The sequence below is a fragment of the Nyctereutes procyonoides genome, unplaced genomic scaffold, assembly GCF_905146905.1.
Source record: "Nyctereutes procyonoides isolate TBG_1078 unplaced genomic scaffold, NYPRO_anot_genome, whole genome shotgun sequence".
NCBI lineage: Eukaryota > Metazoa > Chordata > Mammalia > Carnivora > Canidae > Nyctereutes > Nyctereutes procyonoides.
The window spans coordinates 17,775,848-17,847,936 of record NW_026575147.1 but is presented as its reverse complement, the minus strand read 5'-3'; the positions used below and the strand labels follow the sequence as shown (position 1 = coordinate 17,847,936).

At 38.5% G+C, this 72,089-nt stretch overlaps 1 protein-coding gene and 1 pseudogene across 2 annotated transcripts; both read left to right on the top strand.

Annotated features, from left to right (window-relative positions):
* Positions 1 to 20,724: 20,724 nt before the first annotated feature.
* FMO5 (flavin containing dimethylaniline monoxygenase 5) lies at positions 20,725 to 54,006 on the top strand. 2 transcript variants are annotated; one of them, XM_055312643.1, is made up of 9 exons: positions 20,725 to 20,867; positions 21,290 to 21,462; positions 36,898 to 37,086; positions 39,957 to 40,119; positions 40,900 to 41,042; positions 44,152 to 44,351; positions 47,628 to 47,980; positions 49,476 to 49,548; positions 52,430 to 54,006. In XM_055312643.1, the coding sequence occupies exons 2-9, from the start codon at positions 21,328 to 21,330 to the stop codon at positions 52,773 to 52,775; spliced, it is 1,602 nt and encodes a 533-aa protein (XP_055168618.1). In that variant the 5' UTR covers positions 20,725 to 20,867; positions 21,290 to 21,327; the 3' UTR covers positions 52,776 to 54,006. The 2 variants fall into 2 exon arrangements, with proteins under 2 accessions (XP_055168618.1, XP_055168619.1); XM_055312644.1 differs by lacking the exon at positions 20,725 to 20,867 and adding an exon at positions 21,015 to 21,050.
* LOC129501228 (ras-related protein Rap-1A-like) lies at positions 53,480 to 57,758 on the top strand (annotated as a pseudogene).
* The last annotated feature ends 14,331 nt before the right edge of the window (positions 57,759 to 72,089 follow it).

The window sequence follows — 72,089 nt, the reverse complement described above, 5'->3', positions numbered from 1 at the left end:
TGGAACATCAGGCAAATACCAAATTTATGCAGCACACAGGACTGAAAAACTCCAGCACTAGGGGAAAATAGTATATAGAATTCCAGGTTTTTTTCTCATGATTTTTTTTTTCATTGTAAAGTTTTCCTTTTCTTTTTCCTTTTTTCCTATTTAACTAGTTATTATCAACTCTTTAAGTGTTTTTAACTTTCATTTTTCCATTTACAGTTTATATATTCTTAATTTTTAGCTTCCTTTCACTGTATTCAAAAATATATACATATATATATTTTACACTTTCTTCACAATTTTGGGATTTAGTGTCTTCTAACAAACCAAAATATACCCAGGATTAAGTGGATCACCCTGTTTTGTCCACCTGGGAGATTATATTCTCTCCTTTTTCCTTTTTTTTCTTTTCTTTTTTGGTTTCTGACCTCTTCAGATTTATCTAATATGATTTTGCTTGGCTCATGGTGGGTATTTTTTATTTTGTTCTCTCATTCACTCTTTTCTGGGAAAAATGACTAGAAGGAGGATTTCACAACAAAAGAAAGAAGCAGAGGTAATACTTCCTCCCACAGATATAATCACTATGGATATAAGTAAAATATCAAAGCTAGAATTCAGGATAACGATTATAAAGTTACTAGCTGGGCTTGAAAAAAGCATAAAAGACATGAGATTTTATTTCTGCACTAAGAGATTCTCTAAGTAGGCCAAAATTAAAAATGTTTTAACTGAGAGGCAGTCTAAAATGGATGCTTTTACAGCTTGGTAAATGAAGCAGAAGAAAGAATCAGTGACATAGAAGACAAATTGATGGAAAGGAAGGAAGATGAGGAAAAGAGTGAGAAATGACTAATGGACCATGAAGAGAGGCTTCAAAAAATCAGTGATAGCACAAAGCAAAACAGTATTAGAATTACTGAGGTCCCAGAGGAAGAGGAAAAAGAGAGAGGGGCAGAAGGTATATCTGAGCAAATCATAGCTGAGAATTTCCCTAATCTGGGGAAGGAGACAGGAATTCAAACCCAAGAGGCAGCCACCTCAAAATCAATAAAAATAGATCAGTACCCCAACATATACTAGTGAAGCTCGCAAATTTCAGAGATAAAGAGAAAATCCTGAAAGCAGTTTAAGATAAGAACTCTGTAACCTGCAATGGTAGAAACATTAGACTGGCAACAGACTTAACCACAGAAACCTGGCAGACCAGGGTACTAAATGAAAAAAACATGTAGCCAAGAATACTTTATCTAGCAAGACTGTCATTCAGAAAAGGAGAGATAAAGAACTTCCAAGACAAATAGAAACTAAAAGAATTTGTGATCACTAAACTAACCCTTAAAGAAATTTTAAGAGTATCCTGTAAGTGAAGAAAGAGTCCAAAAATAACATTAGACCAGAAAGAAACAGAGACAATCTACAGAAACAGGGACTTTACAGGTAATACAAGGGCACTAAATTGATATCGTTAAATAGTCTGAATGTAAGTGGGTTAAATGCTACAATCAAAAGACACAGGGCATCAAGTTGGATAAAAAAGCAAGACCCATCCGTTCACATGCTCTCTACAAAATACTCATTTTAGATCCAAAGACACTTCCAGATTGAAAGTGAGGGGGTGGAGAACCATTTATTATGCCAATAGACATCAAACGAAGCCTGGAGTAACAATCCTCATATCAGACAAACTAGATTTTAAACCAAAGACTGTAGTGAGGGATGCAGAGGGACACTATATCATACTTAAAGGCTCTATACAACAAGAAAATCTAACAATTATAAGTATTCGTGCTCCTAACTTGGAAGCAATTATATAAAACAATTAATAGCAAAATTAAAGAAACATAGTCATAATAACAATAATAGTAGAGGACTTCAACACCCCACTCACAGCAATGGAAAGATAATCTAAGCAGAAGATCAACAATGAAACAAAGACTTTGAATGAAACAGTGGACCAGATGGACTTCACAGATATGTTCAGAGCATTCCATCCTATGGCAACAGAATCCACATCCTTCTTGAATGCACATGGAATATTCTCCAGAATAGATCACATACTGGGTCACAAATCAAGTCTCAACTGGTACCAAAAGACTGAGATTATTCCCTGCATATTTTGAGACCACAGTGCTTTTGAACTTAAATTTAATCACAAGAAGAAACTGGGAAAGAATTTAAACACTTAGAGTCAAAGAACATCCTACTAAAGGATGAATGGGTCATCCAAGAAATTAAAGAAGATTTTTAAAAACTCATAGAAACAAATGAAAATGAAAACACAACTGTTCAAAACCTTTTGGACACAGCAAAGGTGGTCATAAGAGGGAAGTACATAGCAATACAAGCCTTTCTCAAAAAATTAGAAAAGTCTCAGTTATGCAAACTAAAATTACACATAAAGGACTCATTCTATAAGGCCAGCATTACCTAGATCTCAAAACCAGACAAAGATCTCACCAAAAAGAAAAATTAAAGACCAATTTCCCTGATGAACATGGATGCCAAAATTTGCACCAAGATACTAGCCAATAGGTTCCAACAATACATTAAAAGGATTATTCACCATGACCAAGTAGGATTTATTCCTGGATGCAAGGGTGGTCCAACATTTCCAAATCAATCAATGTGATACACTACATTAATAAAAACAATAATCATATGACCCTCTCAATACATGTAGAAAAAGCATTTGACAAAATACAGCATCCTTTCTTGATTAAAACTCTTCAAAGTGTAGGGATAGAGGGAGCATACCTCAATATCATAAAAGCCATCTATGAAAAGCCCACAGTGAATATCATTCTCAATGGGGAAAAACTGAGAGCTTTTCTTCTAAGATCAGGAACAAGACAGGGATGCCCACTCTCACCACTGTTGTTCAACATGGTAGTAGCCTTAACCTCAGCAATTAAACAATAAAAAGAAATAAAAGGCATTCAAACTGGCAATAAAGAAGTCAAACTCACTCTTTGCAGATAATATGATACTCCATGTAGAAAACCCAAAAAGACTCCACCCCAAAATTGCTAAACTCATGCAGCAATTCAGCAATGTGGCAGGATATAAAAATGAATGTACAAAAATCAGTTGCATTTCTATACACTAACAATGAGACAGAAGAAAGAGAAATTAAGGAATTTATCCCATTTACAATTGCACCCAAAACCATAACATACCTAGGAATAAACCTAACCAAAGAGGTAATGGATCTATACCCTAAAAACTACAGCACATTTCTGAGAGACATTGAAGAAGACACAAAGAGGTGGAAAAATATTCCATGCTCATGGATTGGAAGAACAAATATTGTTAAAATGTCTAAACTACCTACAGCAGTGTACACATTCAATGCAATTCTTATCAAAATACCATCAACATTTTTCACAAAGCTAGAACAAACAATCCTAAAATTTGTATGGAACCACAAAAGACCTCAAATAGAGGAATGTTGAAAAAGAAAACCAAAGCTGGGGGCATCAAAATTCCAGACTTCGAGCTATATTTCAAAGCTGTTATCATCAAGACAGTGTGGTACTGGCACAATAACAGATGCATAGACCAATGGAACAGAATAGAGAACCCAGAAATGGACCCACAACTCTATAGTCAACTAATCTTCAACAAAGTAGGAAAGAATATCCAATGGAAAAAGGACAATCTCTTCAATAAACAGTGTTGGGAATATTGGACAGCCACATGTAGAAGAATGAAACTGGACCATTTTCTTACACCATACACAAAATAAACTCAAAATGGAAGAAAGACCTCAATGTGAGATAGGAGTCCATTAAAATCCTAGAGGAGAACACAGGCAGCCACCTCTTTGATCTTGGCTGTAGCAACTTCTTGCTTAGACACATCTCCAAAGGCAAGGGAAACAAACTGAACTATGGGGAAAAAAGCTTTTGCACAACGAAGGAAACAGTAAAAAAAAAAAAAAAAAACTAAAAGACAACTTACAGAATGGGAGAAGATATTTGCAAATGACATATCAGATAAGGGCTAGTCTCCAAGATCTATAAATAACTAATCACACTCAACACCCAAAGAAAAAAAAATTATCCATTAAAGAAATGGGCAAAAGACATGAACAGACATTTCTCCAAAGAAGACATACAAATGGCCAACAGACAAATGAAAAAAATACTCCACATCAGGGAAATACAAATCAAAACCAAATGAGATACCACCTCACACCACGTAGAACAGTTAAAATTAACAAGTCAGGAAACAACAAATGTTGGTGAGGTTGTGAAGAAAGAGGAACCCTCTCACACTGCTGGTGGGAATGTAAACTGGTACAGCCCCTCCAGAAAGCAGTATGGAGGTTCCTTAAGTAGTTAAAAATAGAGCTACCCTACAACTCAGCAATTGCATTACTGGGGATTTACCCCAAAGATACAAATGTCGTGATCCAAAGGAGCACCTGTACCCCAATGTTCATAGCAGCAATGTCTACAATAGCCAAACTATGAAAGAGCCCGGTTGTCCATTGACAGATAAGTGTATAAAAAAGATGTGGTGTATATATACAATGGAATATTAGTCAGCCATAAGAAAAGATGAATACTTACCATTTGATTCAACATGGATAGAACTGGAAGGTATTATGCTGAGTGAAATAAGTCAATCGGAGAAAGACAATTATACAGTTTCACTCATATGTGGAATATAAGAAACAATGCAGAGGATCATGGGGTAGAGAGGGAAAATTGAATGGGAAGTCATCAGATAGGGAGAAAACTCAGGAGAGATTTTTAACTATAGGAAACAAACTGACGGTTGCTGGAGGGGAGGAGTGTAGGGGGGGTAATTGGGTGATGGGCATTAAGGAGGGCATGAGATGTGAAGAGCACTGGATGTTATATGCAACTGATGAATTATTGAACACTATATCTGAAACTAATTATGTACTATATGTTGGCTAATTAAATTTAAATTAAAAAAGTAACTAAATACGATATTTTTAAAGCTAAAATTAAACATATTCAAAAAGAAAAAATATATAATTGATTTAAGTAATTGGAAATAAAATAATGAGAAAATATATCCCATGTAAAAAGTAACCATATCAAACTTGATGTGGCTATATTAATAACTGTCAAAGTAAATTTTAAGGAAGAAATGAAAAAAGAAGGAAATTTATAATAATTAGAAGATTAATTCCATAGGAAGAAGACATAATCCTAAATGTGTACATACCTAACAACATAACTTCAAAATTTATGAAGCAAACAATGGACAGAATTGTATGGGAAAGACAAATTTAGAATTATATGTGGAGATTTTAATGTCTCCTCAATAATCAATAGAACAAGCAGACAAAACATTGGTAAGGATATAGAACATTTGAATAGCAATATCAAGCAACTTAACATATCACTTGCAGAACACCATACTTAATAGCTATAGGTTACAGTCTTTTCAAATGTATATGAAATATTGAATACAATATGCCCTATTCTAAGCCATAAAACTAGTAATTATTTTCAAAGGATTAACATTATACAAATTACATTCTCTAATGACAACAAAATTAAACTAGAAATCAATAACAAAATATCTAGAAAAACCAAAATCATGTGAAAATTAAGTCACTTCTACATAATCCATTCATCAAAGATGAAATTACAGTGGAAGTTTGAAAATATTTTAAAAGGAACAGTTATTAAAATACAACATACAAAAATTTGTGGATGTAGCTGTAATAGTCCTCAAATAGAGATTTGATAAATTAAGTATCTCTACAAGCTAAAAAAAGAGCAAAGTTAAAAAGAAGGAAATAATAAATATAAAATCAGAAATTAATGAAATAGAAAAGAGATATAGAACAGAGAATGTCAATGGAGCCAAAAGACAGTTCTTTAAAAAGATTTAAAAATTGACTTAATTGATCAAGGAAAAAGAAGAATGAGAAAAACAAATACCTAATATTAGGAATGACAGAGGCAATATCACTCTAGACACCACACATTTTAATGGAATAATAGGAAGGGAGTGTCTGGGTGGATCAGTCAGTTAAACATCCAAACCTTGATATGGCTCAGGTCTCGATCTCACGGTTGTGATATCGAGTCCTGTGTCAGCTCATTGCTGGGCATAGAGCCTACTTAAGATTCTCTCTCCCTATCCCTCAGCCCCTCCCCCTCTTCATTCCCATGCATGCACTGTCTCTCTCTCTGTCTCCCTCTCTCTCTTTCTCTGTCTCACTCTCTTAAAAAAAAAAAAAGATGTCACGAATAACTTTATGTTAACACATTTGACAACCTATATGAAATAGGCAACTTTCTAGAAAAACACTACTTACAGAAACTGGCACAGGAAGAGAGAAAATTTGAATAATTCTCTTTTAATGAAATTAAATCCATAATTTAAAACATTCCAACAATAGGGGATCCCTGGGTGGCGCAGCGGTTTGGAGCCTGCCTTTGGTCCAGGGTGCGATCCTGGAGACCCGGTATCGAATCCCACATCGGGCTCCCGGTGCATGGAGCCTGCTTCTCCCTCTGCCTATGTCTCTGCCTCTCTCTCTCTCTCTCTCTCTCTCTCTCTCTCTCTCTCTCTCACTATCATAAATAAATAAAAAAAAAATTTTAAAACATTCCAACAATAGAAACACCTTATCCAGATGGCTACACTGGTAAATGCTACCAAACCTTTAAGGAAAAAAGATCAACGATTCTATACAGAATCTTTCAGACAGGCCAGCAGAACCTTGATATCAAAATCTACTAAGGATATATTCTATACAGAATCTTTCAGACAGGCCAGCAGAACCTTGATATCAAAATCTACTAAGGACATTACAAGAAAAAAAAAAAGTAGAGCAATATCCCTTTAAAATATAGATGGAGGGATCCCTGGGTGGCGCAGCGGTTTGGCGCCTGCCTTTGGCCCAGGGCGCGATCCTGGAGACCCGGGATCGAGTCCCACGTCGGGCTCCCGGTGCATGGAGCCTGCTTCTCCCTCTGCCTGTGTCTCTGCCTCTCTCTCTCTCTCTCTCTCTCTCTCTCTCTCTCTCTCTCTATCTCTCTCTCTCTCTCTCTCTCTGTGACTATCATAAATAAAAAATTTAAAAAAATATATAGATGGAAAAAATTCCATCTAAGTGAAATTTTAACAAATCAAATACAATGTTATATAAGAATTACACACATCATGGTTATGGGAGTTTATTCTAGAAAGACATAGTTTGCTTAACATTAAAAAAAATCATTTAAAGGGCACCTGGGTGGCTCAGTTGGTTAAGTGTCTGCCTTTGGCTCAGGTTATGATCTCGGGGTCCTGGGATTGAGCCCCACATCAGGCTCCCTGCTTAGCAGGGAGTCTACTTCTTCTTTTGCCCCTCCCCCTACTCATTCTATCTCTCTCAAAATCTTCTTAAAAAATAAAAGTAAAAAATCAATATAATTTTAGCAATAGGATCATCTAAGTATATATGGAAAAAGTATTTTATAAAATTCAGCCCCATTCATAATAAAAATTCTTAGCTAAGAATAGAAACTTCCTCAATTTGATAAGATTATTTGCCTAAAGCATACAAATCACATCACATTTAATGATAAGATAGTGAATATTTCTCCCTAACAAGACAAGGATGTCTATTATCACCACTTCTATTCAGTACCATAATAGAGATCCTAACCAATGCAATGAGGAAAGAAAAAAATTTAAAAATAATAAATTTGAAAAAAACAGAACCCATTATTCATAAATGACTTGATTGTATACATAGACTATCCAAGGAACCTATAAACTCCTGGAAGTAACAAGTGAGTTTAGCAAGGCTATGTAATACAAAGTCAATATACAAATTGTATTTCTTCATACTTGCAACAAACAAATGGAAGATGAAAATGTAAAAACAAGAGGCACCTGTATAACTCAGTGATTAAGCATCTGCCTTTGGCTCAGGTCGTGATCCCAGGGATCCTGGGGTCCTGGGATGGAGTCCTGTGTCAGACTTCCCAGAGGGAGTCTACTTCTCCCTCTGCCTATGTCTCTCTCTCTGTGTGTGTCTCTCATGAATAAGTAAATAAAATCTTAAAAAAAAAGAAAATGTAAAAATAATTCCATTTACAATAGGATTTTAAAAATAAAATACATAAGACTAAATAAAATGTGCAAGATTCCACCCTGAAACTTATGAAACAACACAGAGAGATATCAAAGACCTAATAAAAGGAAAGATAGTCTATTTTACAGATTAGAAGATTCAATTGTTAGGATGTCTGTTCTCCCTAGGTTGGTCTACGTATTCAATGTAATATATATATATATATATATATATATATATATATATATATAATTTTAGAATAGAGGGTAAATAATTAATACAATATGGTATAGGTATAAGTATAAACAAATAGATCAATGGGGTTAAGGTATAAGGATAGAAGGATAAATAAATAGATCAATATAACAGAACAGAATCCAAATATAGGTTCACATGTATATGACCAATATGCCGCATACAAAGACACCAGTGCCATTCAAGGAGGAAGAAAAGTCTTAAAATAAATGCTGCTGGGATCCCTGGGTGGCGCAGCGGTTTGGCGCCTGCCTTTGGCCGGGGCGCGATCCTGGAGACCGGGGATCGAGTCCCACGTCGGGCTCCCGGTGCATGGAGCCTGCTTCTCCCTCTGCCTGTGTCTCTGCCTCTTTCTCTCTGTGACTATCATAAATAAATAAATAAATAAATAAAAATTAAAAAAAATAAATAAATGCTGCTGGAAGAACCCAATATTCAGATAGAAAGAAATTCACCATGACCCTTACACTTATTCCATTCATATTAATTTAAAATGGATCATAGATCTAAATTTAAAAATCATCTAGCTGGAAGCACAAGGAGCTATAGGAGCTTAGGATACACGAAGATTTCTTAAATGGTAGCAAAAAGTACTAACCATAAAAGAAAAACTGTTAAATAGATTTCATCAAAATTTAAAACTTCTCATCAAAAGACACAATTAAGAAAGTGAAAAGTTATGTCAGAGACTGGGAGAAAATATTTGAAATGCATAGTTCTGCAAAAGTATCTGTAAGCAGATTACACAAAGAACTCTTAACTCAATAATAATACAACCCAGCTTTTAAAAATGAGCAAAAGATTTTCACAAATGCTTTGCAAAAAGAAAAAAAAAGATACACAAATGACCAAGAAATTAAATAGAAAGAATTTCAACATCATTAGTCATCAGGGAAATTCAAACTAAAAACACCATGTAATATCACACACCCACACAAATGGTTAACAGTACCAAGGGTTGAGAAACTATGTAACTACTGGAATTTCCTTATGTTGCTAGTAGCTGTCTAAAACTTCTGGAAACTTCTGGCATTTTCAAATAGAATTAAACATATGACCCAGCAATTCCACTCAGGCACATTAGTAAAATGAGAGTGAAATGTTCCCTCACACACACACACACACACACACACACAGACTTGTACAAGAATGAAAGGCCTTCTTCATGACACCAAAAAGTGAATTAACCCAAATGTTCATAATAGAAGAAATAATAAACAAATTGTATATTCATAGGGGAAAAAAAGAGCAAACTACTGATACATGAAAACCATTTGGGTAAATCTTAAAAACATTAAGTTGTATAATGATTCCAAGCACAAAGCATACATACTGTATAATTCTATTATTTATTCTTTTATTTTTAAATAGACTCCATGCCTAGCACAGAGCCCAACTCAGGGCTTGAACTCAAGACTGTGAGATCAAGACTTGAGTCAAGACCAAGAGTTGGATGCCCAACTGACTGAGGTACCCAGGTGCCCCTCCTATATAATTCTATTTAAATGAAGTTCAAGAACAAGCAAAACTACTGGATGTAAACTAGACTTATTGTGGTCATTTCCCAATATAATCATTGAATCACTATGCTGTATATCTAAAACTAATATATGTCAATATCTCAATAAAAAAAGACTAATCTATGGTAATAGAAATAAGAATACTTCTTACCTCTGGAGGTGGGCATTGACTGGCAATGCACAAAGAAAACACTCTGACACCTCTGCTCCACATCCATCATCATATCCTACCTCTGAACCATACCCATAATCATCTACTTCTCATGATCTCCACTGCCCCCACATAGTCCAAGTCTCAACTGTCTCTGATGTGCATGCCAGAAGAAGGATCCTTTTTGCCTGAGGAGTGAATGAGAGCACAAGGGCCCCCAGAGACTCAATAGATAAAGAGGGTTGTTTTCTATATGAATGAGTCAGAGCCATTATCACAAAACTTTCATTCCCTACTGATCCAGGATTTTAACTTAACCTGACTCCCTTTTGTGCCATTTTAAAGATTCATAAAGATTTTTATGACTCTTCAGGTGCCTTTACACAGAATGTAACGTTTCCATGGGAAAATGCATTTAAATTTTCAATAATTGATTTCAAAACTTTTAGAACCCAATCATTCTTTCATCAGGAGGCTGTCTCCTGTTTTGTTTTTAATAGTGTTTTTAAGTGTGTTTAGACCTTTCAAAAGGATTTATAGTCGGTGTTTCTGATCATCTTTGAAAATCATGAAGGGCAGGGTCTTTTGTTGCTGGTTTTGTGTGTAGCAGCATGGCATGCAGCCCCAGATCCACAGGAAATAGCATGGCTGCTTGCCTGACATTTCACCTCAAATAAGCTAACTCACAGAAGGTTTCTTCATATTACTTTTGAACACATTTCTGTACCTTTATCTTGTGTAAGTGTTTATCACATCTGCATTTGTTTGTTTCTTACAGCTGCTCAAACAAATTTAATGGCTTAAAAAATGCAAATTAATTCCCTTAGATTTCTGAAGACCAGAAATCCAAAATGAGTTTCTCTAGCCCAAAATCATAGTGTCTGTAGGGTTGTGCTCCATCCGGAGGTTCTCAAGGAGAATCTTTTTCCTTACCGTTTCCAACGGTTCCAATGTGGTTCGTTTCCAACTTCTAAGGCTGCATTCCATGGTTCCTGGACCCTTCCTCCATCTTAAAAGTCAGTAGCATACCATCCCCCTTCAACCAACCACATGGCCTTCTGTCTCTACAATCAAATATTCCTCACTTTCCCTTTTAGAAGGACACCTGTGATTCCATTAAGCCCACCTGGATAATCCGGGACCATCTTCTCATCTGAAGATCCTTACTTTAATCACATCTGCAAAGTCTTTTTTGTTGTATAAGGTAACGTCCACTAGTTCTTTGGATTAGAACATGGATCTCTTTGGAGACCGTGTTTTCAGTCTACCACAGTATCTGTGGTTCATTTCCTCATTTCCTTTTGCTATGATTTTTCCCTCCCTCCTCCCTATTATGCCTAACAAAATACCTAGCAAATAGCAAGCATAAAATAGCTGCTATGCTGTAAGTGACTCCTGTATTAGCCAGGATTAATTGATATAGGATTTGCTCCTGTAAAAAATCTCCAAATGTTAAATCAACAACAGTATATTTTTCACTCATGTCACAGTCTAGTGCTTATCAGGAAGCCTTCCTTGGCAGTTCTTTAAACAAGATCTAAGCTAAGCTCCTTCTATCTTTTATAGCTGCCATCTTAAAAGATGGGTATCACCAGAGGGTAATATTTATTGAACAAATGCAAAATGCAGACTTAACAGAAAGAATTAGGACATAAGAGAATATCTGAGTATAGGTGAGGCTATACTGTTCAAAAGTTCCTCCTGGGTTAGACCTTGGCAGAAACCCCTCTACAATTACATATGTATGCATATGCACACTCCTTTCAAAAGCCTCATATATTACCTTGGATTTACTCCCTGTTATCCATTGTATCTGTTATTTGTGCTATTGTTCTTTCCTAATACCATAAGTAATTGTGTTGAACCTGTATATTAGTTTCTATATATTGTTACATCCCGATGAAGAAATTGACTCACCTACAAATTGGCAGACTAAATGAGAAAAGTCAAGGTTTTGAGTCAAGGTTTAAAACATTTTACAAGTAATTTAAAAGCAACACAAAACATATTTGCCAAATTTAAAAATAATTGCAAAACAAAAAAGGGAACTAAAATAAAATTACATTTTATTTTATTTTATTTATAAATTTATTTTTATTGGTGTTCAATTTACCAACATATAGAATAACACCCAGTGCTCATCCCACCAAGTGCCCCCCTCAGTGCATATCACCCAGTCACCCCACCCCCCGCCCACCTCCCCTTCCACTACCCCTTGTTCATTTCCCAGAGTTAGGAGTCTCTCATGTTTTGTCACCCTCACTGATATTTTCACTCAGTTTCTCTCCTTTACCCTTTATTCCCTTTCACTACTTTTTATATTCCCCAAATGAATGAGACCATATAATGTTTGTCCTTTTCCGATTGACTTATTTCACTCAACATAATACCCTCCAGTTCCATCCACGTCGAAGTAAATGGTGGGTATTTGTCGTTTCTAATGGCTGAGTAATATTCCATTGTATACATAGACCACAGCTTCTTTTTTTTTTTATAAATTAATTTTTATTGGTGTTCAATTTACCAACATACAGAATAACACCCAGTGCTCATCCCGTCAAGTGTACCCCTCAGTGCCCGTCACCCATTCACCCCCACCCCCCACCCTCCTCCCCCTCCACCACCCCTAGTTCATTTCCCAGAGTTAGAAGTCTTTATGTTCTGTCTCCCTTTCTGATATTTCTCACACATTTCTTCTCCCTTCCCTTATATTCCCTTTCGCTATTATTCATATTCCCCAAATGAATGAGAACATACACTGTTTGTCCTTCTCCGGTTACTGTGGCCAAGTTCAAAAAGGGTGTTGCCTGAGTTCTTCTCTGGGATTTTGATGGAATCTTGTCTCACATTTAGATCTTTCATCTATTTTGAGTTTATCTTTGTGTATGGTGCAAGAGAGTGGTCCAGTTTCATTCTTCTGCATGTGGATGTCCAATTTTCCCAGCACCATTTATTGAAGAGACTGTCTTTCTTCTAGTGGATCGTCTTTCCTCCTTTATCGTATATTAGTTGAGCATAAAGTTCAGGGTCCACTTCTGGGTTCTCTGTTCTGTTCCATTGATCTATATGTCTGTTTTTGTGCCAGTACCACACTGTCTTGATGAACACAGCTTTGTAGTACAACCTGAAATCTGGCATTGTGATGCCCCCAGATATGGTTTTCTTTTTTTAAAATTCCCCTGGCTGTTTGGGGTCTTTTCTGATTCCACACAAATCTTAAAATAATTTGTTCTAAGTCTCTGAAGAAAGTCCATGGTATTTTGATAGGGATTGCATTATACGTGTAAATTGCCCTGGGTAACATTGACATTTTCACAATATTAATTCTGCCAATCCATGAGCATGGAATATTTTTCCATCTCTTTGTGTCTTCCTCAATTTCTTTCAGAAGTGTTCTGTAGTTTTTAGGGTATATTTTGAGAACCATTTGAATGGTAAATGGTTCTCCAACCTTTTATTTTCAGGTTGTAGGTGTCCTTCTGTCTAAAATGAGTCTCTTGTAGACAGCAAATAGATGGGTCCTGTTTTTTTATCCAGTCTGAAACTCTGCGCCTTTTGATGGGGTCATTAAGCCCATTCACGTTCAGAGTTACTTGAACTTCTTCTTAAAGGGGAGTTTTAAGAGTCCCCCTTAAAATTTCTTGCAGGGCTGGTTTGGAGGTCACATATTCTTTCAGTTCCTGCCTGTCTTGGAAGCTCTTTATCTCTCCTTCCATTTTGAATGAGAGCCTTGCTGGATAAAGTATTCTTGGTTGCATGTTCTTCTCATTTAGGACCCTGAATATATCCTGCCAGCCCTTTCTGGCCTGCCAGGTCTCTGTGGAGAAGACCACAGCTTCTTTATCCATTCATCTTTCGATGGACACCGAGGCTCTTTCCACAGTTTGGCTATTGCGGACATTCCTGCTAGAAACATCGGGGTGCAGGTGTCCCGGCGTTTCATTGCATCTGTATCTTTGGGGTAAATCCCTAACAGTGCAATTGCTGGGTCGTAGGGCAGATCTATTTTTAACTCTTTGAGGAACCTCCACACAGTTTCCAGAGTGGCTGCACCAGTTCACATTCCCACCAACAGTGCAGGAGGGTTCCCTTTCTCCACATCCTCTCCAACATTTGTGATTTCCTGCTTTGTTAATTTTCCCCATTCTCACTGGTGTGAGGTGGTATCTCGTTGTGGTTTTGATTTGTATTTCCCTGATGGCAAGTGATGCGGAGCATTTTCTCATGTGGTTGTTGGCCATGTCTATGTCTTCCTCTGTGAGATTTCTGTTCATGACTTTTGCCCATTTCATGATTGGATTGTTTCTTTGCTGTTGAGTTTAATAAGTTCTTTATAGGTCTTGGAAACTAGCCCTTTATCTGATATGTCATTTGCAAATATCTTCTCCCATTCTGTAGGTTGTTTTTGATTTTGTTGACTGTGTCTTTTGCTGTGCAAAAGCTTCTTATCTTGATGAAGTCCCAATAGTTCATTTTTGCTTTTGTTTCTCTTGCCTTCGTGGATGTATCTTGCAAGAAGTTACTGTGGCCAAGTTCAAAAAGGGTGTTGCCTGTGTTCTCCTCTAGGATTTTGATGGAATCTTGTCTCACATTAAGATATTTCATCCATTTTGAGTTTATCTTTGTGTATGGTGCAAGAGAGTGGTCTAGTTTCATTCTTCTGCATGTGGATGTCCAATTTTCCCAGCACCATTTATTGAAGAGACTTTTTTTCCAGTGGATAGTCTTTCCTCCTTTGTCGAATATTAGTTGACCATAAAGTTCAGGGTCCACTTCTGGATTCTCTATTCTGTTCCATTGATCTATGTGTCTGTTTTTGTGCCAGTGCCACACTGTCTTGGTGACCACAGCTTTGTAGTACAACCTGAAATCTGGCATTGTGATGCCCCCGGATATGGTTTTCTTTTTTAATATTCCCCTATTTGGGGTCTTTTCTGATTCCACACAAATATTAAGATGATTTGTTCCAACTCTCTGAAGAAAGTCCATGGTATTTGATAGGGATTGAATTAAATGAGTAAATTGCCCTAGGTAACATTGACATTTTCACAATATTAATTCTTCCACTCCATGAGCATGGAATATTTTTCCATCTCTTTGTGTCTTCCTCAATTTCTTTCAGAAGTGTTCTATAGTTTTTAGGGTATAGATCCTTTACCTCTTTGGTTAGGTTTATTCCTAGGTATCTTATGCTTTTGGGTGCAATTGTAAATGGAATTGACTCCTTAATTTCTCTTTCTTCAGTGTCATTGTTGGTGTATAGAAATGCCACTGACTTCTGGGCATTGATTTTGTATCCTTCCACACTGCCAAATTGCTGTATGAGTTCTAGCAATCTTGGGGTGGAGTCTTTTGAGTTTTCTATGTAGAGTATCATGTCATCAGGAAAGAGGGAGAGTTTGACTTCTTCTTTGCCAATTTGAATGCCTTTTATTTCTTTTTGTTGTCTGATTGCTGAGGCTAGGACTTCCAATACTATGTTGAATAGCAGTGGTGAGAGTGGACATCCCTGTCTTGTTCCTGATCTTAGGGGAAAGGCTCCCAGTGCTTCCCCATTGAGAATGATATTTGCTGTGGGCTTTTCATAGATGGCTTTTAAGATGTTGAGGAATGTTCCCTCTATCCCTACACTCTGAAGAGGTTTGATCAGGAATGGATGCTGTATTTTGTCAAATGCTTTCTCTGCATCTATTGAGAGGATCATAGGGTTCTTGCTTTTTCTCTTGCTGATATGATGAATCACATTGAGTGTTTTACGAGTGTTGAACCAGCCTTGCATCCCAGGGATAAATCCTACTTGGTCATGGTGAATAATCTTCTTAATGTATTGTTGTATCCTATTGGCTAGTATCTTGTTGAGAATTTTTGCATCCATGTTCATCAGGGATATTGGTCTATAATTCTCCTTTTTGGTGGGGTCTTTGTCTGGTTTTGGCATTAAGGTGATGCTGGCTTCATAGAACGAATTTGGAAGTACTCCATCTTTTTCTATCTTTCCGAACAGCTTTAGTATAATACGTATGGTTTCTTCTTTAAACATTTGATAGAATTCCGCAGGGAAGCCATCTGGCCCTGGACTTTTGGGTCTTGGGAGGTTTTTGATGACTGTTTCAATTTCCTCCCTGGTTATTGGCCTGTTCAGGTTTTCTATTTCTTCCAGTTCCAGTTTTGGTAGTTTGTGGCTTTCCAGAAATGTGTCCATTTCTTCTAGATTGCCTAATTTATTGGCGTATAGCTGCTCATAATATGTTTTTAAAATCGTTTGTATTTCCTTGGTGTTGGTAGTGACTCTCCTTTCTCATGCATGATTTTATTAATTTGAGTCTTCTCTCTCTTCTTTTAATAAGGGTGGCTAATGGTTTATCTATCTTATTAATTCTTTCAAAGAACCAAGTCCTGGTTTTCTTGATCTGTTCCACAGTTCTTCTGTCCCTATTTCATTGAGTTCTGCTTGAATCTTTATTAACTCTCTTCTTCTGCTGGGTGTAGGATCTGTTTGCTGTTTTATCTGTAGCTCCTTTATGTGTAAGGTTAGCTTTTGTATTTGAGTTCTTTCCAGTTTTTGGATGGATGCTTGTATTGCGATGTATTTCCCCCTCAGGACTGCTTTGGCTGTATCCCCAAGATTTTGAATGGTTGTAACTTCATTCTCATTAGTTTCCATAAATCTTTTTAAATCTTCCTTAATTTCCTGGTTGACCCTTTCATCTTTTAGCAGGATGGCCCTTAACCTCCACGTGTTTCAAATCCTTCCAAACTTCTTCTTGTGATGTAGTTCTAATTTCAAGGCATTATGATCTGAGAATATGCAGGGGACGATCCCATTCTTTTGGTATCGGTTAAGAACTGATTTGTGACCCAGTATGTGGTCTATTCTGGAGAAAGTTCCATGTGCACTTGAGAAGAATGTGTATTCAGTTGCGTTTGGATGTAAAGTTCTGTAGATATCTGTGAAATCCATCTGGTCCAGTGTATCATTTAAAGCTCTTGTTTCTTTGGAGATGTTGTGCTTAGAAGACCTATCGATTGTAGAAAAACCTAGACTGAAGTCACCAAGTATAAGTGAATTATTATCTAAGTATGTCTTAACTTTGGTTATTAATTGATTGATATATTTGGCAGCTCCCATATTTGAGGCCTATATATTGAGGATTGTTAAGTCCTCTTCTTGGATAGATCCTTTAAATATGATATAGTGTCCCTCTTCATCTCTCACTACAGTCTTCGGGATAAATTTTAGTTTATCTGATATAAGGATGGCTACCCCTGCTTTCTTTTGAGGGCCATTTGAATGGTAAATGATTCTCCAACCTTTCATTTTCAGGCTGTAGGTGTCCTTATGTCTAAAATGAGTCTCTTGTAGACAGCAAATAGATGGGTCCTGCTTTATTATCCAGTTTGAAACCCTGCGCCTTTTGATGGGGTCATTAAGCCCATTCACATTCAGAGTTACTATTGAAAGATATGAGTTTAGTGTCATCATGATATCTATTCAGTCCTTGTTTTTGTGGATTATTCCTTTTGACTTCTTCTTAAAGAGGAATTTTTAGAGTCCCCGTTAAAATTTCTTGCAGAGCTGGTTTGGAGGTCACATATTCTTTCAGTTCCTGCCTGTCTTGGAAGCTCTTTATCTCTCCTTCCATTTTGAATGAGAGCCTTGCTGGATAAAGTATTATTGGCTGCATGTTCTTCTCATTCAGGACTCTGAATATATCCTGCCAGCCCTTTCTGGCCTGCTAGGTCTCTGTGGAGAGGTCTGCTGTTAATCTAGTATTTCTCCCCATAAAAGTTAGAGATTTCTCGTCTCTTGCTGCTTTAAGGATCTTCTCTTTATCTTTGAAATTTGCAAGCTTCACTATTAGATGTGGAGGTGTTGAGCGGTTTTTATTGATTTTAGGGGAGGATCTCTCTATCTCCTGGATCTGAATGCGTGTTTCCCTCCCCAAATTAGGAAAGTTTTCAGCTATGATTTGTTCAAATACATATTCTGGCCCTCTGTCCCTTTCGGCGCCCTCGGGAACCCCAATTAAACGTAGATTTTTCTTCCTCAGGCTGTCATTTATTTCCCTTAATCTATCCTCATGATCTTTTGTCTCTTTTTCCTCAGTTTCCCTCTTTGCCATCAACTTGTCTTCTATGTCACTCACTCGTTCTTCTATCTCGTTAACCCTCGTCTTTAGGACCTCTAGTTTGGATTGCATCTCATTTAATTGATTTTTAATTTCTGCCTGATTAGATCTAAATTCTGCCGTCATGAAGTCTCTTGAGTCCTTTATGCTTTTTTTCTAGAGCCACCAGTAGCTGTATAATAGTGCTTCTGAATTGGCTTTCTGACATTGAAGTGTAATCCAAATTTTGTAACTCTGTGGGAGAGAGGACTGTTTCTGATTCTTTCTTTTCAGGTGAGTTTTTCCTTCTAGTCCTTTTTTGCTCAGTGCAGAGTGGCCAAAAACAAGTTGTATTGGGAAAAGGAGAGAAAGAGAGAAGAGGAAGAAGAAAAGAAAAAGAAAAAAAAAAGAAAAAAGAAAAAAGGGAGGGGGAAAAGAGAAGAAAAAAAAGGGGGGGAGCAAACAGAAATCAAGAAACAAAAAACAAGGGGGAGTATCCTCTGGTTCTGTATACTGTAAATCCCTCGACTTCCCCTGGAACTTTCCAGTGCTGCTTGGTCAATAATTTGTTTTTCCAGGATCCCTGGTGACGCAGCGGTTTAGCGCCTGCCTTTGGCTCAGGGCGCGATCCTGGAGACCCGGAATCAAATCCCACGTCGGGCTCTCAGTGCGTGGAGCCTGCCTCTCTCTCTCTATCTCTCTCTCTCTCTCTCTCTCTCTCTCTCTCTCTCTGTGTGTGTGTGTGTGATTATCATAAATAAATAAAAATTAAAAAAAATAATTTGTTTTTCCCCTTTCCGTCTAGCTGGTCTTCTGGGGAGGGGCCTGCTGTGCTGATATTCAGGTGTTAGCACTTGGGGGAGCTGCTTAGCCCCCTGCCTGGTTCAGGGCTCAGTGAGAGATGTTTAACCTGTTTATCCAGTGAGGCCACTGTGAGGCTCAGTGGGGTTTGTTTATCTTGTGAGGCCCAAGAGGAACAACAACAGTGGTGGCAGCCAGCTCTCCAGCCCTGGATTCAGCTCCCGCATTAACTACCGAGCTCTCTGTCTGCAGGGGCCTGGATGCTCCGGGGGGCGGGGGCGGGGCCGCTGATCTGCTCAGCTCCGGGCTGCCAGGCGGAGCCTGTCCTGGGCCCTCCTGGCTTCTCTGCCTCTTCCCGGGGAGGCCGGATCTAGGACTGTGTCCCCGGCGCCCTGTGCTCCCGGCCCCGCAGCCCCTTCCGCGCGGAGCCTCTGCCGGAGGCTCTGCCGGAGCCGCCTAAAATTACATTTTAAAACATTAGGTTTTAAAAGTTATTCGTGCATTGTTCTGAAATTGTGATATTGATTCAGTAAGAGAGAGATTAATATTCAGTCTATAAAAGTATTCACCTGTTTTCCTATATCTAGGCATCTGGAGTGCATTCAAAATTATCCTGATTTACAAATAACTCATTTATAAGTTAAACTGCCTGGGTTGCATCCTTGCCTTTCCACTTACTGGGAAAATGGGGGTGATGATAGTACTTGCCTTATGGGATTGCTAAGAAATTATATGGGTTCATTCCCACCAGGTTCTTTGAACCATACAAGGTGAGCCCTTGAGAAATGATAATTACTGGTCCATGAAGGATACTTTGGGGGTGAACCCAGCAGGTCAAAACCCAGGGCTGATGTTATTGACATCATACCATCTTGACCCAAGTTGACTGAGGGAGTAGGAAGAAGGTTAAAAAAATAGTGGGCATCCACAAATCTCTCAAAAAACCCCTCACATCTGTCAAAACAGACTCCCAGGGTGGATAAGCCCTAATTTTGACTCGGTGTGTGATATCCTACATCCATTACACTGGCCTATTCTGCATGATTTTATATTTGAAAAAATTAAATTCTATTTTAAAAGTGGATATTTTATGTTTTTAATTACTTATTTGACTGTGTGAGAGAAAGCACTTAAAAAAATCATTAATTTATTTGAGAAAGAGAGAGGGAGAGCACCCAAGGGAGGGGCAGAGAGAGAGAAGCAGACTCCCTAAGCAGGAGTTCTAGGTGGGGCTGAATCTCAGGACCCTGAGATCATGACCTGAACCAAATGGAGAGTCCAGCCTTAACCACCTGAGCCACCTAGGTGCCCTGAGAAAGCACTTGTAAAAAGTATTTCTAGGAATGTCTGGATGGCTCACTGGTTGAACGTCTGCCTTCAGGTTAGGATCTCAGGGTCCTGGGACGGAGTTCCCCCAGAGAGCCTGTTTCTTCCTTTGCCTGTGTCTCTGCCTCTCTCTCTGTGTCTCTCATGAATAAATAAATAAAATCTTAAAAATAAAATCTATTTCTATTTTATTGAAAGTATCTGTTTGTGTTTGGTCTTCTCTGCTAAACTATAAGCTCCTCTAAGTAGAAATTCCCTGAACCCCAGCAGCCAGTTTAGAGCACCAGTGTTTTAAGTAAATTCCTATCAGCAGCCAGCAGCCTGGAACCAAAGAGCCAATCTGTGAGGTGAGAGTGGGGTGGAGATGGAGATGAGGGCACCGGGATCTGTTTTAACACATCCTCTGAAAGGTAGGTGTTCTCCATTTAAGCTTTTAGAGCAAGACTTGCTTTGAGTCTGTTGCTAGTTCCCCGTTCACCAGGAGGAGTTTGTCACTTTAAGGCAGATACCAGGAAGTTAAAAGTGCATACTCTGGAGCGGGGAGGGACCAAAACACAGGGTTGCTCTGTCTCTAGAGAGGGTAGCTGAGCATCCGGGCAACTGCAACCCAAAAACAGAGGTTGTAGGATTCTTTTCTGCCCAAAGCAGTTTTGCCTCAGGTAATAGTCTCACTGGGGGAGGGAAGGGGTGCCGCTGAGTGGCAGGGCTTTGGCTGAAAGGAGGTGGAGACGAACAGCTCCCTGCCATTGGCTGTTGCTGTTTACACTTTGTTGCTTTATATTTCCTCAACAAGAGCCAAAAGTGCAGATTAGCCTCTGGATGGCAGCTGAAGGATCAGCCAGGTGCTGCGGGAAAGGCAGTGAGGCCACCACAGCAGGGCTTTCGAGCTCCTGGTCTCTCAGATGCAGGGCCCCCATATCCCTTGCGTAGCAATTCCCTATGGTTAGGGGGACCCCAGAATCTGACTTCTCCCAAAGCACTTGTCCCGGCATTTATCTGGAGGATGCCATGGCCAAGGTCTTTCTTTCCTGACATGTGTTATATGCTTTCTGTCTTTTGTCATTTTTTTTTTTTTTGACAGATTACATTGATCCAGCCTGGTGAAGATATCTGGAGACCATGACCAAGAAAAGAATTGCTGTGATTGGAGGAGGTGTTAGCGGGCTCTCCTCTATCAAGTGCTGCCTAGAAGAAGGCTTGGAGCCAGTCTGCTTTGAAAGGACTGATGACATTGGAGGGCTCTGGAGGTTCCAGGTAAGTCTCCTGGTTCTTTAATACTTGGAACCCTTACTGCTACTACATGCCCAGCAGGAGTGTTAGTCTGAAACCTCAGGAGCATCCCAGGTGTAATTTGGAAGGGATCCCCTTTGTGAAGGGCAGAGAGAGACCCAGAAAAGAGGCAGCCACTCCAGGTTGATAGGTGGCAGGCTTATCTTATTTATTTATTTTTTTATTGAAGTTTGATTTGCCAACATATAATAGTATAACACCCAGTGCTCATTCCATCAAGTGCCCTCCTCAGTGCCCATCACACAAACCATGAGGTGGCAGTTTTAAATAAACAAAGGAACTTACATGTGAGGCTTGTTGTGGGCAACCACAAGGCAAGTAGATCTCCACACCTGCCATTTTAAAAACTTTTATATTACAGGCTGTAACTGGGTTCAATCAGCACCATCCACATGGTCTCACCACCACCCCACTAGTAAGGCAAGTAGAATGTACATTCCAAGAAGTCTCTGAGGGCCCAGCTCTTGGGTTAACCTGTGGTCACATCCTCTTGATGACCTTCCCCCATCATGTCACCTCTCCTGACCAGCTTTTACAATGTCACACAACCTCCTCTTCTACAGTGTCCCCTGAGAAGTAAGCAAGGGGTTTTGCTATCATGGAGGTGGCCCATTTGGTGTCTGTCTGTCTGTGTGGTAGTCAGATACCACAGCAATAGGGTAGGCACATGCAAAAGAAAACAAAGATGAAGGTAATGATTCCCCAAACAATATTTTTCCACCAAGAACCCCACGCTCCCAACCACTGATTTATTAAGTTCGCTAACTGGGGGTTGGATCACTCAGGGTATTCACAGATGTTCTCATGTAATTTAGTAAAGGTGACATATTAGCAGATTCCTCAGGTATGAATGCACAGTGTTCTGTTTGGATAATGGCATAGGTGCCTCCTTTTGAGGCAAAAATAATGCCCAAAGCCATTCTGTTTTGGAGGACAACTTTTCTCACTAGAGATATTTCATTATTCAGTAAGGACCAGTTTTATTGGTTATCATTTAATGCTTGCTGGGTGAATTTACTAAGGGCTTAAATATGTACTATAACATCCACCGAGCCAGTGGAGGAAACAATGACAGTAGCCAAATAATCCATGTCAGTGAAAGACACAGCATGCCCATCAAGCCTTGAAGTGAGGGAAATTGGCAAATATTGTTACCATGGATGGGGAGAATTCTCTCCTATGCAAAGGGAAAACCCAGGGCACAATGGTTCAACCATCTAGGTAGGAGCCATGACCAAAAATTTGTCCCACACAACCACTAGACCCCTTTGGGGGCTACCTAATAAATACCTGGGTGGTATGACCAGTTAGTGCCAAACCAGTCATTGTACTTTAGTATGACAGAGTGACTGACTACATAGTTCCAGTGATATCCATCTTATATTCCTGGTGCAGTTTTGTTGATTCTGTTTAGAATGACTTTTTCTTCCCAACATAGGGATGCCTGGGTGAACACATCCATAAAGCCATCCCAGATCTGACTCAATGATGGCATTTCTAGGACCCTCCCAGTTAGCGGGCTAATGGGCTACCTGTGTAGTTTGGTTGACAGAAAAAGATCCATGCCCAGAGTTATTGATAGTCTTTGCCACAGGCCAGGTTTCTGGATTAGTATTTTAGTATATCTGGAGAGTATTAGTATTATCAGATGAACCAAGAATGCTAACCCTAGCTTATTCTTCCTTAATGGACTGCTTTAGGGCCTTTCAGTTTCTTTCTTGGAGGAGTGATACTCACCATGGCAATCCCGAAGAACTAGAGAGGGGCAGCTGCCCACATAGCTATCAGTTGGATTGATTTCTTTGTTGGACATAGGAATGAACCCACTGTAGAAAGGAATTCCATCAGGTGCCTATCCTGTAACTGGATACCAAAGGAGCCTCAGAGTTTAAGGTCAAAGAGATATTTAGTAGGAACTTGTATGGGGAGGTGTTTCTCTGCTACAAGAATGGCAAGGCCTGATCTTTAGATGTTAGTGTGGCTACAGTTTTAGGAATTTGACCAGGTCACATATACCAACCATGTTGGCCAGGGGAGGCAGCACTCTCAGATGTGAGTTGGGATAGGGGTGGGATATGCCAGACCAGAAATCCCCGTCTTCTCCCCCTCTTTTCAACAGATCTAGCTTGTAGTAGAGCAGTGGGATCCCAGTGGAAATTGAGTAGTTCCTCCTTACCCAGGAGTACGAAGCAACTCACCTATCCCAGCAGAATTTCTCACTGCAAATTTCAGTAGATAATGCCTTTCTCAGGGTTTCGTGTTCTCAACAGCACAGCATGCTGATCCTTGGTGAGCATTGGGGCAATGTCTGGGTTCTGCAACCTCCATACCTTTACAGTATTGAGTGCCTTAGCAGGGCCACGGCACTGGGGCCAGTCTGGCATATGGGGTAATAGGACTTACTGGTTGATCATGCAAACATGTTAAAGTCTGAGACAGTACTTTAGTCTACTTGGCCAAAATGTTTTCACATGGTAGTAATTTCATCTCTTCCTATAATATTCCTTTTCCTTTCTACCCACTGCTGCTTGGGGGATCTAGGGGAGCTGGAATCTCCATTTGCCATCATGACTTTTGCCCAGTCTTGCACATCATGACCTTTGAAATGGGACCCCCCCACCCCCCCACCCATCATGTCTTACTAATGAGGGTATCCATACATGGTACTCAGCTTCTATAATCCACTAACAGTAGCAGCCTGGTTTACACACCAACAGGGAAAGCTTGGGTTAGGCCAGATGCAGTGTCTGCACAAACCAGGGCATACGTATAACTTTTACTCCGAGGGAGGGAGGCAGTATAATCAATTTGACAATCTCTCCCTGATTGAGAACGCTGATGGGTAGCTCCAAATTCCTTGGTAGATGTGTTTGGTTTTGTTTAGAACATACAAGACATGCTGTTACTGCATTAACTTGAGTCACTATAGTTCAAGGGCAGTATAAACTAGGGTATCAGCTTCCTGATTGCCAGGGGATGTCAGTGCTTTATAAGCAGGGATCTAGAAAGTAGTGAGTTATACCTCAGGCTCTTATAGGTGGACCAAAATGTCTTTCTACATATTCTAATCCCCACAAGGGCTCATTCATGATCATCTAACCCTTGGCTTCCCAATGTCCAAGCCATAGGTTCCATCCCTTTAGAACAGGCCAATTATCAGTGCAAAGAGTTAACAAGGGAGTAACAGCCAAACTCATGAATGATGGATCACCAGCCAAGATCTCCTGAGTTCAGACCACTGGCTACTGTACTTTGTTTCGATTTCCATCCAGATAGTGTCATTGTTGGATTGAATAGTGACTGCAGTCCTCTGGAAGGGATTACCCTGACTAGACCCATCTGTTTACCAGGCATCAGCTGGAATTTCCTCACTCCCTCCTTACAGGCTACAGCAACACAACAGGTATACGGGCAGGGGCATCTGGAGGATCTACATATTCCACAGGTCATAGTAGCACCTGCATTTCTAGTAGGCTGGTGGATAGGATGCTCTTCTGCTGCAAATAGGCATGTCACTTCATCACAGAGGGAATCTGAGCTGTGGCAGAGGTGGGTCAATGGAACGTATTCTCATCCCATCCCTTGAAGGGCAGAGAAGTTCTTAGCACAATGCACTATTCCTTAGTGAGAGGCTAAACCAGGAGGGGTCCTTTGTATACTGATAGAAGCTGGTGCTCTACGGTGGTAGATAGGTTTTTGCCCTCTTTTAGAGCTGAGACCAGAATCCTAGGAGTACTCTCTCCTTCTCTAGTGCTAGTGCCCAGTTCACATATTCCAGAGTCGCAGAAACATCTAATTCAGATAGTAGTCCTGCTGGGGAGATGCCCAGAACCATAACTTGCTTTACTAGTATTTTGGCCTTTTCAAAGGCAGCTTGCTGCTCTGATCCCCAGTTCCACATGTGCCCTTTCTTTACCAAGTGACTGTAAAAGGAATGGGGGCACTGTGCCAGGTGGGGTATAAAAGTCCTCCAAAGTCCCCAAAATCTTAGCATCTTGTTCACATTCTTAGGGGCTGGGTAGGCTTGCACCTTATCAATCACAGCTTCTGGAACAACACAAGTCTTACCTAAGCAAACAACTCTCAAAAATGTTATAGTAGTTCCTTTACCATGAATTTTCTATGGATTCACTGCCTATAGTCTCTCTCACATATGCTCCAGCAAAGCCTCCAGGGTGCCCTGCAGCAAAGGCAAATCTTCCCATGTCAACATTATATCATCATTGTAATGGATCAATTTTAGTGATGTGGGGAAGGAAAACAGGGCAGGTCCAGGCTAGCATTCCATGAAATATTGTGGGGCTGTGCAGGCAACCTTGGGAAAGCACACAAAATACCCATTGTTGCCTCTCCCATGTAAATGAAAATTGATCTTGTGACTCAGTGGTCAGGGATATACTGGGAAAAGGCATTTGCTAAGTCCAGCACAGCATAGTACACTCCTAGGACTATGGCCCAGGTATCTAAGATGGTGGCAGTGTTGGGCACAGCTGCATGGATGGGGAGGGACTACCTTGTCCAGTTCTCAGAGTGTGCTGTCATCCACCATGATTTGATCTTTTTTGTTGTTGTTGTTTGTTTGTTTGTTTGTTTGTTTGTTTGTTTTACTGGCTATTTGCAGTTTGGGACTGCTTATCCTATTTCCTATGCCCTCCAGGAAATTTATATAGACAATTACCACTCTACAGAGATGACAGGCTTACTGGTTACTAATTGACACTTCCCTTCAGCACTGGTTTGATTACCCACAGGTAGAATTCACTGATGGAGATTTGCCCAAGAGCAGGGGAAGGGTGTGGAGCCTCCAGTTGCCTGAGTCCAGCTTGCCAGTCAACTGGTGGTCACGTCCTCTTGATGACTTCCTCCAACAATGAGATATTTTATCTTGTGTCAGGAAATATGATGGGCTTAACAGTGATCAAATTTGCTAGAATTGAGCCTGCTGACCTCTTCTCAGAGCCATCACCTCAGGTTCTGTTCAGGTTTTTCTTTCCCTAGGCTAGCAGCAAAATGGGACATAGATATCCCTTGTTTGTCCTTTACTGATATCTGTGAAAATGAAAATGGCACAGTGATCATTTTCACTTAATGAGTTTTGCTGCTATCTGAAAGAGGGTAAACAATCTTGGGGGGAGGGCGGAGTGTAACAAGATAACAAACATTAGAAAATGTAGAGTGGTTAGAAAATTTAGAGTGGTTGCTCCTGGTCTGCATTAGTAAGTGTCTAGAATACTTGCTTACAACTCCTTCTAGGGATTCCCCCTTTTCAGTTCTCTCTGACCTTCTGGTCTTCTCTTTTCTCCTGACTCTCTCCCTACCTCCCTCTCTCCCACTCTTCCTTCTCTCTCTCTTTTTCTTCCTTTCTTTGAATTCTAGTTCAATTTAAATAATTCTATAATAATCCTGTCCTTGAATAGAATATAAAATCTGGCTGTCTTCTTTGCTTTGAACTTTTCTTTCCCTTGAAAAATCAAATCGGTAGTTCCAGGGCCTGTCTTCAGAAGAGGGCAGAGGGCACCTGCAACTGGTACTTCTTGTCCTTGTATTTATTCAGTTTTAAAGTTGAGTTATTAATACATACATCCAGCCCTGCAATTTGTTCCTGAGTTTAGGTATCATCTACTTAAAAGATGATTAAGCTAATTATATGCCAAAGAATTCCAACCTCCTTTATTGAACTTCAAAGTGGCAGGCATTCATTGGGTTTGCTTTTAAACTCGTTTTCTAAACCAATGAGTGGTATTAAGGTATCCAGATGTGTTTTGTGTTCTGTACAAATGAATATAGCATTGCTCAGCCACTTAAAAAATGCCCTCAAGCAGAGCGCATGGGTGGTTCAGTCAGGTGAGCGTCTGACTCTTGATTTCGGCTCAGGTCATGATCTTAGGGTCATGAGACGGGGCCCCACATTGGGCTCTGTGCTCAGTGCAGAGTCTACTTGAGATTTTCTCTCTCTTTCCCTCTGCCCCTCACACTCGTGCACTCATTCTCTGTTTAAAACTACATAAATGGCTTCATAGCATCCCCTAGTTGAATACCATGACAGTCCTTTTGCAACTTGGCTCTGTTGGGGGGAACAAACTCTATTTGACAGTAGTCCTTACTCAGTCCTAGAGTGAATACCTCCTGGCAGTACCCCCATGCCTCATCTGGGGCATGAACTGAAAAGGCTGTTAATTAGTTTTGGTAATTAATATAAAATTATACTTTTGAAATCTAATCACAACATAGTATAGAGATTAAGAGCACAGTCTGAGTTCAAATCCCAGGTCTGTACCTAAGAGCAGCGTGACCTTGGGGAATATCACTAGATCTCTGTGTTCTTTAAGGAGATAATAATAGCACTCACCTCATAGAGTTACTGCAGGGAGTAAGTGAATGGATAATTATGTCGATCACTAATAACAGTGCCAAGTGTACAGCAAGTGCCACATGTCATAGTTATTTTTTTTTTAAGATTTTGGTTTTTTTATTCATGAGAGACTCAGAGAGAAGGACAGAGCCATAGTCAGGGGGAGACTGATGCAGAACTCAGTCCCAGGATCCTGAGATCACGACCTGAGCCAAAGGCAGGAAGACTTGTTCAACCACTGAGCCACCCAGGCATCTCTGCAATTATTATTATTCCGTAGGCCTGGGGTACGGCCCATGCATTTGGTGTCTCTAGAAAGTGTCCTAGCCAGGTTTGCTGATAACTTATCAGCCAGTGAAATCAGTTCAGGTCCCCTTTCTACCTGAGTATCAGGTTTCTGGTTTTTTGACTGCAAAATGGTTTAAACTTGTTCTCTGTTAAAAATGGGATTTTTTTCCCCCTGAATATCCACTTGGCAAAATTTCAACACCATATGAACTGCTTCTTTGAAAATCAATAAGCTATATTTTGTCATGACGCTCTGACTTCTGTTAAGACAGACTACATCTGTGTCCATTATATTATATATCATATGTAATATATTTTACACACATCTATATACATACATACACATGTGTACAACTACACTCCTGTATTTCTAGAGTCAAATGTGATGTCTGACAGGTGTTAGGTGCCAAATATATTTATGTTTTATAAATAAATCCTCAAGAGACCAAATGTCTTGAGGGGCTGCTTAGAATCCTTGTGGAAATAGAGACCTTCATTCTCACATATTCCACAGTTACACAATGTGGATCCTGAGGTATATAAACATCCATTAATTTTGGATTAAACCTGCTTTATGTGCTGATGCTGTGTTCCTTAAGAATTTCCTCTGAGGGGCAGCCTGGGTGGCTCAGCGGTGTAGCGCCACCTTCAGCCCAGGGCGTGATCCTGGGGACCTGGGATCGAGTCTTCCATCAGGCTCCCTGCATGGAGCCTGCCTCTCCCTCTGCCTGTGTCTCTGCCTCTCTCTCTCTCTCTCTCTCTCTCTCTCTCTCTCTCTGTGTCTCTCATGAATAAATAAATAAAATCTTAAAAAAAAAAGAATTTCCTCTGAGATCTGCTGCTCTACCACCCCCTGGTTTGTTATTTGAGGTCCTTATAAATAATAATAATTATAAGTTCTCAAGACATTGATTTCAGTTAGTTCTTGTCTCCTCGTGAACACATCAGAGTGACGGTGGAAAGTAGTGCTAATGTGAAACATACCATTTTGACTTTTCATACTTTAATATTACTTTATGAGTGAAAGAACTTTAACATGATAAACCCCTTATGAAGGCTGAGGATTTAATAAGTATTTAATGCTGGAAAATATTTTTTTTAATTCTGTAATCAACCTGAATTTTTTAAATCCTTAAAGCATACCAAAACAGAGCTTCTCAGACCTTAATATACATAGGAATCACTGGTAATATTGCCAAAATATACATCCTGATTCCTCAATCTGGAGTGCTGCTAAGATTCTGAATTTCTGATAAACCCCTAGGTTACACCAATGCTGCTGATGTGAGAACTACTTTCCCAGTAGTAAAGCTCTAAAGATGGGGATCCCTTGGTGGCTCAGCGGTTTAGCGCCTGCCTTTGGCCCAGGGTGTGATCCTGGAGTCCCAGGATTGAATCCCATGTCAGGCTCCCTGCGTGGAGCCTGCTTCTCCCTCTGCCTGTGTCTCTGCCTCTCTCTCCCTCTCTCTGTGTATCTCATGAATAAATAAATAAATTAAAAAGTCTTAAAAAAAAAAAAAGCTCTAAAGAGTATTATGTTAGGGGGCACCTGGCTGCCTCAGTCAGTGGAGTGTGTGACTCTTGATCTCATAGTTGTAAGTTTGAACTCCACGTCAGGTGTAGAGCTTACTTAAAAAATATAATCTTTGGAAAACAGAGCATATACAAGATAATATATGAAGTGGATACAGGATAATATAAGATGTGGCATGTTAATTTAAAAGATAAAATGAAAACAAAATGCAATATAAATTAAGCAGGTGACTAGGTTTTAAAAAATTCTTATTAACTCTCTCCCTTCTAAAAAAACAAACAAACAAACAAACAAACGAACGCAAAACCACTTAGAAGAGGGTGGAGAGCAGTGGTTCTCAGCACTGGCCATACTTTAAAGAATCGCCTGGGGGAATTTTAACAAATAATAATGTTAGTCCATCCAGAAATTCTGGTGTGATTCTGGCTTATGGTACCAATAAAGCTCTTTACTACTAATGTCCCCTGTGCAGCTGATATAGAGACTTTTGCCCTATAGTTTTTAAACCCAGCTCTCCCAGTTGATAAATGAGGATGACATGCAAAATCAGTACCAGTTTGCTGGACTTTGGACTTTGTTAGATGCTGTTGAGATAGATAAACTCCTGCCACTGTCCTCAAACATTCTGCAGTTTTGCTGAGAATGTGTGGAGAAAAGACTTTTGAGGTTGATGGGATGAGCTCTGATGCCCTGAGCTTTCCGGGGCCTGCACACTACCTCTTACCAGCAGATCTCAACTTTGTCTGCATATTAGACAAGGAGCAATTAAAATGGGGTCTCTAGGAGTGGGGATGAGGCATTATGTTACTGTTGATTTTATAGTTCCCCGGATTATTCTAATGTGCAGACAAGGTTGAGAACAGTCCTAAAGCTTCTGTCCCATGGAATTCTGAGTCTGTCAAAGGAACAGAAGAGCAGTAATGCCCCTGTTCTCTTTTCTTGTATGAACTTCCTGCTCAAATGTGTGAATCATGTGCTCAGGCAGGAAATACAAGCAAGGTGCATTTGTACAGGGCAGATTTATTAATTGATTGTAGGAAAATTTAAAACCCAGGAGCAGCAGCTTTTTCTACTTTCTGACCCAATACTGTTCTGCTCCTATTCTCTTTTATAAAAATCAGTGAGTTGACACAGTGGTAAACACTACCTAGGATCCAATCAAGTATTTGGAAGAGCTTGATGGTGTTTATTGACACAAGAAAACACTTTGCTGTATCAGTACTGTGAAAAAGAATATAAATATATGAGTTTTGCTACAGGGCTAAAATCTGTGATTCATTTAGCTCTGTGACTCCAACAGACCTGCTCTACAAAGTGTGGTTCTGCTCCTTATACTCAACTTTGAACCTCTGGAAGGCAAGGACAAACTAAATAGTGTTTTTATTACAGAATGACTTTAGAAATATCTGTTGAATAAATGAATGAAATAAATTTCAGAAGGTAGGAACATATCTACCCTTACCCCCATAAACATCTTAGTTCCAAAATGAGCCTGCCACTCATTCATTTTAATTTCTTTAAGAAATGTGTTATGTGCAAATATGTTTAAATAAACTTTTAATTTCAGAACAGTTTTAGACTTACAGAATTATTAGGAAAATAGTACAGAATCCCGAAATACATGACACCCAACGTTTTTTATTAATATGATACATTTATCATAATTAATGAACCAATACTAATAGTTATTAGCTAGAGGTCCATATTCTATTCACGTTTGCTCAATTTTTTTCTGATGGCCCTTCCTGTATCAGGATCCCATCCAGGATACCACATTACATTCAGTTGTCATGTCTTCTTGTGACTATGACAATTTCTCAGACTTTCCTTGTTTTTGATGACCTTGACAGTTTTAAGGATTATTAATTATTTTATAGAATGTCCCTCAGTTAGGATTTGTCTGATGTTTTTATCATGGTTAGACTGGGGTTATGGATTTGGGGGCAGAAGACCATAGAGATACAGTGCCATTCTCATCATATCATATCAGTAGTACTATAAATATGACTTTTCACTATTGATATTAACCTCGATGACCTGGCTTGAGATGGTTTTTGTCAGGTTTTACCACTGTAAAGTCACTCTTCTTTTTTTCCCCCCTTGCTATACTGTACTCTTTGAAAGTCACTATGCGCAATACATACTTAAGGTCAAAGCGGGCTTTTCTAGGCATTTGTCCTTCCATATAAACTTTAGAATCAAGTTGCTAATAGCTAAAAACATGTTGGGAAGAACTGACATCTTAATAATGTTGATTCCTTCTATCTATAAGCACAGAATCTCTTTCTATTTATTTAGATCCTTGATTTTTTTCATCTGTGTTTTATAGTTTCTGCATATAAATCCTATACATATTTTATTAGATTTATATGCATAAATATTTCATTTTGGGGGTATTATTGTAAATGGTATTTAAAAAAATTTAAATCTAATTGTTCATTTCTGGTATATAGGAAAGCAATTAACTTTATACCTTAACTTTGTATCTTGCAACCCTGCTATACTTGCTTATTAGTTCCAGGTTGTTGTTGTTGTTGTTTTAAATTCTTTGGGATTTTCTACATAAACGTGTCATCTGTGACTAAAAATAATTTCATTTCTTCATCCCAATCTGTATACTTTTATTTCCTTTCCTTTTGGGGAGGGCTTTAATGCCACTTTACTAGTTAGCATGTTTTTATTTAAATTTCAGTTAGTTAACATACAGTGTAATATTTTAGGTATACAATATAGTGATTCAACACTTCCATAAAACACAGTGCTCATCACAACAAATGCACTCCTATCCCTAATACCATTTCACCTATTCTCCTACCCACCTCCCCTTTTGGTAACCATCAGTTACCAAACCATTAGTTTGTTCTCTATAGTTAAGAGTCTGTCTCTCTTTTTTTTTCTTTGTTCATTTGTTTTGTTCCTTAAATACCATGTATAAATAAAATTACATGGTATTTGTCTTTCTCTGACTGATTTATTTGCTTAGAACTAGAGTTCTAGGGGATCCCTGGGTGGCTCAGCAGTTTAGCGCCTGCCTTTGGCTCAGGGCACGATCCTGTAGTCCCGGGATCGAGTCCCGTGTCAGGCTCCCGGCATGGAGCCTGCTTCTCCCTCCTCCTGTGTCTCTGCCTCTCTCTCTCTCTCTCTCTCTCTCTCTCTCTCTCTCTCTCTCCATCTATCATAAATAAATAAATAAATCTTTAAAAAAAAGAACTAGAGTTCTGTCCATGTTGTTGCAAATGGCAAGATTTTGTTCTTTTTTATGGCTGAGTAATATTCTAATATTCCATTGTATGTATATATACCACATCTTCTTTATCCATTCATCAGTTGATGGACACTTGCATAGTTTGGCTATTGTAGACAATGCTGCTATAAACATTGGGGTGCATGTATCCCTTTGAATTAGTATTTTTGTATTTGGGTAAAAACCTAGTAGTGCAATTGATGGGTCATAGGGTAGTTCTATTTTTAACTTTTTGAGGAACCTCCATACTATTTTCCCCAATAGCCAAAGCAACCTTGAAAAAGCAAAACACAGCTGGAGGCATCACAATTCCAGACTTCAAGTTATATCACAAAGCTGTAGTAATCAAAACAGTATAGTCCTGGCACAAAAATAAACATATAGATCAATAGAACAGAATAGAAAACCCACAAAGATACCCACAACTATACGGCCAATTAGTCTTTGACAAGGTAGGAAAGGATATCCAAAGGAAAAAAAGTCTCTTTAACAAATGGTGTTGGGGAAATTGGACAGCAACATGCAAAAGAATGAAACTGGACCACTTTCTTACATTAGACATAAAAATAAATTCAGAATGGATGAAAGACCTAAACGTGAAACATGAAACCATAAAAATCCTAGAGGAGAACACAAGCAGCAACATTTTTGACAATGGCCATAGCAACTTCTTTCTAAATATGTCTCCTAAAGCAAGGAAACAAAAGCAAAAATAAACTATGATAACTTCATCAAAATAATAAAGCTTCTGTTCAGCAAAGGAAACAATAAACAAAATAAAAAGCAGCCTACAGAATGGGAGAAGATATTTGCAAATGACATATCTGATAAAGGGGGAGTATCCAAAAATCTATAAAGAACTTATTAAACTCAACACCCCAAAAGCAAATAATCCAATTAAAAGTGGGCTGGAGACACAAATAGACATTTTTCCAAAGAAGACCTACCTATGGTCAACAGACACATGAAAAGATGCTCAACATCACTGATCATCAAGGAAATACAAATCAAAACTACAGTGAGATATCACCTCACACCTATCAGAATGACTAAAACAACAACACAAGAAATAATAGATATTGGTGAAGATGTGGAGAAAGGGGAACCCTCTTGCTTTGTTGGTGGAAATGCAATCTGGTACAGCCACTATTCCTTTTCTTGTCTTATTATACCAACTAGGATTTCTACATGTTGAACAGGAATGGTGAGAGAGGACATCTTTGTCTTGTTCCTAATTTTAAGGCAAAAATTGTCCATTTTATCACTATTAAGTTATGATGTTTAGCTGTAGGTATTTTGTAGATTTTTTTATTCAAATTGAGGAAATTTTTCTCTAAGTTTGCTAGAGAGAAGGAGAGCATATGTATGGTGAGGAGGGGCAGAAGGAGAGGGAGAGAAAGGATCTCAAGAAGACTCCTCATTTTAAATCATGAATGGGTGTTCTATAAACAACATTTCAACAAAAACAAAAGAAAAATACTACCTCCTTAATAAATCAACTTGTTTTTCCTATTTTCAAGTTCTATTGACTTAAAATTTAAAAAATGTAAGCAGAACCAGCTGACAGAATAGAGGTTATACAACATATAAGTATATAAACATGGGTGAACATAGGTAGTATACAATTGCCCCATGCAGACATATTTTATATATTTGGTGATGAGAATGTGAATTTAACTTTGTAATATTACTTTTTTATGAGAAGTTATATGTCTTTTTCAGTGTTCCTACATAGATTTGAAAATTATAGTTTAGGTATCTCCAAATTCATTTTCCATAGTTTAGTCATTAATTCATTTCAAAGCATTTATTGAACACCCAATATATATCAGGTACTATACAGATGGTAGAGACACAGAGAAGAATAAGATATATATCCTATCTTCGGGTACCTCACAGTCATAATACAGTGTTAAGTTTAAGTTGCCTTTGAGAGCTTGAACATGAATGGGACATCTGACTCTTTGGGGAAAAACAGGTAAGTCTTCTCCAAAGAAGTGCCATTTGATGTGATTCTGGAATGATAGATAGGGATTTTTCTAATGAAGAAACAATAATACGTACTTTTAAAGTTTAAAGTTGTGAAGGAGCCACCCACTTGAACCCCTATCCCTAGACCCGACTTTAGTTACCAGTCACAAATTCAGGTTGTAACTTGTACTTCTGACTAACCAGCTATAAATCAGAGGTTCCCACAGCACCCTCCTTGGGTTTGATTAATTTGCTAGAGTGGCTCACGGCACTCAGAAAAACCCATTTACTCACTAGATTACCAGTTTATTATAAAAGGATGTAACTCACAGCAGCCAAATGGAAGAAATGCATACATAGGACAAGGTATGGGGACAGGGGACAGAGCTTCTGTGCTCTTTCAGAGTGCCCTACTTTCTTCATATCTCCTCAGCTTCACCAACCTGGAAGTTCCTTGAACTCCATGTTTTCCAGTTTTTATCAAGGCTTCATTACGTAGGCATGGTTGATGACATTATTAAATCATGGCCTTGACAGTTTATTCAACTTCCAGCCTCTCTCTCCTCCCCAAAGTTCAGGGTGGAGTAACTGAAAGTTCCAGCCCTCTAATCAACTTGGTTGGCTCTTTTTTTTTTTTTTTTTTTTTTTGAGAGAGAGAGAGCATATGTATGGTGAGGAGGGGCAGAAGGAGAGGGAGAGAAAGAATCTCAAGTGGACTCCCCACTCAGCTGGAGTCCAGTGCGGGACTCAATCTCACAACCCTGAGATTATGACCTGAGCCAAAAATCAAGAGTTGCATACTTAACTGACTGAGCCACTCAGGTGCCCCTTGGTTGGCTCCTTTGGCAATCAGTCCCTATCCTTAAGTGGTTTCCTAAAGTCACCTCATTAACACAACAAAAGACATCTTTATCATTCTTAACATGTAGGAAACTCCAAGGGTTTGGGGAGCTAAGAGTCAGGAACTACGGGCAAGTCCACAAAAATATGCAAAATGTATACAAAGACCAAATACATAGGAGAGATACATTTTGGTTGTCTGAATGACCAAACATATATTTCTTATAAGTCACAATATCACAGGCATTTAGCTTATTTCTTTTCTATAAATAATGCAATCTTTAATAGCATTTAACATAACTTTGTCTACTTTGCTGAATTTTTCTTAAAAAGGCTGAGTAAATTTCAGGGGTTTTCATATACTTGCGACATTGCTCTCCAGAAAACATTGTACTAACTACACTCTCCAGCATACATTCCCATTTCATAAGTTTCTGTTTGTCCTAACACCGACTAACAGTCTTTTAAATGAGTAAAAATGAGGTGACATGGCAACGTATTCTGGAGAGAATAGGAGTTAGTATAATGTTTCCTGGAGAGCAGTCTCACCAGTGTATGATGAACCTTGAAACTCACCGAGGTGTTGAAATATATAAAATATTTGTAAGACTATTATTCAGATGAGCAGTTCTCACTTGGAATCTTATGTCATTGCAATTAAGTGACTACTGAGACTGTACATCTGCTATGGTTTCTTTGTTCACATGTTTAGAACTTCAGCTGGGATAAATGGAATTTCTGGGGGCTGGCTGCACATCTCTGTATCTCAAACATGCTCTTCATTTGTCTGACTTGGGCTTACAGAATAGTAGCTTAAGGTGGTTGGACTTCTTACATAGCTGCTGATTTCTACCAGATCAAGCTAAGAGACAGAGGGCAGAAGCCGTAAGACTACTTAGAACTCTCTTGAAGGCTTTTTGGTATCATTCCAACTACATGCTGTTGGTCAAAACCAAGTCACAAAGACAACTCAGATTCAAGGGGGAAGAGACTACACAAGGGCACAAATATTGGGAGATGTGGAGGGATGTGTGTGTGTGTGTGTATGTGTGTGTGTATAACTTTTTAAATTGGTATTTTTTTCAGAAAAGTTTTTCAAATGTTTATTGACTGTTTGTAAACTGTGAAGTTAATTCTCAGGTTGCTATGTATGCTTCTTATTTAATGCAGGAAAATCCTGAAGAAGGAAGGGCCAGTATTTACAAATCAGTGATCATCAACACATCTAAGGAGATGATGTGCTTCAGTGACTATCCCATCCCAGATCATTATCCCAACTTCATGCATAACTCCCAGGTCCTCGAATATTTTAGGATGTATGCGAAAGAATTTGATCTTCTAAAGTATATTCAATTGAAGGTAGGGAATATTGTGGGTGTCTTTGTGTTCAAAGTTGTTTGTCAAATAAATGAATAATATGGTTTCATTGACCGGGGCTTACATGTAAAGAGTGATTTAATATCCCCATGTATCTATCCTATCCAGACAAAGACTCCATTTTTTTTGTCTTCTGTGTGCCTGAAATATATTCATGGAAAGGTCCATTTTCTTTTCTTTTTTTTAAGATTTATCTATTTATTCATGATAGACACAGACTGAGAGAGAGAGAGGCAGAGACATAGGCAGAGAGAGTAGCAGGCTCCTCACAGGGAGTCTGATATGGGACTCGATCCCGCATCGTGGGATCAGACCTGAACCGAAGGCAGGCGCCCAACCACTGAGCCACCCAGGCGTCCCAAGGTCCATTTTCTATATTTTAGCTACAGATCCTAGAAGCCACCCACCAGAATATTTTCATTCCTTCACTTTATACTATACTATACTATTCGATTGAAATAAAATAAATGAGGGGAAATGTTTTCCCAGTTAGAGAGGGTAATTGACAGGTATGGGAACTTTTTTTATTTTTTATTTTTTATTGGAGTTCAATTTGCCAACATATAGCATAACACCCAGTGCTCATCCCATCCCTCAGTGCCTGTCACCCAGTCACACGCACCCCCCCGCCCACCTCCCTTTCCACCACCCTTTGTTCGTTTCCCAGAGTTAGGAGTCTCTCATGTTCTGTCTCCCTCTCTGATATTTCCCACTCATTTTTTTTTCTCCTTTCCTCTTTATTCCCTTTCACTATTTTATGTTCTCATTCATTTGGGGTATGGGAAATTAAAACTTCTGAATCCACCACTTGTCCGCTACTGCTTAGCCCTTTTATGCTTTTTGAAGTACTTGCCAATGCTTTATTTTTATGTGATAATAACCCAGTGAGGTAGTTATTGGGAAGTTATTGAGGAAGCCAAGAAGTTAAGTCTTGTATAGGGGGAAGAACATTGAATTGGGGAACAAAAACTTGAGTTCTAGTCTTTGCTCTACGACTAATCAACTTGTGACTTCAGACAAGTAAATTCCTCAACTCTTTTTTTTCTTGTCTGTAAAACAAGATGATTATATTAGATCACTCCAATGCTTTCTTTATGTTGTTAAGTCTTCCATAATTTTCCATCATCTTTAACCATGGCCATAGAAGAACAGATATTTCTGACAGCTGGCAAAAAAGCCTAAATATTCTACCCTTTTTTCCCCTTGTGATGAGAACTATTAGGATTTCTTAACAATTTTCAAATATACCATACAGTAGTATTATCTATAGTCATCATGTTGTATATTATTGTATCCCCAGTACCTATTTATCTTATAACAGGAATTTTGTACCTCTTGACTACCTTCATTCAATTCCCCACCCCCACCTCCCTTCTACCTTCTGATCATTCTGCTAAATCATGTTTTTTTCTGTTTAACAATGATAATAAATTGGCAGTAACAACCTCCAAAGTAAGTAATTTATAGCTCAGTGACTTCCTTTTACTTGTTTAAACACGTTTAACAAATTTGTTACCATACTAGTCAATGGAGATATAAAAACAAAAAAAGCTGACTTCATAGCATGGTTAGTAGATATAAAAATAAAGAAAAAATTTTTCATAAATTTAACCAAAAAAAAAGTAAAGAGTCACAGGGTAATAAATGCCCAGTGATTTATATATTGTTAGCTCAGAGGAAGGGTGCTTAACTCATCAGGGCATGAGACAATAGGCCCAAGGGAAGTTTTCTTAGAGGAGATAATATATAAACTAAATGTTGAAAGGTAAGTAGGAATCTGCCAAATGAAGAAGGAATAAAAGGATGATCCACACAGAGACATGAACCTGTGTAAAAGCAAGAACATTATGGAGAAGAACTGTAAATACTGCAGGATGACTAGGGTATACAGAAGTGGTATCTCTGAGTCCACCAAGACATTATAGTCAGAGACCCTAGAACTACATAGGAACATATTCCTAATGTTTCCTTAGGCTGGACAGAATAATGCATTTTTTAAAACCTAAAAATTATACCACTGACTATCCTATCTTACAGCCTCTTTCTTTATAATTACTTGTAAAGGGATCCCTGGGTGGCGCAGTGGTTTAGCGCCTGCCTTTGGCCCAGGGCGCGATCCTGGAGATCCGGGATCGAATCCCACGTCGGGCTTCCGGTGCATGGAGCCTGCTTCTCCCTCTGCCTGTGTCTCTGCCTCTCTCTCTCTCTCTCTCTCTCTCTCTCTCTCTCTCTCTCTCTCTGTGTGTGTGACTATCATAAATAAATAAATAAATAAATAAATAAATAAATAAATAAATAAATAAAAATTTATAATTACTTGTAAAATGGGCATTAAGGGAGCCAAAGAGAGGTTCATTTTCATAAAATATGAGCCACTGGGATGTTTCTATACTCTAAGAGAGACAGTCCTATGACTCAGTCACAAGTTTAAGACTAGACAGTGAGAACAGAACTTGAGGTAAGAAGATGTCCAGGGGTCAGGAGAGGAATAGGCATTAAGTGCATGGAAGGTCTTAGAAGCACAGAAGTCCAAGTTCTGTTCAAGTGTCACATGACATCTTAGGGCATGGTCTAAGAGAACTAGTAGTTTGCACACTTCTAAAAGCAGAGGAGAGTGCAATGTTAACCTGCCAACTATTTTATTTAGCCTACTTCATAGGAGTTTTCTCACTCTGACCACAGCCCAGACCAAAAAGTTCTTATGTGTGGAATATGAAAATCAAATATCCCTACATGGGCTCTATTATGTGATATCAGCCTTGTGTAACACTCTGCAAAGAGAGTTATGTCAGGGAAGATGTCCACTGTATTGGCTGTGGTTAGTCTCCTATAGCTATCACTTTTCTTTCCAGACCACTGTGTGCAGTGTGAAGAAGCAGCCTGATTTCTCCACGTCAGGCCAATGGGAGGTAGTTACAGAATCTGAAGGGAAAAAGGAGGTACATGTTTTTGATGGAGTCATGGTTTGCACTGGCCATCACACCAATGCTCACTTACCCTTGGAAAGCTTTCCTGGTGAGTAGCCTACAAGGAAGGAGACCCTTGAACCATGCCTGTGACCTGATCTCTGAGGAATGGGAGGATTGTGGCTTGAGTGATTCCTACCTTCAGATGAGATAAGGCTAATCCTAATTCTACGTGTTCCTCTGAAAGATGTTGGGGTAACTTTGATTACTGCCATTTGGGAGATAGAAATAACATTCATTTTGGAGACAAGAGAACAATTAGAGGGCTCTATCTTCGGTTTCACAACAACCTTAGTTTTTCTAAGGATCAAAAGAAAACATGGAATTGATCCATATTAGGTTGAATAAGGACTTTTTCAGCAATCAAGGAAACAAAGATTGAGTTTCTAAGGAAGAAATGAAAACATAAAGAATTTCATTATAGTCTTTGACCTAGATTTTCATTTTGAAAAAAAAGCACTCTGTATACTCTAGAGTATATGAAAACATATATACTCCAACTGAAATGGGAGTAGGTATTTAAAGATGAAAAAACAAAGGATAAAGGATATTTTCTGCAGCAGTGTGGATTTGAGAGTCTACAAGTCCAAAATACAAACAGATCCTGAGGTAAGCAGGCTATTCATGATAAGAAAGTCACAAGGTTCTGCTCTGAGACTGCGAGAAAAGAAAATAGGCAAAAGTATTCAGAAAGGCAAGTGTGCAGTTGAGTAAAGGAAGACTATATGGAGATGTGTGCTTAAACTCTACACACTGCCAGCAAAATGAATGGTTTGACAAATGAGAGCAGATAAACCTTGTCCAATAATTATTTTCCCTTCTCTTTCAGGAATTGAGAAATTCAAAGGACAGTACTTCCATAGCCGAGACTATAAGAATCCAGAGATTTTTGCTGGAAAGAGAGTCATTATAATTGGCATTGGGAATTCTGGAGGGGATCTGGCTGTGGAAATTTGCCACACAGCCAAGCAGGTTTGAATCAGTTAATTATTTACTTTGCTTCACCAAGGAAGCTGTATGTGGACCCACCATAGAGTACGGATACCTCCACACATAGCCCATCAGTGCTAATGGCAAACAGGGCTTGGCTCTGTTGCTTCAGTTAGCAACATTATGATGATGATATGATGGAGCCAGTGTTCCCTGTTAGATTCCCATCATTTAGTTGACCTCACACTAAATAATCCCAAGGATCCCAGTCAGCTGTCTCTTCTGAGTATGCCTCTGACTTAAGCAGTTGCCTGGTTGAACGCAGCATTCAGAATGCTCCTGTTTAGGCCACCAGAAGTGCCACACTCTTATGTGAAGGAAAGCACACTGGTTTAGTGGAAGACTTTGCACTCATAGGATTTTCCTTTTCACTCCCCAATTGAAAATAGAAACACTCTAATCTTTCCAAAGAACATGGATATACGTATGAAAAGCATCCATGCTGTAGCATGCACTTGTGCAAGGAGTTCACCCCAGCCTTTACATACAGTTAGGTAACAGAATGACATTCATACTTAAGTAGTTTCTATGTCCTAGAGGTTTTTTGTTTTGTTTTGTTTTCTTGAATCATAGATTTTGAACTGGGAAGAAAATGTCTTCATTATAAATTCCCAGAAAAAGACATGTCATTGTTATATCTTGTTATTCATGTCTTTACTGAATAACTTTATTGGCAATAGGCAAGTGTCTGGTCGTTTTCCAGCAACTTTAATTAAGCTGTGTTCCTTCACAAATATGTTTTAAATGTTTTTAAATGGGAGTTTAATGCCACAACTTTGTTAAATGATTTACCCAGAAACTCCATTCAATAGCACTTCTTCTCAGTATTGTCCCCATCTATCGCCACAAAAGTAATTCCATATATTACTCCATAAATTAATTCAACCAGTTTTATCAGAAAATAGGTATATAAACAAAAAAGGGTAAAAATTTGTATGGGTGTTACGATAAAAGAGTGTGCAAGGTATGTTTATGGTGACCCAAAGCATGAGTCACTGGCTTTAATATCACCTTAATATCTTTAACATTAATATCACTGGCTTATCGAATGGTCAGTTATAAGGAAGCTGGGCCTTCCATGCAGGGAGAACTCTAGATTGCTAAAGAACAAAGCATCCAGGGCAGCCCTGGTGGCGCAGCGGTTTAGTGCCGCCTGCAGCCCAGGGCGTGATCCTGGAGACCCTGGATCAAGTCCCACGTCAGACTCTCTGCATGGAGCCTGCTTCTTCCTGTGTCTCTATGAATAAATAAATAAAATCTAAAAAAAAAAAAGAACAAAGCGTCTGGAGTGGGTGGAGATATGTGGCTGTGTCTGAGAAAGCCTGGGGACAACACACAGCACAACCATGTCTGCATGGCAGGGGCAACACCAGCACACCACTAATGCAAGCCAAAGAAACACAAATGCCAGGTTCTAACTTTTTGCTTTATATATTAAATTGTATTTATTAGAAGTTGTTTGTAGATCAAAAAACTTTTAATGGACCTAAAAGTTTCAGCATATCAGGGAAGTTTTGGTATAATAAGTTTTGTGGTATAATGCTTTTGTAAAGTTCTAGAAGACATACATTTCTTATAAAACAATCTTCCTTACATTTTTTTCTTATAAATCTGGATTTGTAAATACAGTGTGTGCTTAAAATCAGGTACAGATGGAAAACTGAATTTAGAAGTATGATGATAGCCATTAAGCATTTATTGAATGTTTACTATATGCTCCACCCTTTGCAAAAACACTATTTAATTCTCACAACAGCCTTGTGATGTATTATTTTCACTACTTTATACATAGGGAATCTTTTAATTGAGACTCTGAGCATTTATATTATTCACATATTTATATAACAGAAGTTATACAGACTGCACACAAAGCTGTGTGTTCCTGAGACCACGCATGCTCATTGAACTGTGACATGTAAAACAGCTTAATCATCAAAGTATATACGGTTACCATCAGTGAGAATGTATGAGTGAAGTACATTATTATCCCTCTGTAGACTGATCACTTTTTTATATGAGAGCTTACGCAAAAGACTATAAAGCAGGTGTTATACCTTACAATCCTGGAAACTGTATCCTGAGAGTTTTGAATGGAAAGGGACACTTTCACCAGGTAGTTGAATGTCAAAACTTTATCAGCTCTGAACGTGGACTTTAGCCAGCAGAGGACACATAAAGACTGATCAGTTTCCTGTTGTTTTACTAGTGATCTGCAGTTTTTCCATTAAATAATCAATGAAACATTTCTTCAAGCACATGCTTTGGGGTTGTCAGACCTGGGTTGGAAATTCAACTCTGCCACATACTAACTGTATGATCTCAGGCAAGTTATTCATCGTCTTCATGCCTCTCATTGTTAAATGAGGATAATAATATCTACTTTAAGAGGTTGTTACATTGATTAAATAAGAATATAGATAAAGGACCTGGCATAGTGACTTGCAGGCCACAATTCTCAATCAATGGAAATAATGATGATGATGTGTTGGGGAGACTAAAAGACATGTATGCTGTACCTCCCACCCTGGAGGAAGCACATTTGCAGGACAGAAATAAGAGTGTAAAAAGTTTAATAGCAATATAAATGATAAATAGTGGGGTTTTTTAGGTAATGCAAATAATGTCAAAAGCAAAAAAGACTGTAAGGGTTTTAGATTAGATGATGTCCAGTTGCTTTCCACTCTACTGCTTCTTGATTTTAAATAAGTTGGACAAGTGGTAAATGCTAGAGAAGCTCAGAGGATGGAGAGAAAATTGTCATGTAAAACAGTCAGTGGTGTCTTATGGAGGAGGAACACTTGATCTGATCTTAAAAAGGCTTTGGAGAATTAAGAGATTAGGTGACTTTTCAAGGAGGCATAATGACATTAAACAAATGCAGTGGTGGTTCAGAGAAAGATTATTGGTTAGTGAATGTACTAATTTAATTGTATACTTAGTGTTTCAAAAGGAAAATTGCAAGAAATTAAAAAAAGATTGTGCAGGGACTAAAAAGACAGAGTTTAAACTTAATCTTGAAGGGAGTGAGGTGCTATTAAAGGATTATGAGCAGAGGATGGCAAAAGCAAATAATTTTTTTCCCATGCCCCAGGTTTTCCTCAGCACCAGGAGAGGGGCTTGGATCCTCAATCGTGTAGCAGACTATGGATATCCTTTTGATGTGTTACTCTCTTCTCGATTTAATTATTTTCTTTCGAAGATTTGTGGTCAATCATTAATAAACAATTTTTTGGAGAAAAAGATGAACCAAAGGTTTGACCATGAAATGTTTGGTCTAAAGCCTAAACACAGGTATGTTGCCACGATGGTAGCAGGGCAGTGATAGCCAAGGCACAAGAATAAGGACTGTTCACACAGGCTAACAGTATAGCTACTTCTATCTGTACATTAAGAAAATCCACAGATCTGAGATCAGATTTCTACCTTGCCCCTTTAGAAGTCCAAGATCTACTCATCTGTAATCTTCAACCTATGATTCTCCTTGGCATTATTCATTTTATCATTGTCTCAGATACAAGCTCTTTTTACATGATACCCAGTAACAACAACAAAATGGTAGATGATGGCTGTGTATCATTCATTCATTCATTCATCCAACAAACAGTGAGCACCTGTTATGAGCCAAGTATAATTCTCATTCTGTGCATGAGAATAGAGACTAAAGACCTAATAGTAATACTAATACAAATAATAACACCTTACTTTTCTGAGTACTTAACATAAGCACATGGGTAAATGAGTTACATATATGAACTCATTTAGTCCTCACAACAACTCTAAGGTTAGTACTATTTTTTAATCTTCATTTTGCAGATATAAAAACTGACAGAAAAATTAATTTGTCACACAAGAAATAAATGTCAGACTCGAGAAATGGATCTTACCTTAAATACTCTAAGGAGAAGACAGGCAATAGAATATGATAAATACATGGAGTGCTATGGGGGTATGAAGTGGCAGTCCTCACATAGTCAAGGAGGTAGACTGTGAAAGCATTTCTAGAGGCTGATTTTAAATGCTTTTTCCCAACTTTTTTTTTAAATGTTTAGATTTACTTACTACAAAACAGTAAGTACAGAGTGCCTATATACCTTTTACTTAGATTCACCTATCAATAGTTTGCTATGTTTGTTTTCTCTTTCTCCCTCTCTCTGAAGATAGATAAATCCCTGTATATTCAGCATCCATCGATCCACAGATGCATACATACATATTTTTTCCTGAACCATTTGAGAGTAAGTCACAGTCACTTAGACACTTTACCCTACATTCTTCAACATATATTGCCTAAGAAGTAGGGCATTCCCCCACATAAACATAACATAGTGACCACACAGGAAATTCAGCATTGATAAAATACTATTATCTAATAATTCACATATTCAAATTTCCTAAATTGTCCCAAAAGTATCATGTACAGCTCTTTTATTTTTAAATCTGGAATCCTTTTAGGTATTATCCCATGGCATTTAATGGTCATGTCTCTTTAATCTCTCTTCTTCAATAATTCACCATTTTTTTGACATACACTTTTTTAAGAAGAATTGAGCCAATTGTTTTATAGAAAAGCTCTAAGCTTGGACTTGCATAGTTGTTGTACCTTTACTGTATTCAGGTTAAACATTCTGGCACAAATTCTCATAGGCTACATTGTGCCTTCTTTGTGGATCATGACAGCATTCATATGATATCAGTTTATCAGCATTAATGATATTAAATTTGATCACCTGGTTAAGGTGGCACCTACCAGGTTTCTCCTTTGTTTTGTTTTGTTTTTTTTTAGATTTTATTTATTTATTAATGAGAGATATACAGAGAGAGGCAGACACATAGGCAGAAGGAGAAGCAGGCTCCCTGCAGGGAGCCTGATGTGGGACTTGATCCCGGACCCCAGAACCATGACCTGAGCCAAAAGCAGATGCTCAATCACTGAGCCACCCAAGTGCCCCTAGGTTTCTCCTTTGCAAAGACTTTTTTCCTTTGATCAGTGGGGTGATACTTTGAGACTATGCTCCTCAACAATCTTTCACTCATTTATTTCACCCATTTATGGAAACTAGCATTTATAACATTGGTGATTACAAAATTAATTAAGGCTGGAATAATAGGAGCTAGTCAAGTAAATAGGGTAAGGAAGTAGCATTCTAGTTATAAGTACAAGGTCTTAGAATATGAAAAATACATTTTTCTCTGGAACTTCATGTAGTCTGGTTTGGCTGGACTATAATAAAACGACAAAGATGAAAAGAGTGATTGAGTACATCTCTAGCCTCACTGGACAGATACATTAAAACTTTTGTATACTCTGCTAAATAAAATATGTGGAATAAAGACAGTCCAGAGCCATTAAAAGATTTCAAGCAAGTGAGTGACTAATAATAAATATATTTTTGAAAAATAAACAAATAAATATATTTTGGAACAACCACTCCAAAAATGATGTAGAAGACAGACTGAGGGAGATGGAGCAGCAGGCCCTAAAGACAATTTTAATAGTCTAGATAAGATAGAAAATAGATAAAACTATTCTGGGGATGTTAAGTGGAGAAAGGGAAAAGCCCATGCGACCAGATATTAAGACTCACAGTTTTGTGGCTTGGGCAACTATGTAGATGGTGTTATGGTTTGTGAAATGCAGTAGTTTGGAGAAAAATATAAAATCATGAGGTCAGAATGGGAACAGAATCTGTATCTAAAAGGTTAGAGTCAAAGCATAACCAAATGCAACAAACCAGTGATAGTAATGCCATGTTCCTGAGGCTAGGCCAGCTCTATCTAAACATGATGGGCTGAGAATTCTCAGAGCCTGTTAACTAAGGGTCCAAGGACCCAGACTGATTTTTAGAAAGGTCCAAGACAACGGAAATCCTATTTTTTTCGGCACCCTTATCCTATGCTGTTTCTGGAAAATACTGCTTAACAGACTCAGTGGCTCCCAAGGAAATTCATAGAAAACCATTTTCATGTAAATTCTAAAATCCTAGTCTGTGTAACCTTGGGCAAGCCACTTAACTTCTTTAGGCCTCAATTTCCTCACCTCTAAACCTAGATAATGACACCTGTTCTGCTTTTTTTGCTTTTGTGTGAGACTCAAATGTATATATAATCAATTTATAACTATAAATTACTATATACATGTAATTTATTATACAGTTTGGAAAATGATGGTCTAATTCTAGCCCTTGGGTCTTTGAAACTATATGAGACTCAAGAGTACAGATAGTTCAGTTTTCCAGACTTACTGATATGTGGATAGAAACTATAGGCCTGTGACCTTATATCACTGAGAATATTACTACTATTCCTTGAGAAACCATATATATACTCTTCAGATAAGACCATTCTTCTTTTACTTCTCCAATGTCTTCTCTTTCACTGCCATCCAGGGCCCAACTTCTGCTCTGAGATCCTGATCTGTGCCAAGCTGGTATATGCTAGACCTTTCCCAAACTTCATGGATACACCAAGAGAGAAAGAATCTTCATCAAAGTAAAATTTTGTTTACATGTTACTGGTCTCATTTTTTTCCTTTCTCTCCTATCTCCTTCTTCTGGTCTTTATTCACAGAGCTCTGAGTCAGCATCCAACAGTGAATGATGACCTGCCAAATCGTATAATTTCTGGCTTGGTGAAGGTGAAAGGAAATGTGAAGGAATTCACAGAGACAGCTGCCATATTTGAGGATGGCTCCAGGGAAGACAACATTGATGCTGTTATCTTTGCCACAGGCTATACCTTTGCCTTCCCTTTTCTTGAAGATTCTGTCCCAGTAGTAAAAAACAAGATATCCCTTTATAAAAAGGTATTCCCTCCTAACCTGGAAAAGCCAACTCTTGCAATCATAGGCTTGATCCAGCCTTTGGGTGCCATTATGCCTATTTCAGAGCTGCAAGGACGCTGGGTCATTCAAGTATTTAAAGGTAGGTGACCACGCAAGTTGACTACCTAACTACCTAGTGGGTATGTTTAATTATGTTCTTGCTTTTAAAATAGCTGAAACAGTATGTATGACTGTAACAGTACCTGTCAAAAAAATTAGTACTCAAAAATTATTTTTGAGTGAATGTAAAGTAATAACTTATAACCGTAGACATATATTAGAATCTCCTGGGAAATTGTCCCAAAATAGGTATGCTTTGCCTGGTGGTGTTTATGTAATAAATCTAAGGTGAGGCAGACATAAGATCTCTGAGAAAATATTCCTCCATTGATTTCAATGTGTCAAAAATTAAGACCTGGTCAGAGACTAGTCCAGAATGGTTAAGATCAACCTCTCAAATTCCTACTTTTCCCCCTTTTATATTCCCTCTTTAAGTTTTGGCAAGGAGAACATGAGAAAAAACTTTGGGGTTTGGGATAGTAGGCTTGTTATGAGTCAGGAGAATGATATGGCTTCCACAAGGCTTGATTATATCTAGCATCATTAAATAATTATAATGTCCTATAACTTACAATTGTTCCTCTCTAAACTGGTCAGCACTTAACCAAAGACTTTATTTTATTATTTTAATTTAATTTATTTTTTAAATTTAATTTTATTATTTATTTTTTATTTAAAAAAAATTTTTGCCAAAGATATTTTAATAGTGAAACTGGAGTGCATGAAAAGGAGAGAGACAAGATTGATGAAAGAATCTGAAGTACAACTGAAGGAGCCAGAGAGGTTTACCTAGAGAAGATAAGATTCAGGGAAGATTGTAGAATTCCCTTCAAATGTTTGAAGAATGTCCCATAGCAAAAGAATATTATTTGCTTATCATTATCATTTCAAATGGTTGAATCAGAATCAAGGAGTGAAACTTAAAAGAGTTGCACAAAATCAGCTTAACATTAAAAAGAAACATGCCAACTTTGTTGTTTTTTTTTTTTTTTTTGTCAGCTATTGCCATTTTAAGATGGAATGGGCTGCCTCTGAAATTGTGAAGAATCCAAACAGAATAGGAAAACACTTATCTTTATAGGACTTTTGGTAGAAAATGGGATCAAGAGTTTATTTTTCCATCTTTCTCTCTGTGGTATAAAGCGTCTTTGTTACAAAGAGTACAAATGTGGATGTGGTTCCCCTACTCTGCCCTTTTACTTCCTTATTTTTCACATACTTTTGGGATGATTTATCATTTCCTCATGTCGATTATTTCATTTCCCAATGAGGAAGATGATGTTAAGGAGGAGGAAGATATTGGTTAGAAGGCAGAATAGGAGAAATATCTTGCAAAGACAAAGTAGAATAGAGTAAGTTACTGTCAATAATGTCATATTGTGGTGGTGATAGGCTAAGGTGATCAAGTGGACTGTAACCTCCTTGGTTATGGAAAACTATCCTCTATTTCTTTGAGTTCTCCATGCATAGTAATTATAGAATTTTTGTTCCCAGTGAGGTAATTTTACACTTAAAATTTTTATTTTCCTCTTTAGGGCTAAAGACATTGCCCTCAGAAAGTGAAATGAAAGCAGAAATAACTAAGGCTCAAGATAAAATTGATAAAAGGTAAGAAATTCTCCCAGGAGGGTTTGTGATTAATTTTCTACTTTGTTAGCTCTTAATTAGAGTGATATTGCACTATATTAATTTTTAAAAATATTTGCTTATATGAGAAAGCACATGCAGCAGGGAAGGACAGAGGGAATGGAAGAGTCTTAAGCAGACTCCGTACTGCACATGGAGCCTGACTTAGGGCTCGATCCCACCATTCTGAGATCACAACCTGAGCCGAAACCAAGAGTCAGATACTTGGGACGCCTGGGTAGCTCAGTGGTTGAGCGTCTGCCTTCGGCTCAGGTCATGATCTCGGAGTCCTGCATCGGGCTCCCTGCAGGGAGCCTGCTTCTCCCTCTGCCTATGTCTCTGCCTCTTTCTGTGTGTCTATCATGAATAAATAAATAAAATCTTAAAAAGAAAAAGTCAGATAACCAACTGTGCCACTGACATGCCCCTATTATATTTAATCTTCCTTGTGTTACTTGAAGGATTTAGATTATATTTTGAAGGGAAGGGAAGTAATACTTTGTGACAATAAAATGGAGAAATAGCACCAAGTGGTTTGAATATGCATGGAAAAGGAGAGAAAAGCATTTAAAAGCCTATGATTAGAACCTAAAAGAAAAGTCAAGTAGGAAAAAGCACATGGAGAGAAAATCAGGTATATTAATTTTGGTAGGATTGCTTGAAATGCTAGGTGGAGCTCCCAAACAAAGAAAGAATGTCAATGAATTAATGGGAGGAAGATATGGTCCAGTTACAAATCTGTAGGTAGATTTATAAATTCGTATAGGCTACTTTGCTGGCTGTCATCATGTGACAACATATCCAGGTCATAGTGGCTCATGAGTGTGATTTGGGAAGGTGGTAACATCAACTAGTTGCTTGGGTAAACATGGTAAGTCAGCAATCTGAATTTCAGAACTTGAGTTTATTCACTGGATGATTTTCATTTGGACAAAGTGGAAGTTGATGGTAAGTTCTAAATTTTTATAGAAAAGTCAGAGGTACAGTCATTCCAAGGCCAAAGAGGTAGTCTTCTTTAATTGATTGCACTAGCATAACTCTCCCCTATCTGGCAAGAGGAGAAAGCTTACGTTAACCCTGATATCCTTTCTAGGTACTCTATTTCTCTTCTTAATTTCACTGCCAATTTCTACAAGAAATATTCTATAATATATGCTCTAAATTCTCACTCTTTTCTCTCTCCTAACCCTCCTGCATTATAACTTCCATCCTTAATTCTACAACTGCTGTCTTGAAGGTCATCCATGACCAACCCCATTTTTCTTCTACCTCTGAGTTTGGTGCTTCTAAATGTCTCTTCCTTCATAGAGTGCTTACTTTCCTCGATTTTCTGGCAGTAAACTATCCTATTTCAACTTTCCTCCTCTCTTTCCTTTGACTTACTTTTGTCTACCTTCTGACTGTAAGCAGTCCCCAAAGATAGAATATAAGGATCACCTTTGTACACAGAGTGTTTCATACACATGAGTTTATTTAATCCTTGCAACAACCCTATAAGGCTGGTACCAGTGAATCCCGGTTGTGAAACCTTCATGAATACTCAGCTCTTGACTCAACTACTATAGGGTAAATGCCTAGAGGATAAAGGCCTAGAGAGAGAGACCCTTGAGCCAATATAACATCCATAAGGGGAGGCTCTCAAATTCTTTCCTGTTTCGTCCCATTTCCATGAAATTAGTCCCATTTCAATAAATTCCAATTTGACCATCTGTTAGTTCCTCTGGAATTCCATCTTATCGATTCTACCTCAAATTTATTTTCTATCATTTTTTCCTGTCCTTGTTTTTGGATTCCCCATCTAATCTCAATTAGTTTGACTTGGCTTTTCTCCTACTTCCTTTCTGTCCTACTATAATTTATTTTCCTTATGGGAAGTAAAAAGAGTTATCAGTTAGCTCTCTCTCTCTCTCTTTTTTTTTTTAAAGATTTATTTCCTTATTCATGAGAGACACAGAGAGAGAGGCAGAGACATAGGCAGAAGGAGAAGCAGGCTCCCTGCAGGGAGCCCAATGCGGGACTCCATCCAGATCACAGGATCATGCCTTGAGCCAAGGCAGAAGGCTCAACCACTGAGCCACCCAGGCGTCCCTCAGTTAGCTCTCTAAATCACATTCCTTCCGCAAGTATCTGTTACCATATTTTCTCATAAAAAGTTCTAGCTCTTCAAATCTGCATTTGGTGTAATCACTCCATCTGGTTCTGTTTGGACAGCCACTTCCTCTTGTGGGATAAGTCATTCTCCCCCTCCTTTTAGGATTCCAAATTAGCACTGGCCCTGGGTCTGTGGACCCCACTACCACTGCCCTCATAAAACAATTGAAAATCCCAAATCTGAGAATTTTGGTGATGAGTACTCTCATAACATCAGAGTTTTCTGTATCTGTATCTGCTATATTTGACTCTTTATCAATCCTTGCTTTCTACAACATGCCTCTTTTACCATAGGTAGTACCCATAGATATTCCATGCTCATTTTTCACACTTATTGGTACTTTATTCCTTCACTCTGCTGCTCCCCTGACTTGTAACACTTTGTCATTTGCTATCAGATATATCCTCCACATCCTTCAAGGACTTATTGCTCTATTTTAACTACCCTCCTCTAACATTTCTATTTAGCAATACAAAACCATACAATATATTAAAAGTCTTATATTCCTTTCTCCCTCATGTGTACATATGTTATATCCCCCAGTAGATTATATAAGATCCTTAAGATTGGGGACAATGTCTTGTCTTTCTTCTCTGTTTTCTACAGCTCCTAGCCAAATATGGAACCAATAACAGGTATTCAGAAGCATTGAATAATTGACTGATTGATTGAATTGATGATAGGCCATGGTTTTTGTCTTCCCTGTTTCAGGTATGTGGAGAGCCAACGCCATACTATTCAGGGAGACTATATAGATACCATGGAAGAGCTTGCTGATCTGGTGGGTGTCAGGCCCAATCTGCTGTCTCTGGCCTTCACTGACCCCAAACTGGCAATACAGCTATTTTGGGGACCCTGTACTCCAATCCAGTATCGTCTACAAGGCCCTGGAAAATGGGATGGTGCCCGAAAAGCTATTCTCAGCACAGAAGATCGTATCAGGAAGCCAATGATGACCAGAATAATTGAAAGCAGTAATTCCACGACTTCAACAATAACAATGGTCAGGTTTATGGTGGCTGTTGTTTTCTTTGCTATAATTATGACCTACTTTTAGCTGTCCATTTGTCATTGCTCCAGTTTTCTTTGGAAAACTGGATCTAGAGATGCCTTCAGAATCTGATGAGATTGACAACTCTCATCTTCACATTGCCCAAGAATCTTTTGTTTTTCATACCAAAGCATTAATCCTCTGTCCTCTTTTCCCTACAATGAGATTATAGACTTTCATTCATATTGATTTCCCTCTCTTCCTTCTATGACCCATCACTTTTTCCTTTCAGTAACCCCTGAATTTATGAGCTCAGGTATTCTTTTAGTCGTCTTTGTATGTCCTTAGCAGACTTCTTGACATGTGGTATGTGCTTAATAAATTTTTGTTGTTTATCAAATATTATGGTGGGGAGAACTCAATATCTATATAAGAAATAGGTTACTCCATGTAATTCTGTGTCTGATAGGATTTGGTTTCCTATTAGAAGCTCAATATTTTGTTTGTTTTTAATATTGTAACTAAATGTGTATCTCCTGAGATATAAGAGAAATATTGGTCTTGTATACATCTAAGATAAGATAAACAATCATTTTATTTTTCTAGCTATTCACTAGTGTGTCTGATTTTGATCCTTTTAACTCTTTTCCCCTAAGCAATGTATCTTTCTTTTATCTTTATTTTTTCAATGAGAAAACTACCTTCAACTTTCTAGGCTCATGAATCATTCTGATAATCTAGCATCTGTCAATAGGTTCAACTTGGTTAAAATGCCTGGGATTTTAGATAAGAGTCTAATCAGTAAAAGCCTTTTTCTGTTCATGTCTCACAAGTTCAGTAAGTGTTAACTGCTGGGCACATCGAATTTCATAAAAAATAATACTGGATATACCAGCCAGGTTTATATTCATAAATAAGTTGTTGTGCAATACATTTTTCCATTGCTGCCTATTATTTAATGAAAGATTAAATCTGAATAAGGAACAATAGTAGCAAGTATTATCTTTCCCAATGTGAATACACATAAGAGAACAGAAATGTGAGAACAACTTCTTCCTATTTCTTCCCTAAAACTTGTGATACTAGTGATTTATCATCTGTAAAAATGGTCTTAGTATTTTATAATCTGCAGGTTATTCTAGTTCAAAAATAAAAGTTGCTTGCTTCTTTTTCATTTTCTTCTTTTAACCTATAAATTTACCTCTTTAACGTGTGAGCTTTTTGAATGAATAGTCCTTTGATAATATAATATCATCATCAGTATCTCAGTTTCCTCTTTAAATAAAAAGTGTATCATTCTAAATTCATTGACTCTCTCATTTTACTTACAATATTCAAGGTTACCAAAAAAATCATTGGTTAACTTCTAAACCAAGCTAAAAGTAAGTTGTGAGTAGGAAACTGAACTAAAAACAATTCAAGATACAAAGCCCTAGTTGCTGATGACTGTATACTAATATTCATCAATTTACCATACCTTGCTTTTGTAATTATGTTGAAAGGTTATATTGCTTTCCCATTATATAATTTTCCTTTATATTACACACATGCACAGACACACACACACACATTGTTGTGCCAGAAAGTAAGAAAGTGCTCAAAAAGCAAACCTGATAGGAATATGTCAAAGGGATACAGAAGCCAACTGAAAGTGGTCTCAATGGTCAAAGACAAGACAATCTGAACAACAAAATAAATGACCTAATATAATATATCCTGGATGGGAACTGGAACATAAAAAGAAGATTAGGTAAAAATTAAACGGGCAAGTGTGTTCTGGAGGTGCAGCCAGTGATGCTGCTTCTGCTGAACCAGAGCAGGAGCCACTACACAGAGGAGGAGGAGGCCCGGACCTCTGTGGGGCAGGCGGGGATAGATTCTCAGAATTAGGATAACTGGATCAGAGGGTGGTTACCCTGTATATAACAGTGTGTATCTCACTGCACCTTCAATGGCACTGAATGTCAGTATTTAAAAAGACATCGTGCATGAGTACCAACTAGTAGTCCTTGGTTAAGGAGGTGTGACAGTTCAGTTTGTTCCTGGAATTTTTGTTGAAAAATATGATCTAATGATAGAAGATTCCTACAGAAAGCAAGTTGAAGTAGATTGCCAACAGCACACATTCAAAATTCTGGACACAGCAGGACAGAGAAATTTACAGCGATGAGGGATTTGTATATGAAGAATGGCCAAGGGTTTGCACTAGTATATTCTATTATAGCTCGACCCATGTTTAATGACTTTTGGGACCATTTGATGGGTGAAGGGCACAGAGGATGTTCTAATGATTTTGGTTGCCAATAAATGTGGCCTGGAAGATGAATGAGTAGTTGGCAAAGAATAGGTCAGAATTTAACATGACAGTGATGTGACTATACCTTTTTAGAATCTTATGCAAAGTCAAAGATCAACATTAATGAGATATTTTATGATCTGCTCAGACAGATAAATAGGAAAGAAATCATATCTCCTACTTTAGACATGTAATAAGCACCTCTGGGCCAGATTACAGGTATGAACTGTTGCCTAACTGGGAAGTATTAGCATTCCAGACTTCAAATGGGATGGAAGCTGAAGAGGCTTCTCTTGTTTTACACATTTTGTGAAGAAATGAAATCTTATGTAGGTTTCCATGAATCCCCTGAAGAAAAAAATTGTTCTCTGTATATCTTTTGGAAAATAAGACAATATTCTTCCTTTGCAATAGCAGTTATAATGGATGTGAAAATAAATATACTTGATTCTAATATGATTATACAAAAGAGCATGGATGCATGTCACATGTTAGATATGCTATTATAATCAAATGATTTCTTATTGACCCTTTATCTCAAAGATTTATTTATTTTAGAGTGTGCATGCAAGCAGGGGAAGGGGCAGAGAATACCAACCCAACTCCATACTGAGCATGGAACCTGATGCAGGGCTTGATATCATGACCTTGAGATTATGAGCTGAGCCAAAAATTTTAAATTAAAAAAATAAAATTAAAAAAAGAAATATATTTATTTGGTTCAGGATTTGAACCAGAACCACATTCTAGTGGAATTGTCTCAGAAAGAGGAAGACTATTGGATAGTACCATTTATTTAAATTACTATGTTTTGGAGGAGTTAGGATGGCAGAGTAGAAGGGGGACCCTAGGCCTCCTCATCCCTTGAATACGGCTAGATCAGCATCAAATCATTTTTGACAACTAGGAAATCAATCTGAGGATTAAGAAAATCTGCACAATTGTGGAGGGAGGGAATTTGATAGATGCAAGTTTCAGAGACATGAATTGGGAAAGAGAAAATCCACAGTGCTATAGAGAGGAGGGAGCCCTTTCCATAGAGAGAAGTGAAGGAGAGAAGGAGAGAATGGAAGATAGAGTGGTACACTGGTTTTGTCTATGAGGCTGTGGTGTGGGGATCCCCTGAGTCACATTGGGAGAGAACATTTCCCTTCCCGGATTACATTCGGAAGACGGTATATTACCTCTCCATGGATTAAAGACCCACCAGGTGCCACTGAGCAGCCATTCAAAAGTCAGGCACAGAGACATGCACAGAAGGCAGATAACATGGTCATAGCTTTTCACTATGCTTCACCATGGACTCCAGACACTTTTGTGGCCATGCAATTGCTTTTCTGAGACAGAATGGCGCTGGGTGTAGTGCTCTGAGATTCCCCTCTGGGAGAGGAGAGTGGGTCCATGCATTGCTGAGTCCTTTATGATTTGGAGTTTTGAATCCCAGCTGCTGGCCAGAGAGAAAACATAAGAGAACAGAGTATGCCAATGGCCTGGGCACAGATAGGTTGGGGGTGGGGATCTGATAAGAGCTTGGGACACAGGAAGGGAAATTGTTTGCTTTCCTGGGGGAAGAGATAGACATTCAAGTCCAAGAGTCACAGAGAACTCCCTCTCAAAATCAACAAAAATAGGTCAACACTAAGACATATCATAGTGAAACTTGCAAAATACAAAGATAAAGAGAGAATTCTGAAAGCAGCTAGGGACAAAAGGTCCTTAAACTACAAGGTAGACACCTATGCTTAGCAGTACATCTGCCCACAGAAACTTGGCAGACCAGAAGGGAATAGCATGATATATTCAATGTGCTTAATGAGAAAAATAGGCAGATGAGCATACTTTATCTAGCAAGGCTGTCATTCAGAATAGAGGAGATGGGGAGTTTCCAGAACAGGGGTCCCTGGGTGACTCAGTTGGTTAAGCGTCTGCTTAAGGCTCAGGTCATGTTCCCAGGGTCCTGGGATTGAACCCCAGGTTTCTGCTCAGTGGGGAGTCTGCTTCTTCCTCTCGCTCTGCCCTGCTCATGCTCTCTCTCACTCTCACTCTCTATCAAATAAATAAATAAAAATGTTTAAAGATTTTATTTATTTATTCATGAGAGACACACAGGGAGAGGCAGAGACATAGGCAGACAAGGAGCCTGATGTGGGACTCGATCCTGGACCCCATGATCATGCCCTGAGCTGAAGGCAGACACTCAACTGCTGAGCCACCCAGGCGTCCTATAAATAAAATCTTAAAAAAAGAAAGAAAAGAAGAAGAAGAAGAAGAAGAAGAAGAAGAAGAAGAAGAAGAAGAAGAAGAAGAAGAAAAAGAAGAAGAAAAAGAAGAAGAAAAAGAAGAAGAAAAAGAAAGAAGAAAGAAAGAAAGAAAGAAAGAAAGAAAGAAAGAAAGAAAGAAAGAAAGAAGAAAGAGAAAAAGGAAGAATTTCCAGGACAAACAAAACTAAAATAGTTCATGAACACTAAACCAGCCCTGCAAGAAATATGAAAGGGGACCCTTTGAGTGGGAAAGAAAGACCAAAAGCAACAAAGACTAGAAAGGACCAGAGACAATATAGAAGAATAGTCTGTGCTGATCTTGGCCACTGATGGACTCTGGGATGTTTTATCCAATGAAGAAGTGGCAGAGGCCGTCACTCAGTTTCTTCCCAACTGTGACCCAGATGACCCTCACAGGTACACGCTGGCAGCTCAGGACCTGGTGATGCGTGCCCGCGGTGTCCTAAAGGACAGAGGATGGTGGATATCTAATGACTGACTGGGCTCAGGAGACGACATTTCTGTATATGTCATTCCTTTAATACATGGGAACAAACTTTCCTGAAAAACAGCCCAGGGGATTGGGAGGACAGCAGGGGAGAAAGCTGGGATACTCTTGGCAGGACGGGACTGGGAAGTACCCTGGCAGAGTTCCAGGTGATGCAGCCTCTTCCTAGCCCAGGTGGGGAGTGTGCTGCCGAGAGGCCTCTGACTGTACTTCTGGGGGACCCTTCGATTTCAGTTTCCTCTTTAGTAGGTCTGGATACTCAACAAGAGCAAAACATAAAGGCTGCTACCGAGAAAAAAAAAAGAAAAAAATAGCAGACATTATAGGTAATATTATGGCACTAAATTCATATCTTTCAATAATCACTCTGAATGTGAATGAACTAAATTCTCCAATCAAAAGACACAGAGTATGAGAATGGATTTAAAAAAAAGACCCCCCCCCAAAAAAAAGACCCAGTGATATGCTAGTTACAAGAGATTATTTTAGAACCAAAGATACCTCCAGATTGAAAGCGAGGGGATTGGAGAACCATCTATCATGCTAATGGACATCAAAAGAAATCTGGAGTAGCCATGCTTATATCAAACTGGATTTTAAACCAAAGGCTGTAATAAGAGATGAAGAAAGGCGCTATATCATAATAAAAAGGATCTATCCAACAAGAAGATGTAAAAATTTTAAATATTTATGTTCCCAACTTGAAAGCAGCTGAATATATGAAAGAGTTAATAACAAACATAAAGAAACTCATGGATAATAATACAATAATAGTAGGAGATTTTAATACCCTACGTATGGCAATGGACAGATCATCTAAGCAGAAGATCAACAAGGAAACAATGGCTCTGAGTGACACACTGGACCAGATTGACTTAACATATATTCAGAACATTTTATCCTAAAGCAGCAGAATACACATTCTTTTCAGTGCACATGAAACATTCTCCAGAATAGACCACATACAGGGTCACAAATCAGACCTGAACCAGTACAAAAAGATTGAGATCATACCACACATATTTTCAGAACAAAACACTATGAAACTTGAAGTCAACCACATGAAAAAAATTATAAAGACAACAAATACATGAAGGTTAAAGAACATCTTACTGAAGAATAAATGGGTCAACCAGGAAATTAAAGAGGAAATTTAAAAATACATGGAAATAAATGAAAATGAAAACATTACAGTTGAAAATCTTTGGGATGCAGCAAAGGCAGCCCCAGGAGGGAAGTATCTAGCAATACAGACCTTAGTTAAGAAGCAAGAAAAGTATAAAATACATAACCTCTCCTTACACCTAAAATATCAGTATAAAGAAGATGTGGTATATGTATACAATGGAATATTACTCAGTCATTAGAAACGACAAATACCCACCATTTGCTTCCACATGGATGGAACTGGAGGGTATTATGCTGAGTGAAATAAGTCAATCCGAGAAGGACAAACATTATATGGTCTCATTCATTTGGGGAATATAAAAAATAGTGAAAGGGAATAAAGGGGAAAGGAGAAAAAATGAGTGGGAAATATCAGAAAGGGAGACAGGACATGAGAGACTCCTAACTCTGGGAAACGAACTAGGGGTGGTGGAAGGGGAGGTGGGCGGGGGGTGGGGGTGACTGGGTGACGGGCACTGAGGGGGGCACTTGATGGGATGAGCACTGGGTGTTATTCTATATGTTGGCAAATTGAACACCAATAAAAAATAAATTTATTAAAAAAATAAAAAGATACAATGAAATAATTCCTTCCACTAACAATAAAAAAAAAATATCTGGAGAAAGAACAGCTAATGCCATCCGCAATGGGGGAAAAATGAGTGCTTTTCTCTCCTGTAGGATCAGGAACATGACAAGGATCTTCTACTCTCAGCACTGTCGTTCAACATAGTACTAGAAGTCCTAGCCTCAGAAATCAAACAACATGTCTTTATCTCTTCTTCTGTTCTGAATGAGAGACCCTCTTGCACTGTTGGCGGGAATGTGAACTGGTACAGCCACACTGGAAAACTGTGTGGGGGTTCCTCAAGATGTTAAAAATAGAACTACCCTATGACCCAGGAATTGCGCTGCTGGGGATTCACCCCAAAGATACAGATGCAGTGAAACACTGGGACACCTGCACCCCAATGTTTATAGCAGCAATGTCTACAATAGCCAAACTCTGGAAGGAGCCTCGGTGTCCATCAAAATATGAATGGATAAAGAAGATGTGGTATATGTATACAATGGAATATTACTCAGCCATTAGAAATGACAAATACCTACCATTTGCTTCAATGTGGATGGAACTGGAGGGTATTATCCTTAGTGAAGCAAGTCAATCGGAGAAGGATAAACATTATATGGTCTCATTCATTTGGGGAATATAAAAAATAGTGAAAGAGAATAAAGGGGAAAGGAGAGAAAATGTGTGGGAAATATCAGTGAGGGTGACAGAACATGAGAGACCCCTAACTCTGGGAAACGAACATAGGGTGGTGGAAGGGGAGGTGGGGAGATGGGGTGACTGAGTGACGGGCACTGAGGGGGGCACTTGACAGGATGAGCATGGGTATTATGCTCTATGTTGGCAAATCAAACTCCAATAAAAAATATATATACAAAAAAAGAAATCAAACAACAAAAAGAATAAAAAGCTTACAAATCAGCAAGGAAGAAGTCAAACTTTTACTCTTCGCAAGATACTCTATGTAGAAAAGCCAAAAGACTCCAACCAAAAAAAAAATGCTAGAACTGATACATGAATTCAGCAAAGTCGCAGGATATAACACCAATGTACAGAAATTTGTTGCATTTCTATACAACAATATTAAACAGCAGAAAGAGAAAGTAAGGAATCAATCCCATTTACAACTGCACCAGAAACCATAAGATATCTAGGAATAAACCTAACCAAAGAGGTAAAAGATCTGAAAACTATAGAACTTTATGAAAGAAATTGAAAAAGACAAAGAAATTGAAAGGCATTCCATGCTCGTGGATTGGAAGAACAAGCATTGTTAAACTGTCTATACTACCCAAAGCAATCTACACATACAATGCAATCCTGATCAAAATAACACCAGCATTTTTCAGAACCAGAATAAATGATCTGAAAATGTGTATGAAACCACAAAAGACCTCAAATAGCCAAAGTAATGTTGAAGAAGAAAAGCAAAGTGGAGGTATGATTCCAGACTTCAAACCATATTACAAAGCTGTAATAATCAAAACAGCACGATACAAAAACAGACACATAAATCAATGGAACAGAACAGAGAACCCATAAATGGACCCACAACTATATGGTCAATTAATCTTCAACAAAGCAGGAAAGAATACCCAATGGAAAAAAGATAGTCTCTAACAAATGGTGTTGGGAAAACTGGACAGAAACATACAGAATTTAAGTGCCATATGCAAAAAAAAATTAGAAATGGATGAATGACCTAAATGTAAAACAGGAAACCATCAAAATCCTAGAGCAGAAAATAGGCAGCAACATCTTTCACCTCAGCTGCAGCAACTTAATAGACATATCTCTAGAGGCAAGAGAAACAAAAGCAAAAATGAACAAGATGCTTCTGCACAAGGGCATCAGGCTGGCTTAGTCAGTTAAGCATCTGACTCACTTTTGGTTCAGGTCATGATCTCAGGGCTGTGAGATGGAGCCCTGCATCAGGCTGAGTATGGAGCCTGCTAAAGAGTCTCTCTTTATCTCCCCCTCTCTTTTTGCCCCTCTCCCCACCGTGCTCTTTCTCTCTCTTAAAAACAAACAAACAAAAAAAACAAACAACAACAAAAACAAAAAGCTTCTGCACAGTGAAGGAAATAATCCACAAAACTAATAGGCAACTTATGGAATGAGAGAAGGTATTTGCAAATGACATATCAGATAAAAGGCTGTAGTATCCAGAATCTATGAAGAACTCATCACAATCAACACCTCAAAAATAAACAATCCTGACAAATTGAACTCCAATAAAAAATATACATAAATAAATAAATAAACAAACAAACAAACAAACAAACAATCCAGTGAAGGAATGGGCAGAAGACATGGACAGACATTTCTCAAAGGAAGACATACAAATGACTAACAGACACATGAGAAGATAATGCTCAACATCGCTCATCATCAGGGAAATACAAATCAAAACCACAGTGAGATACCACTTCACAGCAGTCAAAATGGCTAAAATTAACAACTCAGGAAATAACAGATGTTGGCAGGATGTAGAGAAAGGGAACCCTTTTGCGCCATTGGTGGGAATGTAAACTGGTACAGCCACTCTGGAAAACAGTATTGAGGTTCCTCAAAAAGTTAAAAATAGAACTATCCTATGATCCAGTAATTGCACTACTGGATATTTGGCGGGGGGAGGTCAGAGGAATATGGAGAGAGATAATCTTAAGCAGGCTTCATGCCCAGCATAGAGCCTGTGGCAGGGCTCAATCCCACAACCCTGAGATCATTAAATCAAGACTAAGATATTTAACTGACTGAGCTACCCAGGTGCCCCCACTATTGGGTATTTAGTGAAAGGATACAAAAATATTGATTCAAAGAGGCACATGCACCCCAATGTTCATAGCAGCACTGTTAACAATAGCCAAATTATTAAAACAGCCCAAATGTCCAGTGACTGATGAATGGGTAAAGATGTGGTATACATATATGATGGAGTATTATTCAGCCATTAAAAATAACAAATGTTGGTCAGGTGGCAGCTCCAGGCTGAGGGGTCTGCACCCTGCTGCCTTTGGGAGACGCAGCCCTGGGACCCCGATTCCCGCAACACAGGGGCCAGATCCCAGGGTGCCGGGGACACAGCCCATGATCCTGCGCTCCCCCCGGGACAGGCGGAGGTGGAGAGGGCACAGAACATCCAGGACGCTCCTGCCGCAGGGCTCCCCCCAAGCTGTGAAGATCGGCACCCCCCGCCCCCGGAGCATCCAGCCCCTGCGGACTGGGAGCTGGGGTAGTTACTGCGGGAGCTGACTCTAGGGCTGGAGAGCTGGCCGCCGCCACTGTTGTTGTTCCTCCTGGTGTCACCCTGTGCCTGGGGGGGGGGGCTGCCAAGGAAGAGAGGCCTCAGGGGGTAAACAGCTCCCATTGAGCCCGGCACCTGACGGGGGTGGGGCAGCTCCCCCAGGTGCACACACCTGAGAATTAGCACAGCAGGCCCCTCCCCCAGAAGACCAGCTGGAAGGACAGGGGAAGAGCAAGTTCTTGACCGAGCATTGCTGGAAAGATCCAGGGGAAGTCGAGGAATATACAGTATATAGAACCAGAGAGTATCCCTCCTATTTTTTTTCTTCCTTTTTCCAGTACAACTCATTTTATATCAGACTGTAAATTTCCAATTTTTTCTCTTTTCCCCACCTTAACTATAATATTTTACCACCACTTAATTTTTAAGATTCTCCTTTTTGACTTTCATATTTCTACAATTACAGGTCCTAGATATATTTTCCACTCCTAGATTTCCTTCAACATAGTCAATTCAGTTTTGGGAGATATACAAGATATGTTTTTTTTTGTTTTGTTTTGTGTTTCTTTTTTCTCTGCCTCATTTTGTTCTACAACAGCTGAAGTTAATACCTTCTGATTCATGACCAGCATGCACGCAGAACCAAGTGGTATACCATGCTGGTTCATTCTGTGAGAGTCCTCATTCCCATTCTGCCCTGCTCTTTTATCTCATTTATGTTTTGGTGGTCAATGTTGGGGGACTCTACACATATTTCTGGTTTATATAAATTTGGGACTGAGTGTCTTCTAACATACAGAACTTAATATACTCAGAAACAAGAGGATCACCCTCTAGAACCCCTCAGGTAGACTACATTCCCTCTCCACTACAACTTCATCACCACCACCATCTCCCATTCCCGCCGCCCTTTTTTTCCTTCTCCCTTTTTTCTCTTTTCTTTTCTCTCTCTTCTTCCTTAGGATTCCTGGCCTTTTATTTTTTACTACTTTGTTTTAAAATTTGTTTTTCAATTTACTGGTCCTTTTGTTTTATTTTTTTCTGATCTTTGTTTTCAATTTCTGGTCTCTGACCTTGGCAGAATCATCTAGGGTGAAATTTATCTAGGTCATGGTTAATATTCTTGACTCAGCCTGCTCATACAGCCACTCTGCACTGAGCAAAATGACTAGAAAGAAAAACTCACCGCAAAAGAAAGAATCAGAAACAGTACTCAGTTACAGAATTTGGATTACAATTTGAGGTAGAAAGCCTCAGGAGCACAATTATAAAGCTACTGGTGACTCTGGAAAAAAAGCATAAAGGAATCAAGAGACTTCATGACTGCAGAATTTAGATCTAATCAGGCTGAAATTAAAAATCAATTAAATGAGATGCAATCCAAACTGGAGGTCCTAACGACGAGGCTAAATGAGGCAGAAGAAAGAGGCAGTGACATAGAAGACAAGTTGATGGCAAGGAAGGAAGTTGATGAAAAAAAAGAGAAAAACAATGAAAAGACCACGAGGAAAAGTTAAGGGAAATAAATGACAGCCTCAGAAGGAAAAATCTACATTTAATTGGGGTTCCAGAAGGCACTGAGATGGACAGAGAGCCAGAAAGCATATTTGAACAAATCTTGGCTGAGAACTTCCATAATTTGGGGAGTGAAACAGGCATTCAGATCCAGGAGATAGAGAGGCCCCCCCCTAAAATCAATAAAAACCATTTGACACCTCGACATTTAATAGTGAAACTTGCAAATTCCAAAGATAAAGAGAAAATCCTTAAAGCAGCAGGAGACGAGAGATCCCTAACTTATATGGGGAGAAATATTAGGTTCACAGCAGACCTCTCCACAGAGTACTGGCAGGCCAGAAAGGGCTGGCAGGATATATTCAGGGTCCTAAATGAGAGGAACCTGCAGCCAAGAATACTCTATCCAGCAAGACTCCCATTCAGAATAGAAGGAGAGATAAAGAGCTTCCAAGATAGGCAGAAACTGAAAGAATATGTGACCACCAAACCAGCTCTGCAATAATTATTAAGGGGGATTCTGTAAAAGAAAGAGGATGCCCAAAGAAATAATCCACAAAAACAGGGACTGAATAGGTATTACGATGACACTAAATTCATATCTTTCAATAGTAATTCTGAACTTGAATAGGCTAAATGATCCCATCAAAAGACACAAGGTATCAGACTGGATAAAAAAGCAAGACCCATCTATTTGCTGTCTCCGAGAGACTCATTTTAGACCTAAGGACAACTACAGCCTGAAAATGAAAGGTTGGAGAACCATTTATCATTCAAATGGTCCTCAAAAGAAAGCAGGGGTAGCAATCCTCATATCAGATAAAGTTTATCCCAAAGACTGTATGTAGTAAGAGATGAAGAAGGACACTATATCATACTTAAAGGATCTATCCAGCAAGAGGACCTAACAATCATGAATATTTATGCCCCTATGTGGGAGCTGCAAGTATATCAATCAATTAATAACCAAAGTAAAGACATACTTAGATAATAATACACTAATACTGGTAGACTTCAACGTGGCACTTTTTGCAAATGACAGATATTCTAAGCACAACATCTCCAAAGAAAAAAGAGCTTTAAATGATACACTGGACCAGATGTATTTCACAGATATTTATAGAACTTTACATCCAAACGCAACTGAATACACATTCTTCTCAAGCGCACATGGAACTTTCTCCAGAATAGTCCACATACTGGGTAAAAAATCAGGTCTCAACCGATACCAAAAGATTGGGATTGTCCCCTGCATATTTCCAGACCATAATGCTTTGAAACTTGAACTGAATCACAAGAAGAAATTTGGAAGAAACTCAAACACGTGGAGGTTAAAGAGATTCCTGCTAAACGATGAAAAGGTCAACCAGGAAATTAGACAAGAATTTAAAAAGATTCATGGAAACTAATGCAAATTAAAATACAACTGTTAAAAATCTTTGGGATACGGCAAAGCAGTCCTGAGAGGGAAATATATCGCAATACATGCCTCCCTCAAAAAATTGGAAAAAAACCTCAAATACACAAGCTAACCTCTCAACTAAAGGAACTGGAGAAAGAACAGCAAATAAAACCTACACCTGGCAGAAGAAGAGAGTTAACAGATTCGAGCAGAACTCAATGAAATAGAGACCAGAAGAACTGTAGAACAGATCAACAAAACCAGGAGTTGGGTCTTTGAAAGAATTGATAAGATACATAAACCATTAGCCAGCCTTATTAAAAACAAAAGAGAAAAGACTCAAATTAATAAAATCACGAATGAAAAAGGAGAGATCACAACCAACCACGGAAATACAAACAATTTTAAACATATTATGAGCAGCTATATGCCAATAAATTAGGCAATCTAGAAGAAATGGACACATTTCTGGAAAACCAAAAACCACCAAAATTAGAACAGGAAGAAATAGAAAACATGAACAGGTCAATAACCAGGGAGGAAATTGAAGCAGTCATCAAAATCCTCCCAAGACACAAAAGTCCAGGGCCAAATGGCTTCCCAGGGGAATTTTATCAAATGTTTTAAGAAGAAACAATACCTATTCTAATAAACCTGCTCTGAAAGATAGAAAGGGACGGAATACTTCCAAACTCGTTCTATGAGGCCAGCATCATCTTAATTCCAAAACCAAAGTCCCCACCAAAAAGGAGAATTATAGACTAATATCCCTGATGAACACAGATGCACAAATTCTCAACAAGATACTAGCCAATAGGATCCAACAGTCCATTAAGATTATTCACCATATCCAACTGGGATTTATCCCCGGGATGCAAGGCTGGTTTAACACGCGTAAAGTAACCAACGTGATAGATCATAACGATGAGAGAAAAAACAAGAACCATATGATCCTCTCAATAGATCCAGAGAAAACATTTGACAAATACAGCATCCATTCCTGATCAAAACTCTTCAGAGTGTAGGGATAGAGGGAACATTTCTCAACATCTTAAAAGCCATCTATGAAAAGCCCCACAGCAAATATCATTCTCAATGGGGAAGCACCGGGAGCCTTTCCCCTAAGATCAGGAACAAGACAGGGATGTCCACTCTCACCACTGCTATTCAACATAGTACTAGAAGTCCTAGCCTCAGCAATCAAGCAACAAAGAGAAATAAAAGGCATTCAAATTGGCAAAGAAGAAGTCAAACTCTCCCTCTTCGCAGATGTCATGATACTCTACATAGAAAACCCAAAAGACTCCACCCCAAGATTGCTAGAACTCATATAGCAATTCGGCAGTGTGGAAGGATACAAAATCAATGCCCAGAAGTCAGTGGCACTTCTATACACTAACAATGACACTGAAGAAAAAGAAATTAAGGAGTCAATTCCATTTTCAATTGCACCCAAAAGCATAAGATACCTCGGAATCAACCTAACCAAAGAGGTAAAGGATCTATACCCTAAAGACTACAGAACACTTCTGAAAGAAACTGAGGAAGACACAAGGAGGTGGAAGAATATTCCATGTTCATGGACTAGAAGAGTTAATATTATGAAAATGTCAATGCTACCCCGGGCAAGTAGGGAGAGTTTGACTTCTTCTTTGCCAATTTGAAGGCCTTTATTTATTTTTGTTGTCTGATTGCTGAGGCTAGGACTTCTAGTTCTATGCTGAATAGCAGTGGTGACATCCCTGTCTTGTTCCTGATCTTAGAGGAAGGGTCCCAATGTTTCTCCATTGAGAATGATATTTGCTGTGGGCCTTTCATAGATGTCAATGCTCCCCAGGGCAATTTACACATTTAATGCAATCCCTATCAAATAACCATGGACTTTCTTCAGAGAGTTGGAACAAATCATCTTAAGATTTGTGTGGAATCAGAAAAGACCCTGAATAGCCAGGGGAATATTAAAAAAGAAAACCATAGCTAGGGGCATCACAATGCCAGATTTCAGGTTGTACTACAAAGCTGTGGTCATCAAGACCCATATCATCAAGACATCAAGAAAGTGTGGTCATCAAGACAGTGTGGTACTGGCACAAAAACAGACACATAGATCAAAGGAACAGAACAGAGAATCCAGTAGTGGACCCTGAACTTTATGGTCAACTAATATTTGACAAAGCAGGAAAGACTATCCACTGGAAAAAAAGACAGTCTCTTCAATAAATGGTGCTGGGAAAATTGGACAGCCACATGCAGAAGAATGAAACTAGACCATTATCTTACACCATACACAAAGATAAACTCAAAATGGATGAAATATCTAAATGTGAGACAAGATTCCATCAAAATCCTAGAGGAGAACACAGACAACACCCCTTTTTGAATTGGCCACAGCAACTTCTTGCAAGATACATCCATGGAGGCAAGAGAAACAAAAGCAAAAATGAACTATTGGGACTTCATCAAGATAAGAAGCTTTTGCACAGCAAAAGAAACAGTCAACAAAACTAAAAGACAACCTACAGAATGGGAGAAGATATTTGCAAATGACCTATCAGATAAAGGGCTAGTATCCAAGATCTATAAAGAACGTATTAAACTCAACAGCAAAGAAACAAACAATCCAATCATGAAATGCGCAGAAGACATGAACAGATATTTCTCCAAAAAAGTCATATACATGGCCAACAAACACATGGAAAAAATGGTCTGCATCACTTGCCATCAGGGAAATACAAATCAAAACCACAATGAGATACCACCTCACACCAGTGAGAATGGTGAAAATTAACAAGACAGGAAACAACAAATGTTGGAGAGGATGTGGAGAAAGGGGAACCCTCTTGTGCTGTTGGTGGGATTGTGAACTGGTACAGACAGCCACACTGAAAAAATGTGTGGAGGTTCCTCAAAGAGTTAAAAATAGAAGTACCCTATGACCCAACAATTGCACTGCTGGGGATTTACCCCAAAGATACAGATGCAGTGAAACGCTGGGACACCTGCACCCTGATGTTTATAGCAGCAATGTCCACAATAGCCAAACTGTGGAAGGAGCCTCGGTGTCCATCGAAAGATGAATGGATAAAGAAGATGTGGTTTACGTATACAATGGAATATCACTCAGTCATTAGAAACAACAAATACCCACCATTTGCTTCAACGTGGATGGAACTGGAGGGTATTATGCTGAGTGAAGTCAGTCAATCGGAGAAGGACAAACATTATATGGTCTCATTCATTTGGGGAATATAAAAAATAGTGAAAGGGATTAAAGGGGAAAGGAGAGAAAATGAGTGAAAGTATCAGTGAGGGTGACAGAACATGAGAGACTCCTAACTCTGGGAAATGAACAAGGGGTAGTGGAAGGGGAGGTGGGCAGGGAGATGGGGTGACTGGGTGATGGGCACTGAGTGGAGCACTGGCTGTAATGCTCTATGTTGGCAAATAGAACTTCAATAAAAAAGAAAGAAGAAAAGAGGAAAGAAAGAAAGAAAGAAAGAAAGAAAGAAAGAAAGAAAGAAAGAAAGAAAGAAAGAAAAAGAAAGAAAAAGAAAGAAGAAAGAAAGAAAGAAAGAAAGAAAGAAAGAAAGAAAAAGAAAGAAAGAAAGAAAGAAAGAAAGAAAATAAAATATAAATAACAAAATCTTGCTATTTTTTATGATGTGGATCGAACTAGAGTGAATTATGTTAAGTAAAATATGTCAAACAAACACACGTATCATATGATTTTACTCATATGTGGAATTTAAGAACCCAGACAGATGAATACAGGGGAAGGGAAGGAAAAATAAGATAAAAACAGAGAGGAAGTCAAACCATAAGTGACTCTTATTTATAGAGAACAAACTGATGGCTGCTGGAAGGGAAGTAGGTGTGGTGTGATGGGTATTAAGGAGGCCACTTGTTGTGGTGAGCACTCAGTGATATATGTAAGTGATGAATCAGGAGATTAAAGATTAGATTAGATAAATCAGGAGATTTATCACTTACTCCTGAAACAATACTACTCTATATATTAACTAATTTGAATTTAAATCAATCAATTAATCAAGAAATTACAAAATAAATTACTATGTTTTACCTTGATTACAAATTAAGTTGTGCTAATGAAACATAATGTAACTTATTATGGCAATTTTGTTTTCTTTGCTGAATAAACATTAGCTATAATTATACAGAGGAGAAAATGGTGAAATAAGGTCAAAAGAGACATTTTTTTTTAATTTATGATAGTCAGAGAGAGAGAGAGAGAGAGAGAGAGAGAGAGGCAAAGACACAGGCAGAGGGAGAAGCAGGCTCCATGCACCGGGAGCCCGACGTGGGACTCGATCCCGGGTCTCCAGGATCGCGCCCTGGGCCAAAGGCAGGCGCCAAACCACTGCGCCACCCAGGGATCCCAAAAAGAGACATTTTCTTAAGATCACTGAGATTAAGTTCTTTCCTGTAGCTGAGCACATTGAGCCAATAGTCTCCACAAGCAAAATTTATGGTATATTAATGGCGAGTACATTAATAAATGAGATAATTTTACTTAATATGCTAGGTCTGTGTCCCATTACTTTTGTCAATGGCAATATAATATATAATAGTATATAAATATCCTCCAGACTGCCTACTTGGAATTTTCCAAAGTGCTGTATTTTTCCATGCTTCTACAAATATTCTGTTGCTGTATCCTCCTCTTGATAAATTCTCCACTTGCCCAGATGGCTAGCACCTATTTTATATTCAAGATCCATTTCATCTGTTATCTTCCAGGAATATCTTACTGATGATCTCCAATATGAAATAGGTGACCTTCTGTGCTCTTGTTATACCTGGTATTTTGCCCAATTTTATTTGGTGAATATTTTGTCACATTATTTAATATCAATTGGTTCTTTCACCTGTTTCTTCCTTGAACTAGTAAATTCAAGGAAGACATTTTGTATTTATTCTATATATTCCCAGTGCTGCCTAAAACATAATAAGACATCAGTACATTAATAAAGAAAAATTCAACATGAGTATTCTTTAATATATTAATGTTTTCAAAGGATTAAATATAATCATGAATATATCCTAATATACATACATACATATATAAATATAAAATAGTGACTGATACTTTTATAAAAAAGTGATTAAGGAGTTTAAGAACACTTACCATTTTGCAATGTCTATGGGGCAAGCATGTTGTCCTAGAAAATATTCTGGAATACATCACTGATCTAAGTCAGTAAGTCATCTCTAATATTATGTTTGTTTTGAAATATATGTTATATGTTCTGTGTACAATTTACTTCCTCAGTCAAACACAGGAATTAAAAAGTATTGGGGCATTTGGGTGGCTCAGTTAAGAATCTGACTCTTGATTTCAGCTCAGGTCATGATCTCAGGGTTGTGAGATGGAACCCCGCTTTGGGCTCACATGATGGGTATAGAGCCTGCTTAAGATTTTGTGTCTCCCTCTCCTTTTGTTCCCTCTTCTAATTTTTTTTTATTTAAAGAAATTTAAAAGTATAAAATTTATATAAATAAATGGTTATCTTAACACAGGAAAGAGAGTGGAGTAAAATGTCTTCCTTCATCTTCATTTCTGTTTCTCCCTCCTTTCTCAAATTCCCCACCTTCTCCCACTTACTACCTCTACTGTTTGAAGTAATTTACAGATCTTCCATTTATTCCCCTTCATTCAGGGAAGGTTTTAGCACTATGCTCTCTGCCTCACTCTCTTTATAAATATAACTACTCCTGTAGTTGATTAACATCTATATAGGTAATATTTCCATTAATTCAGTGTATTAGTTAGGATTTGGGTCAGCTGCAATATAATAGAAAAACCCAAAGTAACAATGACTTAAACAAAATTGAAACTTATTTCTGTCTCATATAAATAGTCTGGAGGAAGAGTGTCTCAAGGAAGATGCTAGAACAGCTCCACAGTTCCTCCTTCTGCTCCACTCTCAGCATATCATTTTTACCTCATGGTCCAAGATGGTTGCTGGAGCTCTAATTATTATGTGAACATTCTACACAAAAGGAAAGAGAAATGTAGGAGGTTTATTAGAATCTTTTAAGGCGATTTACTAGAATTTTCCATTTAGGATACACTCCCACTTAGATCTCATTAGAAGAACTTAGTCATATACATCTAGTTACCAGGGAGGCTAAGAAATACGTCTTTATACGAAGAGTCAAAGTGCCCACATAAAAATCAAAGTTCTGTTATTAAGGAGGAAGGGAGAATGAGAATGAGAGTTGAAGTATATCTTAACACTCTCTGCCACCTGGTCTCTCAATTCAATGACCTTCTCACTCAAATGATCTTATGATCTACCTCATCTTATCTACCGACACCCATGGTCATATCTAAGACATTGTCATTACCAGTAACTCCAACATCACCAAAATCTCAATGTCGTTTTTAAATT

Coding starts and splice junctions, on each gene's coding strand:
- FMO5 (XM_055312643.1), top strand. CDS start 21,328: ATGACCAAGAAAAGAATTGCTGTGATTGGAGGAGGTGTTAGCGGGCTC. Junction 47,981..49,475: donor GGTCATTCAAGTATTTAAAG/GTAGGTGACCAC, acceptor TTTCCTCTTTAG/GGCTAAAGACATTGCCCTCA. Junction 49,549..52,429: donor CAAGATAAAATTGATAAAAG/GTAAGAAATTCT, acceptor TCCCTGTTTCAG/GTATGTGGAGAGCCAACGCC.